We start from the raw sequence: 70,761 nt of genomic DNA, 5'->3' as shown, positions 1-70,761 counted from the left end.
TTTGATGCTCCCCCTGGGCAGCCTGTGCCCCTTCCACCCTCTGTGCACTTCCACCGCAGCACCCGGAGCACTGGTGCTGCTGCCAGGGCAGAAGTGGAGGATCCCCTGGAGCAACTCCTCAGGGAGCTCCCCAGGGAAATGCTCTGCCCAGCACCAGCCCCAGCCCCAGCATGGCAGAGGGGAGCTGCCCTCTCCTGACCCACCCTGGCAGTGCCAGCCCCACCTCAGCCTGCTCCTGAAAGGCTCCAGCACAGCCCTGGAGGGAGCTGGAGCTGCCTCGGGCCTGGGGCAGTCTGGCGGCAGGAGGGTTTGACATGGGCACAGCAGCAGTGGTGCCAGGAGCAGAGGGGGGAGCAGGGAAATTGGGGTGTCCTCAGCTGCATGGCCAGGGCACTAGCCAGGCTTCAGGTCTGGGGTGGATGCCAGCTCCAGGGTAGGAGCCCCGAGACATTCCTGGGCTTCCAGTGCAGAGTGAGCTTCCAGTGCTTCCGGAGCAGAGGCTGAGGAGCAAGAATTCTTGGAGTCACAGAGGAGATTTGGTGGAAAGGGACCTCTAGAGGTCTCCAGTCCTACCTCCCATGCAAAGCAGGGCCTGTTGGAGCCTTGTAGTCTTGTCTGGCCATTGCTGGACTGTGCCTGACCCTGGTTACCATCCCAAACCTGCTCTGCTCCTCTTGTCTGGGCACCCCGGGACAGCACCTCTTGTTAGTGGGTCTGCCTGCCTTGCCAGCACCCTCAGCTCCTCGTTCTGCTTTCTGCATGGAGAGAGCACCCTGCTCTGGCTGCTCCCGACAACATACTCTTTGTAGCAGGAACCCCATCACACATGGCTCATAAACAGCAAAGCTGTGACACAGAAAAACCTGCTCTCCCAACTGTGCATCACAAAATCAGACTCAAGTTGCTACCCTTGCTTTTTCATCCAGCTAAAACTCTGCATGCAGCATTACCTGAGTAGGGGCCCCGATTCTGAAGCTCTCCTCACACCTTTGAATTGGCTGTCAGGCAAGAGTTGCTGCTGTGGTTTTATGGTCACCTCTTGTACCTACAGCCTTCTCTGGGATCTCCTTAGGTCATAGCATCCTTTGAGAAGGCTTTTCTGACATTAGTGAAGGGGCAGGTCTGAGGTAGAGACAGAGAGTCAGGTCAGCAGGATGGGAACAGTCAGGTCAGTACCTGAGAGGTGCAGGGCCAGGCACAGGCATGTCCACAGCGTAACTCAGGCCAGGCCCCAGGACAAGGGCAGCAGCTCCCCAGCAAGGGGGACAAGGCTTCCAATGAGGCTGGTAACTCTCTGTCTCCCCTGCTCATGTGCCCAGCAGATCCCCCTCCCTGTCTGCCTGCAGCCCCTCCATGCCCACCCCGCTGCCCAGCACAGCACCAGAGCCCTGGCCCTGCAGCCCCTCCAGCAGCTCCTGTTGCCCCAGGGACAGAGCAGCTTGCCCTGAGCTGGTGACCAGAGAAACCTGTTTCTCCTTCTCATTTCCTCTCTCTGAATGCTGCCCTGTTTTTCTCCTGGGATGTCCCTGCTCCCCAGAGAGCCTTTCTCTAGCAGGCTGTGGGGTCATGCAGCCATGGGGTCACTCCCGACTCTGCACTGGCCATGCTGGTCAGAGCAGGGAGCAGACCCAGCCAGAGAGGGATCACCAGCACTAATACTGCTGGCACCTGTCTGTGCTCATGGATGGTGCTCAGAGTGACCCCAGGGTGTTTGCAATGGCAGGAGATGTGTTTGGGGGGGCACTAGCTCCAGCCTGTGGTGTTTCACTGAGGGTGCAGGAATCACTCTCCAGTGCCCCTTCCCTGGGACTCCTGGGTCCCCACTGTTTCTCCAGGGATTGCAGAGCCCTCGTTTCCCCATGCATCCCTGGATTTAGTGCTCTACCTTCTGCTTACTCCACCGTGGACCATCCCTCACTTTGTGAGGCTCCACTCACTGTCCCCCCAGGCACACGCTGTCCCTGGAGATCCCCTGAGCTCTCCTGGGGGATCAGATTCCCCTCCAGAAGGATCAGCATCTGTCATCAGCATGGTGACCTGTGGGACAGCCCTGGGCAGGCAAGTCAGACACCATTCCCCATCTCCACTGGTCACTGACAGATGAAGCCTGAATCCAGCCCTCAGCCCCTAACAGATCACCTGGGGACTCTGAGCTCATCTCCTGGATCCCATGGAGTTCGCAAGCAGAAGAACAGGCCCTTTTGTGGTGCAATCCCTTGGGCATATTTTTGACTCCATCTTCTGAAGAAAGGCCAGACTTCAGGCAGGTCACAGAGGAGATGCTCTTTTATTACAGAATTCTTATTCTGCAGGCCAGGTCTGGCAGAAGGGTGCCCATTGCCTGCTCCTGTCTGTACTCACAGCACACATGCACATAGGGACACAGCCTTACCACCACCAGGCTGTGAGAACTCCTGGGCCATATGCACACATGAGAGCAGGACAGTGTGGAAATGAGGAGAAGAAACCTAGAAAAGAGAAAGTCCTGCTGCTGTGTCGATGTATCTCCAGGAAAGCTGCAGCCCCCACACAAAGGCTGCAGTGAGGCAATGCCTGCTGTGGCAGAGGGGGAAGGTACTGAGGAGCAGAAGGTCTGTCCCCACAAGCTGCTGCCTGACTCTCCTCCCCTTCACTCCTGCTCTGAGTGTTGGAGCTCTGTAAAGGGAAGGGACCAGCCCATGGTGACACCTGGCTGTCACCCTGGCAGGAGAGGAGTGTGCGATCACACGCTGATGGTGCCCAGGGGAGCTGAGCTCTCCTAATGGACATGGGACCCATGGTCTCCCCCTGCCTGTACTCATCCGAGCCTGACTCTGTGCCCCTGAGCTCCCTTGGTGTCAGTGCTGAAAGAGACACTGCAAAGGGAAACTCTCCTCATTGCACAGGGCACATCTGAGGAAGCTCAGACTAGCAGGCTCTGAGGTTCCCCCATCTCTGCTGATGAAGGGGGAAGCCTGGCTTCCTGCTTCAGTATGGTCTCTGGGTCAGATTTGGGAGAGGGATTCCTGAGGAGAAGCAGGAAGACCCCAACTGTTCTCTTTTCAAAATGAATATAATATAGAAAAGTAAGACAAAAAGAAATGAAGAATTCATAGCCTTGACCAAAAATACCCTGGGAATGATGAGATGATGCACATGGGATGGCTATTGGTGCTGACATTGTACCAGCTGAATCATTTTCCTCAGTGCCTCCTTGAGCTCCTTGTTCCTCATGCTGTAGATGAGGGGGTTCAATGCTGGAGGCACCACCGAGTACAGAACAGCCACCATCAGATCTGGAGATGGAGAGGAGATGGAGGGGGGCTTCAGGTAGGCAAACGTGCCAGTGCTGACAAACAGGGAGACCACGGCCAGGTGCGGGAGGCACATGGAAAAGGCTTTGTGGCGGCCCTGCTCAGAGGGGATCCTCAGCACAACTGTGAAGATCTGCATGTAGGACACCACAATGAAAATGAAACACCCAAAGACTAAACAGCCACTAACCACAAGAAGCCCCACTTCCCTGAGGTAGGAGTCTGAGCAGGAGAGCTTAAGGATCTGGGGAATTTCACAGAAGAACTGGTCCACTGTGTTGTCTTGGCAGAGTGGTATTGAAAATGTGTTAGCAGTGTGCAGGGCAGCATAGAGAAAACCACTGGCCCACGCAGCTGCTGCCATTTTCACACAAGCTCTGCTGCCCATGAGGGTCCCGTAGTGCAGGGGTCTGCAGATGGCAACATAGCGGTCATAGGCCATGACAGTGAGGAGAGAAAACTCAGCTGAACATAAGAAAAAGAGGAAAAAGACCTGGGTAGCACATCCTGAGTAGGAAATGTCCCTGGTGTCCCACAGGGAATTGGCCATGGATTTGGGGACAATGGTGGAGATGGAGGCAAGGTCAAGGAGGGAGAGGTTGAGGAGGAAGAAGTACATGGGGGTGTGGAGGTGGTGGTCGCAGGCTACAGCTGTGATGATGAGTCCATTGCCCAGGAGGGCAGCCAGGTAGATGCCCAGGAAGAGCGAGAAGTGCAAGAGCTGCAGCTCCCTTGTTTCTGCAAATGCCAGGAGGAGGAACTTGTTGAAGGAGCTGCTGTTGGACATTTGGTCCCACTGGGCTTTGGGGACTGTCTAAGGAGGAAAAGACATTGACAAGTTAGGAGAGACCTTGCAATGAAAAAAAAAGTAACATTTCTCATTGAAAACACCAGGTTGTCTCTCTCTTTTTTGGGGAGGATCATTGGGCAGGTACCTTGCTTGAGGTCTGGTTTGCGCTGGCTGAATGTGCTGTGAGGAGCAGAAGCCTCTGCCCATGGGCTGCAGAGGAGTCAGTCCTTCTGGACAGTAGTGGGAACATGGGAACAGGGGTCAACAGCTCTGGCACTCATAATTTCTGTCAAATAAAATCTATTTGTCATGTGGAATGGCTTTTCAGTGTTTTCACTACCTGCTCTAAAGAATGACAGCTGAGGAACAGTTTTAGGAAAGTTTTAATAATGTTTATTTTCTTTGAGATGTCGCTGTCACCCCTGGGGAGTGTTCCTCAAAGGCAGAAATTCTCAGCATTTCTACTGTGAGTCTTTAAAAACAGAAAGATTCACTGCCACTTGGTACAGAGTGAGGACAGCTTCTCTGTCTATTAGCCTTGTTCCCAGCTGTTCTGTGCTCATACCACTTTGAGCTGGAGGATAATCACTCTCATACGTTGCCTAAAAAATAAACCAGCCACTGCTAAGAGCAGATGACTCTAGTTTCAAAACCACAGATGTCCAACTGTCTCTCTCTTTCTCAGGGCACCAGGGGGAGGTCTCCACACTCCCCTTCTAGGCAAGGATACACAGAGGGCTCTTTTCAGCTGCCTGTATAGTTTCCCAACACCATCTCCATACTCTCAGCATCTCTACAGATTCTTCATGGGTCTCTTGGACATCACAGAGATGCTATGAAGCAGCGGTGCCCTTCTGGAGGGCAGCTCGAAGTCTGGCAGGACATGACAGGGAAATGGTCAAAGGACTTTAGGACTGAAGATGGGCTCTCCTTAAGGGAGAGTCAGCTCAATTCCCAACCCCACAGACTGCATTTTCTGGAGTCACACAGGTTAGAAGGGGGCTGCAGACACCCCACTCCCATGCAGATCCCTCTCTTGCGCAACTCGCAGTGGTGGTGTCTGAACTGCAGCTGAAAACCCCCCAACCCCAGGGAGTCTGAGACAAGAACAGGAGCAGCAGGGAGAGGAGGGGAAACAAGGAGCAACACCATGATCCTGCTGCCAAGGGAGGCAAGGAGAGAGAGACAGATGGGCACTCAGGAAAGCCTCCACCTTACCCAGCCAGGCATGCCACCTCACAGACTGACATCACAGGGCAGTCACTCTCTGCCCCTTTGTCAGCCAGCAGTAAACTTGCCCGTGGGAGCAGAGAGGCCCCTCTGCTCTGCTGGAGGTCTGGCTGCAGAGGAGGCGGCTCATGCCCTGGACCCCATGGCTGTCAGGGCAGAGGCTCTGCTGGGTGGGAGAGGAGACATGGGAGGCTTGCTCAGAGGAAGCTGTCTGCATTGGAGGAACTGACCAAGACTTGCTCAAATCCATTCTCCCATGACGATTCTGTTGGCAGTTCCCTCTCATTCCCTGCCCATCTCTGCTGCCTGGCACTGTCCCTGCTGGCAGCTCTTTCTCTGTCCCAGCATCTTTTCCCTGTCAGTGCTCACAGACCCCATCCCACCCTCAGCATGCTCAGTTCTGCCCTACAGAAACCGCCCAGGACAGGGCACTGGGCACAGGTATCTCTGTCCTCACAGGTCCTAAGGAGCAGCTCAGAAAAAGTCTTATCAGGCAATAAAGGTGCTGCCGGTGCTGTCTGTAGGCTGAGGTGGGGTTGAAGAGGTTTGCTGAAGTTTCTCACTGACCTGTTGATGTCTGAGAGTGAAGGTTTGGGAGTCCATGTTCCTTGCCAAAACAGAAGGTTCTTTCCTTTTTTCGCCCTGCCAAAATTAGAATGTATTTCTTCTAGTTTTGGTAGTACTAATGAGCTTTTACTAGAAGGAAAGCTCCTTCCCTTTCAATTAGCCTTTTCTAGATCTTCCTCTGAAAAGACTCTTTGGACATGACCTGTGCATGAGCTTGTGCTGCTGGCACCCCTGACCCATGCATCAACTTCTCGACAGGAGAATGAACCTGTCCTGCCACAGCTCACTGAATTCATGACTCAACCTATCAGTTATAGGATGGGCTGGGTTCGGAAGACCCCTCCAGGAACCTCAGTAGCATTGCCCTGCAGACAGAGGCTTACCGTGTCAGGGGCTGTGAAGACTCCTCCCACAAGGAGCTCTCCTCTGGCCTCCCACTCCACACTGCCTTGCACTTCTCTCTGCCTGCTCTCATCTCATGTCAGCAGCAGCAGGCAGTGCCCGCAGCCCTGCTGCTCTTGGCAGAGGAGCTGCTCCTGCACACAGCTGTGTCTGGGCAGTGCTGCCAGGTTGCCATGAGCTCCCTCCATCCCAGGAGCCTGGCCCCACTCAGGAGCAGAGGCCCAGCTGAAGGCATGACTTTCTCTGTCCCTTATGCTCCCTCCTCCTGGGAAATGTTCCCTGAAGTAGATTAAAATAATCACCTATTGCCCTTCTCTAAAAAGTGGAGAGAGACTGATTCCAACCTTGCAATTTATTTCATCAGAGGGTGGCTATCTATGAGAGATGGAAATGTCCCATTCTGGAAACCCCAATTCCATCTCTTCTCTAGGCAAGACACTTAGACGGGGACAAGAAGGGAGCTCATGGACATATGGTTCAGATTTTCATTCCTATGAGTCAATCTGGACTTCTCATGCTGGTTTAGAAGCCCCTGGGCTGGAGTGGGATTCAGCTCCCTCCTGTGAACTCCACAGACACAGGAGGTGGGATTCCCCTTACCAAGCTGAAGTGAGCACAACATAGAGCTCTGCACATGAGCTCCTTGTCTAAGCTCCTGTTATAATCACTGGAGATGGAGGATGAGAGTCAGTTGCTCACACACAAACACCTGGTGACAGCTGAAGAGACAGAGGTGGTCCCAGGCATGTGCCAGTGTCTGCTTGCTCTGATGGAACAACTGGGAGACCTGCATCCTCCTAGAACATCAGGTGGGGGCCAGGTGGGGAATTGCCTTGACCATCTCAAATGACCCCAGATGCCTACTACAACTAGAGCCCCACTCACTAGGAAGCTGAGACACAAGCAGATTCCAATGTTACAAGCAGCTATTGTCGTTCAGTGCAGACACTTGATTTAATAACATAGAAATAGGCCTGCAGGGCCATTTCAGATGCCTGGGGTGTCCAGCACAACCACATGTCTCTAGCAGATACAGTAGGGGACCTAGAGGAATAGTATGCCCCCTTAGAATGTGTGCTGGGCAAGTGCCCCAGGACATCTTGGGTTTCCTACATGTGCCCAAACAAATGAATCCCAACACTGCCTTCAGGGAAAGTCCATCCAATCTACATCCATGTGTGCTGCATAAAAGGGAAGCACATCACACCAGTGTCTCTGCCCTCTCAAATCCTTCTAGCTGTCCTCCTCCTGAACATCTTCCCACCCTGCCAGAAGATATGAATAGGCACTAGGCTAATGATGACCTTAGGGTGGCTGGATCACAGGCTGTGCAGGCCCAGGCCCAGGGCCAAAATCTTTGGAAGCTTATGCAACCTGGGGTGCAAGCAGGAACAAATGGAGATGCAAAGGCTGTCACAGGAGTGCCACATGGTTGGAAGAACTGAGATGTGGTGGGATCACTTGCATGACTGGAGTGCTTCAATGGCAGGGTGCAAGTTCTTCAGGAGAGACCACCAGGGAAGATGAGGGGGGGCATCTTGGATGTATGGAGCTCTTCCATGGGATGGACCAAGGAAGGCAGCTCTGAAGGGCAGAGGAGTTCAGGAAAGCCAGCAGGTCATTAAGCACCCATCAGGCACAAGAATGCTCCATATGAACAGTTTGTAAAATCAGCAGACATCTCTGGACCCCAGCTTGGCTAAACAGGGAGCTCACACCTGAGATCCACGGCAATAAGGCAGCCTGTGGAAAGGGGAAGAAAGGAGAGGCTGCAAAGGAGGAGTTTAGAAATATTGTCCAGCAAAGTAGGGATGGTGTTAAGGAAGCCAAAGCTCCCCTGGGATAGAGACACTTGCAGGGGATGTGAAGGACAGGAAGAAGAGCTGCTACTGCTTCAGTGATAGTAAAAGAATCAACAAGGAAATGTGGGCTCACTGCTTAAAGGGGCAGGGATTGTTGTAAAGTGGATGTAGATAGGTCTGAGGAAGTCAAGTCCTTCCTGGCTTCAGCCTTCACCCACAGGGTCTCCTGAGCTGCTCTGCCTTGAGTCAGGAGTCCTGAGGAGAAAACCAGCCCGCAATGCCCAAGTCTCTAGAACTCAATGCATACAAGTCTCTGGGACTGGATGGCTGGCATCCACAGACATGGAGAGAGTTGGCTGCTATGACAGCAAGGCTGTTCTTTATAATTGATGAAAGGTTGTGGAGATCATGGGAGGTTGCAATGAGCAGAAAAAGGAAGCCAGGTAAAAGTGGAGTATGCAGGGGTATACCCCACATCCTGTCCTGTTTGTAAGGCTCATCAGTGGGGCAGAACAACACATGCATCAGGTCAGGCAGAGACCTGACCAGCAGAGGAGTGACCCTGAGGAGAAGGGCACGGACGTTACAAGCAATGCCAAACGAGCCTGCGGTGCGTGCTTGCCACAAATGAGGCCAGCTGCATACAGGACTGCATTAGGAAGAGCATGGCCACCCAGGCAAGGGCAGTTCTTATCCCCCTCGCCTCACCACTGCCGTGGCCATGTCTGGAACAGTGTGTCGCAGTGTGGGCTGCCCAGTGCTGGAGGAATGGGGCGCAACTGGAGGGGCTTCAGAGGAGGTCTGCCAAGATGGGGCTGGGGGGCTGAAGCACATGGCCTGTATGGAGAGGCTGAGGGACCTGGGGTGCTTTAACCTGCTGAAGTGGAGGATAAGGACAGTACAGTAGTCACCTGTGACTGCCTGTGACAGGGTGGGTTCAGAGATGGTGGAGCTTTTCTTAGTAGTGGGAAGCAGCATGAGAAGAGCCACAAACTGCATCTTGAGAGGTTCAGACTGCCCTTCAGGTAACAAGAATGTCACTCGTAGGGTAGTGCTGTGGTGCAACAGGACACCCAGAGGGACTCCGTGATCAGCCCCTGGCTTTGTGTTCCAAGCAGCAGCCAGCAAGGACAGAGGGACATGAGTAAAGGTGGGGAGATCCTGCAGTGAGAGCGAGGTGTGGAAGCAGGTTGGGTGTCTACAGCCTGCAGAGAAACAGGTGCAGCTTTTGGACAGCTTAGGACAGCCTGCGATGGAGATGACTGAGGGCAATGCCAAGGCTGAAAGTCTCCAAGAGAGCTCAGGTCTTTGTCCCCTTTGCTACGGTGAGCATCTCTGCCATTGAGGCCTATGAGAAGATGATGTTTCCTTGCAGCACTGTGGCCTTGCTGCCTCCTCACTTCCAGGGAGCCCAGGAGGTGCCGAATTGTTGTTCTGCATGAAGCATTGCGCACCCCCCCTTCTCCCCTCCTGCCCGCCCCCCCCTAGTCTGACACTGCCCCTAGGAAGAGCTGTGAGCGACATGTGAGGCAAAGGATCACCCTACCACAGGGCTGGCTGTAGGGCTTGGTCATTCTGCTTGATAACACACATCAAGCTTGACTTGGCATCACAGCCACCTGCACATTGCCTTTGCCTGCCTGCAATCAGGGCCTCCAACTTTGTGCTCTAATCAGCCCCTGGGGAGGCTTTCTTGGTAATGACCCGCACTGGGACCCATTAACACTCCAAGAAACTTGGAAACTTGGATTCTGACTTCAACTTCTTGAGAGCTTAGTTCAGTCTCCTCTCAGCATCACAGGCTCATGGACTCAGCACCAAATACACCCAAGGGGAAATTAAAATGCAAAAAGCCCTAAGAAGCCATGCCTCTTTCCATAATTTTCTTCAGCTCTTCAATTCTTGTGTGGATAATTGGGGAGGTTTCAGAAGTTCATTTAACAGAAAATTTCAATTAGTATCAAAAAAAAAAAAGGATTTCTGCTTTTAAAGTTTTCCTTATTTTTCAGCTTACAAACTAGAGTGATATCCACATTCTCCCACTGATGTTGATCCAGAGTGTCTCCTAATGAAGTCTGGACATGTAGGAAAAGCAGCATCCTTGAGGTCAGACATCCATGGAAAATACTCTTCCTCACCTCCCCAGCCCTGCCACTTCTCTCATCAGCCACTGGGGACTGAGATCACTCTTGGTAAAATCTAACCTTTTTCCTCTCAAGTCTGTAGCTGAAGGTTGCAGCTCATGTGCACCAATTCCCACCTGCTTTCCTTAGAGAACTAGCTGCAAACAGACACAGAAGGATTTGTCTTAATTGTGATCAAATAAAAATAAACTCGATCCAGTGTCATAAGAAATGAAATACACTCCTCAACCGTATGTCAAGTCCAAGTTGCCTCCAGTGGGATCCACAGTCTGCAAGGAATAACCTTCCTTGAAATGTTCTTCACAAATAGATAGGAAAGGCTGGATAGACACACAGTGAAGTAGCTGGTTAAAGAGACAATTAGACTGCTGAAAGATGACGCAAGCTTTAGACTCCCTGAAGCTTAAAGCAGCAACTGGAGAGTTGAGAAGTATCTGAATGATAAAGAGCAAGGGGAGGAGGAAGACTGGGAAACTATGGAAAGTGCATATGCCCAGATCGTCTGATGCAAAGTTGACTTTAGAAATGATCAATTTATTCAGGGCATGTGGAAATAGGGGAAAGACTGGTGAGGTTAAAGCCACAGCATAACAGACAGAGCAGTGGCAATGCAAGTTAAGGGGCAGATCAACATTTCTTCTCCTGAGATCCATGCCCTTCCTCAAAACCTCAATTACATCCTCATGGGAAAACACAGATATTTAATTAAAATTATTCAGTCCTTTCTGCTGATGAAAATGGTCTCATATGTTTTTATTTTAATGTTGAAAACAGTTCTTCACCTTTCCAGGCAGAGCTCAGGTGTCCAACCACAAGCACCCAGTGGCACTTGGAGAGGCCCCGGTGTCTCTGAGGGACCTGCCTGGGCCTGGCAGCTCTCACAGGGGACCTGCAGGAGACTGGAGCCCCTGGGAGCTGCAGAGGGAGGCTGGGCAGAGGGGACCAGGGCACCAGCCATCCATGACCCTGTGACTGCATCCCACCATAGTTCTGAAAATCACTTTCCTTTTCAGACAAAAAGATAATGCATAATCTCCCCAGAATTCTAGTATACCGAAACAGAACAAATCAAGAAAGACAGTAAGAACACACAAAAAAAGAAAAACTGTATAGTATAACAACACATTTCTTTGCTTTAAATCTATTTTCCAATTTCTTTCTTGTTTCATTTTTAATGTCATTTTCTAAGCATTTCTGCTATAATCAGGCCTGCACTGTTAAACAAGATTTTTTTTGTGTCTCACATGGAGCCCAGTGCTCAGAAAACCACCCCCTGCCCATGGCTGTCCGTGCCACCCCTCACTCTTTGCACAGAGCATGTCGCACTCTGAGGTGTCGGGCTCTCTCGACTGATGAGGAAAGCAGGGTGACCAGCTTCGTCTATTTTTGGGTGGCTAAATTTGCACAAATCTCAACATACCTGTGTTTCTGTGACCTTTTAAAGGAGTCCCTAAAACATCTAGCCACACTCCCTTTTCCTTCCCTTGCACAGTCAGTGAAGTGTGACTTCATTTTAGGGGACAACAGGGAGGAGGCTGATCTCACCCCATGCCAGACCCCATCAGTGCAGGTGTCTCTGTCTGACCCAGTTGTCGGGACTTCCCTTTCTAGGCGATGGAGGGAAATAGATTTCTTAACTGAGCTGTGTTAAGATACATTTCCTAATGACAAGCTAAGGTCCTGTAGCAGCCGCCTCCAGAATCTCCAGCACCACGTGGGAACACAGCTATCCCAGGGCATCTCAGGCAGCAACAGCCTCTCTATGTGGGCAAAAGAATCAAGCTCCAAAAGGAGATTCCAGTCATAAGCTGAAATCTTCTCCAAAAAAAACTCAAGGTGATAACTGACCAAAAAAATTCTCTTTTCAAAAACTTCACACATTTTTACCATTTCCATGTAATTTTTTTTTCTGTCTTAATAATTGGCAGCATCATGTTCATGCACTACAATAACCATGGCTGTGAAGCATGGCAGGGACCAGGGTCCCAGATAAAGCTTTCAGGATGATGTGTGTTCTGGGCATATTTGCTCTTTTATGGTGTATCTTCTCTGCCTTAAGCACCGCAGACCAAGAAACCTTGCTGAGGACTTTGTCGCGTTCTGATGCGACACTCCCCCGTTCGCCTGAGACGGCACGGAGGCTCCCCCAGCCTCCGGGCCAATGAGCACTGACACCAATATGAGGATGCTGCAAATGGCGTTTATTGTACGCATGTATTTGCTTATATACCTACAAGCATACTGCTATCTCTACGTCATATCCTTCCTCTTCCTTCCTCTTTCCGTGCCATCGCGAGATCTTCCGATCGCCGTTCCCTACATCTCCCCCTCCCCATGCTTTGACTATGCTATTTGCTTTAAATTGCCGTGTCGCGGGTTAAGCGTTCATAGTGTGGGTGTGGGTGGGACCACCCCTTTTTCTAGCAGTTGTCTTACCAAGCATCTAAACACTAGTCTACATACTAATATGCCTAGCACGAGCATCAGCAGCAGGTGCAACTCTTCTATTAGTAATTGCCTGGCCCATGGTCCTAGCCCAAGCCAATTACCACTACTGAACCCAGAAGGTCAAGCTCTTGCGGGTCCCAGGGCAATGACGCATTCAGCGTGTCAATGCTCTCTCAGCTTTGGTAGGTCTACGGTCAAATTCAATGGGACAGCTATTAAGCATGTCTTAAAAGGGCTGCCCCGCACCCACCAACGTCAGGCAAAATTGCTTATTTCCTGTCCGGTTTGCCAGGTGAGCCATAGATTGTTACTACCCCATTTCGCTAACATTGGTTCGCCTTTCACCCCTTGGAGTCCCAGTCCCAGCATCGCTACGAGGAGACCTACTTGGGTTGCTCCCCCTGCCATCTTCTCGGGTTTTCTGGTTACGCGTTCTTCTTGTGGTTTCACGCGCCTTTTCTCATCTGTTCTTCTCCTGTCTGTTGTCTTTGCTGCTAGAAGGGATCATCGGCTTTTCAGGGTGGTCCTCCCCTGCAATAAAACTCAGACATTCATTAATTCACCTGACTCTCTGCTTCCTGTCTTGTCCTTGCCCTGAGGTCTGGGCGCACCCACTTCATAGGGACCCATCTTACCATTTCTCCCTGCCTGACCGCTGCATACCCTTGTCCTTGGGTTACCAGCTGCCACCCCTCTTCCCATTCCCCTTTTTCCGGGATTCGGACCTTTACGTCTGGTCCCTCGTGCATCGCTCGGACCACCCAATGCTTTTCCGCTGGCGTCTTGTTCTCCTCCCCCCTGATGAACTGATTCAGACCGAATAAGGCCCGCATAATTATTTCTGATTGTTTGTGCGTGGGGATTCTTTGTGTATATCCTTCCCCCTCCCCAAGAATCTCGATCCTTTGCTTTAAAGTGCGGTTTGCTCGCTCAACAATGGCTTGACCTGTGCTATTATAGGCAATACCATGCACTAGCTTAATTCCCCACCGTACGGCCCATTCTCTCGTGCTTTGCGCTGTGAAACACGTGCCGTTGTCTGTTTTAATAGTTTCTGGGGCACCCAGCCAGGCCATTGCCGTGTGCCAATGCAACTGTGCCGCCCGCGCTGTGACTCGTTTATGTTGGGTCGCAACGATGATACCGCTGTGTGTGTCCACTGTGACAGCCAGCCAGGGCCGTGGTCGAAGTCGCTGGCACATTGTGAAGTCCGTTTGCCATATTTGGTTTCCTTTCAGCCCCCTGGGGTTGATGCCGGCGCCCCACAGGGGGGTTTTTTGGCAATACGGGCAAGCCGCAACCACTTCACGAGCCGTGGTGAGGGGGATGTTGCAGCTTTTTGCCAGTGCTTTTGCACCAACATGGAGAAGGTCGTGCACCTGCCTTGCTTCTGCGACTGTCCACACACCTTTGGCCGCTTGATCGGCTTTATTGTTGCCTTCTTGGTACACTCCTTGGATTGCCTCATGACTCCGAACATGAATAACAGAGGCAGTGGCCCGCCGTTGTTGTAGGGCTTCTTCTAGCATTAGCGCAATGGGCGATCCGGCCCATCCGGGATACGACATGTTGTGTAACAATTTAAAGACGAACATGGAGTCTGTCACTACATTCAAATGCTCTTCTGGCCACATTTGCAATGCCTGCGCCACAGCTCGGGCCTCTAGATGCTGTACGCTACTGTCCGGCTCGCTGATCTCCACTCGGTGCCATTGGGCCTTTTGATCTTGCCGCACAACGACCGCTGCCCTGGTCACCGATGACGCGTCGGTGAACACTGTGCGCCCTGGTGCAGGTCGCTGTAGCACTCGGGCTTTCAGATGGGGCCGAAGGACGGTGAGGTGTGTATACATCTCCAGCACAGGCGATAATCTGATTGTTCCTGGGAATCCTTCTAAAGCTATTGCTATACTATCTTGTTTCTGGACCACGCTATCCCATTGACTCCTTTTTACCGGCAGGTAAATGGACTCAGGCTCCTTCGCGAAGTGCCGAACGGTGGCGGTTCGTCCCTTCTGTATCATCTGTGCCAACGCTGTTACGATTGTGACGTATGCCGTACTTATTTGGTTTGACACTATCCACCATACGACTTCCGGATGCTCCGGCGCCCCTTGTCCTAGAACGCCTATGGCTCCTGTTCTTGTAACTGCCACGTACAGATTGATAGGTCTGGCCGGGTCGTATCTCGTTACTCCGCCCTTTGCCATGAGATCTTCTATTTTTCGGAGGGCTTCTAACGCGTTCGGTGTCATCTGCCTCGGTTCCCAGGGTTTGTGGCCCTTGAGCAACTCGAACAGTGGCTCCATCCACTCCTTAGGAATACCTATCAGCCCTCGCAGCCATTGGAGAGCTCCAACCAATTGTTGTACATCATGCAACGTCCGTATCTCTCTATTGAGCTTTATCGGCTGTGGGACCACAGCTCTGGGGAGGATGGTGGTTCCCAGATAGTCGACAGATTCTCCCCTTTGTGTCTTCGCTTTCTGGATGTACAATCCCGCTTCATTTAGGCAGTTAATTACTGCCTGTTCTGCCTGATCGGTTTCTTGCTGGGTCTCTGCAGCTATTAGGAGGTCGTCCATGTAATGGATGATAAGCGCGCGCGGGAACTGCGCTCTTACCGGCTGCAATACCTTAGCTACTACCGCCTGACAAATCGTAGGTGAATTTTTTATGCCCTGCAGGAGGACTGTCCATTGATATCGCGCTGCTGGCTCCTGCAGATTCTCTGAGGGCAGTGTGAAGGCAAATCGAGCTTTGTCCTGAGGGGCTAATGGTATAGAGAAAAAGCAATCTTGGATATCCATCACCACCACTGGCCAATTCTTTGGTATTACTGATGGTAGTGGCAACCCTGGCTGAAGGGCACCCATCGCTTCCATCTGCTGATTTACCGCTCGTAGGTCGTGCAGTAATCGAAATTTAGACTTGTCCTTTTTGTGTATCACAAATATAGGAGTGTTCCAGGGACTGTGGCTTTCCTCCAGGTGTCCCTGCTCTAGTTCTCTGCTTACTATTTGTCGGGCAGCCGCCAATTTGTCCCCTGTCAATGGCCACTGCTCTACCCACACAGGCTCATTGGAGCACCATGTCAGCGGGACAGCGAAATGAGCCCCGAGGAGGTAGGCAGTGGCCCTTACCCTAAATTTGTCAGGTGAAAGCCACTTTGCAATAAGGCATCTCGCCCTAACAATGGTTCCCCTATGGCAGTTATGTACGGCCGCACACGGATGATCTGAGCAGGCCTATCCGGGTCCTCCAATACAATTGTGATATCGGTTTCAGAAATCATAGCCTCCGCCCTGCCTCCCACTCCATCTAACGAGCTTGCCACTTTTGCTGGCCAACTCGATGGCCACAACCACGAGGGCACACATGTAACATCTGCCCCCGTATCTAGCATCATTATTAAGGGGATGCTAGGAGGACCCGCCCCTGGTGGGCCTATCAGATGCGCTTTCACTCGGGGCCTCTTCTCACACCCTAAGACCAGGGCCACGCGGGGTTTCCCTTCGGAGTTTGGTCGCTGGAGCTGTCCATCAGCGGTGTGTTGTTGTTGACAGGGGCTACTTGAAGCCGGCTCACCGGGGAGGGGTGGCCCCCTAGTTGCCCTCCCCGCTTCTCGTTTCCCGACCGCCGACAATCTCGTGCTCTGTGTCCTGGTTTTCCACAGGCCCAGCATGTAAGGCTCCCCATACCCCTTGTTGGGCGCGCGTAACTTCCCTTATTCGTGCACTGTGCTCTCAAATGGCCCATTCGCCCGCAGCCAAAGCATGGGCCTCCTTTTGGACCTCCTCTAGCTCTAACCTCCGGCATTGCCATAACTGCTGCAGCAATCTGTAGGGCTGTGGTCTTGTCCCGGTGTTCTAATACGTACTTGATCGTCTGCCCTAGACTTGCTCCCTTAGGCGCTGTTCTTAGGATTTCTTTTGTCAACTCGTTGCCCTGTTGTTTGATACATTCCAACATCACCGCTCCTTTTGCAGCGTCTGGTAAAGATGCAAGTTCTACTGCTGCCTGTAGCCTGTCACAAAACTTGTCAAACGGCTCTCCCACTCTCTGCTTCACAGTCGTCCATGGGTCTGCCTGCCGCACCAGTGGCCCAATATCATCAAAGGCCTTTCGAGATGCTTCTGTTGCCACCAGTATCTCCCGAGGTCTCAGGCCTGCTGCCTGCTGCTGGGGCGTAGCCATGGCCGCATCATTTCCTCTTAACCGCGCTAGAGTGGATTGGCCCAGTGGGTTCTGCGGGTCTGCCTGCGCGGCCATCAACGCCTGCTGCAAGCGCGAGGTCCACGCTTCTTTCCACATAAGGACCATCGTGGGCGATAAAACCAGTCGCGCGAGGGCGCGACAATCCCACGGTATTAGGCCTCCCGCGTGCGCCGCGTCCAGCAACGTCTGTGTCACCGGGTGTCGCAGGCCCTGTTCTTGCACTGCTTTCAATAGCTGTTGTACCGTCTTTGGATCGAGGGGCATCCATTCCACTGCCCCCCCCCCCCCGGGGCAACTCGTACTGGGAAGGCCCCTATTGGCGCACGAAACTTGAGGCCACTCAGGGCACATTCCGTCGCTATCAGTTTCCAGTCCGTTAGGGGAATTTCTTTTCCCCCTCCCGCTTGGGTGGAACCTGCTGTCTCTGATGGCCCTCTTTGTTTAGCTGCTGCCTCTGATAGCCCTCTTTGTTTAGCTGTTGCCTCTAATAGCCCTCTTTGTTTAGCTATTTCTTCTTCCAGAGCTGTAAGCAGCATAAACATCTGCTCCATATCTCTTGTAACTTTCCTCCCTTTTTTTTTCCTCCCGCCTCTGACTGCGCGGGGAACTCCGCCCTAGTTGCTGCATCTTCGTTGTTATTCGTTCTAAGGAGTCAGAGTCTGTACCTGAGTCTTCAGTCTCCTCCTCCCGCAATGCTGGTCGACGCCCACTCCTCTCTCGGCCAGCGCCATCTTTTCCCGGGTGCGGCACCCTCGGTTTTTCCCCTGCTTCTGGTCTTTCCCCTGCTTCTGGTCTTTCCCCTGCTTCTTCTCTTCTTTCGTCCTCCCACTGCACCCGAATCATGGTCCCCGGTAGCCAGTCTCGGGGATCATCCACTATAAGCAGTCTTTCCTTTTCTTCTGCCTCCTTCACTTTCACCTTGCTTTCTTTTCCTCTACCCGCCTCTGGCTTTTTCATATCTCGGTCTCCACAAAGGTCTCCTGGTTCTCCTAGTTCTCCCCCTTCCATCGCCCTCATTTCTTTCCACGGATACCGCGGCGGAGGCGGAGAAGAGGGCGTTATTGGGTAAGCCTCTGGAGTTTTTGCCTCCCCCTCTCCCCGCTCTGGTTCTTGATTAACCGCCTCCTCCTTTATGTCTGTTTCCACACTCTCCGTTTTCACTTCATCCCCTACTATCGTCTCTTCCTCTATCGCCTCCGTTCGCTCCTCTGCGTTCGCTGCTGTCTGTGTCGCCATTTCCGCGGACATGTGCAGCGCCGCGCGGGCAGCCTGCCAGGTCTCAAGCTCCTCCCTAGTCCTTTCTAAAATGATCGTTATATCTCCCCACGTCTTAAGCTCTGCGGCCTTCTTAGTGGCCATAGCTCTCTGAGCAAGTGCTCGAGTGCACTTCTCCCAGTTAGAAGGGGAAAAAATGTCCCCTGTTCTAACTATCGCTCCATCTTTCAGGAGCCGCCCGACGCAGTTCGCAACTGCATCCGCTCTCATAGAGAGCCCCCATTCCCGGGCACCCACGCGTACAACCTTAACTACCGCGTCCATGATCCGGATCCTCTCGACCGCCTGCGGTCCGCCGTCTCAGCTATCACGTCGGGGTCACCACTTGTCGCCTTCTGATGCGACAATCTCCCGTTCGCCTGAGACGGCACGGAGGCTCCCCCAGCCTCCGGGCCAATGAGCACTGACACCAATATGAGGATGCTGCAAATGGCGTTTATTGTACGCATGTATTCGCTTATGTACCTACAAGCATACTGCTATCTCTACGTCATATCCTTCCTCTTCCTTCCTCTTTCCGTGCCATCGCGAGATCTTCCGATCGCCGTTCCCTACAGTCTGCACCAACTATCTATACGGGTAGTAACTGCCCTTAGCCTTTGCTAATAGGAGAGGGAGGCAACTGCTCTGCCTCTAGCCTAAAAAAACCTTGTGGTTGGACAGATCCCAGCAGTGTTAACTTCAAGAATGTCCTCCATGCTCTGCAGCCTGTCTTGGGAGCAGGCCTAATGCCAACAGCCAGGGCAGCACTGGCCGCCCAGCAGCTGCCCAGGCCCTGCAGGAGCCCAGCAGCTCCCAGCACAGAGCTGCTCTGCAAACACCCTCCCGGCTGCTGCCAGGGCCGCGGGGCTGCGGCCCAGCAAGAGGCCCGGAGCAGCCGCAGCGGCTGGGGCCCGGCGGAAACCGCAGGGACAGCCTCTCTGCGAGCCCTGGGAAACGCACTGTTCAGGACAAAAGGGAGCCTGGGGCAGGGCCCTGGGGAGGCCCCCAGCAGCCTGCTGCACTCCCATTGGCTGACGGAGCCATCAGTCCAGCCCAGCCCACCCTCTCCCCCTTGCTGGCCAATCAGAGGGCAGCACTGGGGGCGATGCCATGGCAAAGCTGCAGCCCTGTGTGACCCAGCAGGCAGCCCCTCCCTTCCCCTTCCCCTCCCTCGCCCTCCCCCCCACCCCCCCCACGGTGGGGTGCTATATTATGCACAGCAGCCCCGGCATTCAGCAGCCCTCGCGCTGCGCCCGGCAGGGCTGGGCCGCAACCAGGCAGGGGCTGCTCTGTGTGTGGCCAGGCTGGGCCCCAGTGTGTCGCTCCACAGGGCTGAGGAGTCCATGGGGCAGCCAGGGCCAGAGCAGCTCTGGGCCTGCCGGTGCTGGGCAGCGGAGGTGTGGGGCCAGGAGGGGGCGGGGGAGATGGCCCTGCTGGGCTGCCCCCAGCACTGCCCCCCACAGCTCAGAGAAACAGGCTTGGGGTCAGCAGGGACTTGTGGGGTGGCGATGGCACCCCCACCTGTTCCCAAGCTGCTCCCCCAAACAGGCTGTCTTTTGGGTGCAGAGGTTGGACCCCAGTTTGCAGGAGGACAGGGGCTGTGGCCATCGGAGGACAACATCTCTGAGCCCAAAACATGCTCTGCCAAGTTGGAAGCATAAAAGGATCCAGGGGAAAGAAGAGAGGTTGTCCCAAACAAATAGACACTTTGAGGTTATTACAAGGCGAAGGTTTCTTTTCCCATGTGGGCATTTCCAGCAGGCTCTTTAGAGCCCCACGGGAGCTGCAGGATACTGCACCTCTAGGACAGAGAAACCCTTTCCTGCCAGAGCCAGATCCCCAAGGGGGACCCACTCCCAGGGAAACCTGGCCATGGATTGACCCCTGCCATGAGGGAATGCAGCCAGCTCCACAGGAGCCTTGGGGCTCAGGGCAGGCCCAGCCCTATGTCTCAGTAGTCCTGGCTGCCACGTTGTCCCCTGAGCCAGACGGGACCCTCAGGCAGGGCTCTCATGGCAGCCCCCACCCTGTCCAGCCACTCCCACAGCCCGGGATCCACAGCCATTTTTGCAGTTAACAGTCTCTGTGCGACACCTTGGGAAGGAGCTCCCGAAGCTCTTACCCTTGGTGGAGAGCTGCAGGAGTATTGGGAAGAAGGAACTGCATTCCGGGCTGATGGTCTTGGTCTAGCAGCCCTCCATCTCACTTGCCCCCTTGCCCTTGGCTCTGCTGTCCATCTGGGGAAAAAGGATGCTCTTCACAACTCATAACTCAAAACTCCTCTCCAACCTGCTCCTCTGCCTTTCAGCGAGGGGCCCCAATGTGGCACCGCTGCCTCCTGTCCCCACTCCTTGCCATGGAGCAGCTCCAAAGGGCAGCAGTGGGAAGCATGTGAGCAGTGCCCAGCAGTTCCTGGGCCTCCCAGTGAAGTGAGAGCACTGCTGTGGCACCACAGAGACCTCCCTGTGTTGCAGCACATCCCACTGTGACCTCAGCTCGTGTCATCTGGGGGCTCAGTAGGTCACTGGCATGGAGATGGCACAGCCAGGGAGAGAGCAGAGAGATTTCCCCTCTCTTCACCTTCCTATCTCCAGATGGTGCTAAAGGCTGTGAAATATCTGGGGGGGGGGGGGGGGCGGGTCCTGGAGAGGTCACTTCTGCAACCCTGCACTGTCAGGTCTCTGCACTGGGCAGAGCTGTGTGGGAAGCTGGGGTTTGGGCATTGTTTTGGCATTTGGCATTTTTCAAAGATGAGATCAAAGTCATGTGGGATGAAACAGCACAAAGCCCGGCCAGAGCTCAGATGTTTTGGTGAGCTTCAAAACTGATTTCTACTCTGAGTTGCTCTTTTAGTAGAAGCAGGATGTGGGACCATATGGGACAGGATGCAGCCTTCGTCCTTGATGCACCAAAGCAGCCTCTTTGTTTTTAGAAGTCCTCAGCAAGGTTTCTCGGTCGGTAGTGCTTAATATGATCATATGCCAGAAAAGAACAAACGTGCCCTGAACACACATCATCCGGAGAGCTTTATCTGGGACCCTGGTCCCTGCAGGGCTCCCAAGCCATGGGCCAGACCAGGTAGAAAATCTGGGGAAGTTTTCCCATTGCCCTTGAATTTTGCCCAGCTTTCCTTCAGGCTGAACCTGGGGAAAGGCATTTCTCATCTTGGACCTCAGTTGGTCCTTGGGTTGTTCAGCATCACCTCGGGGCAGTGCTTATCTCCTGGGTACAGTCCCTGGCACCCTGGCTCTCTTTGGGGGGTGTACAGCCCTGAATCCCTGGATCTCCCACAGTTTTGACCATGGTCTTCTCAGGACATGCCCACACACTGCAGGGCTGCTGCCCAGGCTCTGGTGCAGAGCCTGTAAGGCAGTGCAATGCCTCAGGACCTGCATTTGGGCTCATTCAGGAGTTTGTGAGGTGACCATCTCCCAGCTCTGCAGCTGATGGAGTTTAAGAGCATCCCTGTCACAACTCTTCCTGCTCTTCCTAGTCTCTACACAGTCCTGGGGTGACTCTTGCAGAAGGAAGACCCCAGTCCTGTCCGAGATGGGGTTTTCTGAGTCCCTGTAAAAGGAAGGACTCGTTTCCTTCTTTGGGTTGCTTTCTCAGGCACTGCCCTCTCTGATGCTGTGAGCCCCAGCTCTGCACCCTGGACTCGCTGCCCTTTCTCTCCCGTCTCCTGTGTGTCTACCCAAAGTCTTCTCTACGCACCGGGGCATGGCTTCAAATGACAGAAGTGTTGATTTAGAGAGCTCACTTGAAGCTGTGACATGTTGTGGAGCTGAAGGCCTGATGGAGGCTAGTCTGGGACATTGCTGTGGCCCCCACACTCCCTCTTGCTCCGTGCCCAAGCACCCAGGAAGGTCCCAGGAAGGAGAGCAGTGGGTTTGGCGTTGGTGGGATGGGTTTTCCCTCAACACGTCCCAAGTCCTGCATGGGTGTCTCTGAGTGCCCAGGAAAGTCCCTCTTTTCTAGCGGCTTGCATAAAGTGTTTTCTGAGCTTTTGTACAGGAACATAGCCCAGTCCAGGATCCCCAAGAGCAGCACGGCCCATGGCACAGCCTGGGATCCCCAGGAGCTGTATGGCTCTCTCCTGTATTTCCACATGCCCTGATTAAATTGACAACTTCTGACATCACCTTTACAGCCCACTAGCTGGACATTGTCACATTGCGCCTCCTTTCATTACTCTTTCTTTATTCCCACACTGAGCTGCTGGTTGACACTTCAGGGAGTTTAAAGCTTGCTCTGTCTTTCAGTAGTCTGTCCCTTTAGCCAACTCCTTAACTGTATTTATCTCTCCCATTTCCTATCTATCAGAAAGGTTTCTAGTAAGGCCATCCCTTGTGGAAAGTGGACTTCATTGGAGGCAGCTTGTACATGGCATACCGTTGAGTGTCATTATTTTTTATGAAACTGTATCATGCTTTATTTTTGTTTGATTGCAATTAAATGAAGAACTTTCTGTGTCTATTTGCAGCTAGTTGTCTAAGGAAAGCAGGTGGGAATTGGGGCATGTGAGCTGTAACATTCAGTTGCAGAGTTGAGTGGAATGAGGTTAGCTTGTAACAGGAGAGATGCAAGTCCCAGGTGGCTGACGAGAGCAATGGCAGGGTTGGGGAGATGGGGAGGAAGATTGTCCATACAGCATGTGACCTCTGGGAGACTGCTTTTCCTGCATGTCCACACTTCCTTAGGAGACACTCTGGATCAATATCAGTTAGAGAATTGGAAAGCTGAAAAATAAGTCATAAAAACACTATAAAAGCAGAAATGTTTGTATATTACTGAAGTCTCCATCTTTCAGCTACACCCCTGAAACTCCTCCAATCAGCCATACAAGACTTGCAGAAAATGATAGGGAGAGACGTGGTTCATCAGGGCTTTTTGCCTTTTAATGAGCCCCTGGTGTATTTGGTGCTGAGTCCATGAACTACAGCTAGTGAAAGGCGATTGAAGAAAATGTTCAAGAAGTCAAAGTCAGAAGCAGAGCCCAAAGTTCCATATAGCATTAATGGGTCCCACTGAGGACAATTAGCCACAAAGACTCCCTGGGGGCTGATTAGAGGAGAAAGTTGGAGGCACTGATTACAGGTAGGCGAAGGCAATGTGCAGGTGGCTCTGATGCCAAGTCAACCCTTGATGTGTTTTATGAAGCAGAATGGCCAAGCACAGACCCCCAGCTCCTGAGAAGGGAGATCCTTTCCCTCACACATCGCCCAGTACTACCCCTGGGGGCAGTGTCCGGGTGGGGGATGTGCAATGCCAAGTGCAGGACCACAACATGGCACCTGCTGGGGTGCCCTGGTGGGCAAGGGGACAGTGAGGCCCCGGTGTCTCCTGGCAGGGCGCAGTGACAGAGACAACAGCCATAGGACAGAGACCTGTGTTCTTTTGGGCCCTACAGCATGCCAATGCCCTTGGCTGTATCCACCACAGACTGTCCTGCACTGTCCCATGCCTGCTGCTGGGTGCCTGCAGACTGTAGACACCCAACCTGCTTCCCCACCTTGCTCTTACCTCGGGATCTCCCTCCCTTTACTGATGCCTCTCAGCCAGCTCTCAGCATCCTCGGCTGCAGCCCATGCAGTCCCAAACACTTGCATGGGTTGAGTTCTCCCATGTAAAACCTGACCCAACCCTCATGCCCTGCTGGTTGTTTTTCACCTTGGGAGACCTGATTCTAGGACAATGGCCTGAGAGACCTTGTTGGTGGGGACTGAAGCAAAGGCTTTGACTTCCCCAGACCTATCTGCAGCTACTGTTACTGAAGCAACAGCAGTTGATCTCTGTGCCCTTGTCATCCCTTGCAAGTGTCAATCCTAGAGGGGCTTTGGCTTTCCTAACCGCTTCCCAACTTCCCCGGGCAATATTTCTAAATTCTTCCTTTGCAGCCTCTCCATGCTTCCCATTCCCTCCTGTTGTTCAGTTGTGAGATGCCTGTTTAGCCAAGCCTGTTTCCTGAGACATCTACTTCTTTTCCTGGGTATCAGTATGGGCCATTCTTGAGCTTGGAGGATGTTGTCCTTAAAGACGTGCCAGCTTTCCTGAGCTCCCCTGCCGTTCAGAGCTGCCTCCCACGGGATCCCTCCACCAGGCCCCCCAGTAGGCCCAAGTCTGCTCCTCTAACACCCTCAGCTTCATAGTGAGCAGAGCTCTTGTAGTAGTAGGCATCAAGTGCCATTTCAGCTGGCCAAGGAGATTCACCACCTGGTTCCCAGCTGATGCTCTAGAAGGATGTGGGTCTCACAGTTGCTCCATCAGAGCCAGCAGACACTTGCACGTGTCTTGGGCCACCTCTGACACTTCAAATGTCCAAAGGGGTGTGCGTGTGTGTGTGTGTGTGTGTGTGTGTGCAGCTGACTTGCTCCCTCCATCTCCACTGATTACAGTGGGGTCTTAGACAAGGAGCTCCCATGCAGACAGGCATTTTGTGCACAGTACAACTTGGGCGAGGGGAATCTCATGTCCTGTGAGGTTGTGGAGCACACGGGAAGGAACTGAATCCCACTCCATCCCAGGGGCTTCTCAATGAGCCTTAGATGTATTGATTAACTCCTCTACATCAATCCCTGAAGCACAAGTAAACGAACTCCCTTCTTGTCCTTGTGCAGCTGTCCTCTCTCCTTATGAGATGGGAGCAGGGCCTTCTAGAGTAGGACATTTCTACCTCTTTTAGAAAACTGTCCTGTGATGAGACAAACTGCAGTGCTGGACTCCGTCTCTCCCCACGGTTTAGAGAGGGACCAGTAGTGATTATTTCAGTGTCCTTCAGTGGATATTTCTCAGGGGCGACTCTGCTGCCTTTCAGGAACTGTCAGCCCTGGAGCCCCAGGAACATCTCGAGGGTGTGCAGAGGTCAGAGAAAGTCACATCTTCAGCTGAGCTTCTGCTCCTGAGCTGGGCCTGGCTCCTGGGACTGCAGGAGCCCATGGCAACCTGGCAGGCACTGCAGAGAGACAGCTCTGTCCAGGAGCAGCTGCTCTTAAAGGAGCAGCAAGACTCAGGGTGCTGCCTGCAGGCACCAGGATGAGATGAGCGACCCAGAAGCTAAAGACAGTTGGGAAGGGGAGGATGGCTGAGAGCTCCCTGTGAGGAGAAATCTTCACCGCCCTTGACACAGTAAGTCTCTGGCTGCAGGACAACACTTCTGTGGTTCCTGGAGGGCTCTTCTGCAGCTGGCACCTTCCACAGCTGAGAGGGTCTGTCAGGGCAGCTCTGCCAGCTTCTCCTGTTTGGAGCAGGTGGTGCTTTAGAGCAGGGATTTGCTGGCACATGGCAGAGGGACAGGGAATCACGGGACACTGCAGGGGTGTGAAGCCAGGGAGTGCACCCAGGTCTGCGCAGGTTGTAATGCAGGGTAGTGTCCCTGCACCCCAGGGTGCTGTGTGCCCGGGGCAGTGACTCTGCTGCCTGCGAGGGTCAGCACTCCGCCTGCCCAGGGAACTCCCTATGGTGCTGCAGGGAGAAGCTGTGGGTGGAAGGAGTGACCCCAGTCAGGGCAGGTTCCTTCTCCTGCTGAGAGGGTGCTGCGTGGGTCAGGGCTGCCCTCAGCTCCAGCTCACCCCCAGGATATTTCTGACAGGCCTTTTCTAGAGTACAGTCAAGGCAGGGACAGGGGTGACCTTATAGATAAGGGTGCTCCTGAGTCCGTGCTTTCATTTTCCTACTGTTTGCAGAGTGCTGGCAGGGAAAAGACATGGGAGAGAGCAACAGCTCCCAGGAGGAAAAGCTCCGAGCAGTGAAGATATGATCAGTGAATGAGATGAAATTAGAACTATAAATGCTGTGTGTGTGCACGTGTGGTGGTGGTGGGGGGGAGCAGTTGGAGACCTCCCTGTCGTCCCCTTCAGTGCAGACCTCTTCCTCTAAGCAAGCCCCCTGTGTCTCCTCTCCCACCCAGCAGAGCCTCTGCCCTCAAGGCCAGGGGGTCCAGGGCATGAGCCCCCTCCTCAGCAGCCTGAGCTCCAGCAGAGGTTAGGGGCATCTCTCTGACAACGTGCCCATTTCCCACTGTGTGACAGAGGGGCTGAAGGTGACTGTCCTGTGACGTTGCTGTCTGGGAGGTGGTGTGCACAGCTGGGTGAGGGGAAGGCTTTCCTGAGTGCCCGTCTGTCTCGCTCCTTGCTTTCCTTGTGCTAGGAGCATCACAGTGTTGCTCCGTGTTTCCTCACCTCTCTGTGCTGGGCTGGCTCTTGCTCTCCTGCTCTCTGGGGTGAAGGACAGGGTTCAGCTGCAGTTAAGGCAGTAACTTCCCACTCCCACTCCAGTGTCTGGAGACAGAATGAAGATGGTAAACTGATGTGAGGGCAGGGTCCATCTCAGGTGGAAAGACATGTCTAGGAAGGGTCGGGTCAGCCCCTGCCTTCACTGCACTGTTCCTCTCCCTTGGCAGAGTGGGAGCTGGTGCGACTGATCCAATACAGACAGCCCTGTTCAAGAGGGCAAGGTTGGGGGAGATGAATCCCCCACAGGGACCTTCTCTTCCAGATACAGCTGCCATGAGTGCTGTATTTGTCTCTCACAGTGATAGAAAGAGAATATTCCTCCTGGGTCACCAGACCAAATCCCCTTTACTCCGATCAGGACACCCATCCCCAGCTGTCCCCACTGAATACAGGGGGCACTCTGACACCTCCATTTACCCACCCCAGCAGAGCAGGACTGACTCCTCTGGAGCCCATGGGCAGAGGCCCCTGCGCTGCACAGCACCCTAAGCACAAAGCGGAGGTCAGAAAAGGGAGCTGAACAAGGTAAAGGAGAGAGGTGATGTGGGGGATGCTGTCAGGAGTGGACTGGGTTTTGCTAAGAGAAGTCTGTTCTAACTTGTCAATGCCTTTTCCTCCTTGGACAGTGCCCTGAAGCAAGGCAGAGCAAATGTCCAACAGCAGCTCCCTCAATGAGTTCCTCCTCCTGGCATTTGCAGACACACGGGAGCTGCAGCTCTTGCACTTCTCACTCTTCCTGGGCATCTACCTGGCTGCCCTCCTGGGCAACGGCCTCATCATCACAGCTGTAGCCTGCGACCACCACCTCCACACCCCCATGTACTTCTTCCTCCTCAACCTCTCCCTCCTCGACCTTGCCTCCATCTCCACCACTGTCCCCAAATCCATGGCCAATTCCCTGAGGGACACCAGGGCCATTTCCTACTCAGGATGTGCTGCCCAGGTCTTAGGTTTTGTTCTATTCATTTCAGCAGAGTTTTCTCTCCTCACTGTCATGGCCTACGACCGCTACATTGCCATCTGCAGACCCCTGCACTATGGGACCCTCATGGGCAGCAGAGCTTGTGTCAAAATGGCAGCAGCTGCCTGGGCCAGTGGTTTTATCAATGCTCTCCTGCACACTGGGAACACATTTTCAATACCACTCTGCCAAGGCAACACAGTGGACCAGTTCTTCTGTGAAATCCCCCAGATCCTCAAGCTCTCCTGCTCAGATGCCTACCTCAGGGAAGTTGGACTTCTTGTGTTTAATGGCTGTTTAGTGTTTGGATGTTTCGCTTTCATTGTGGGGTCCTACGTGCAGATCTTCACTGCTGTGCTGAGGATCCCCTCTGAGCAGGGCCGGCACAAAGCCTTTTCCATGTGCCTCCCACACCTGGCTGTGGTCTCCCTGTTTGTCAGCACTGGCCTGTTTGCCTACCTGAAGCCCCCCTCCCTCTCCTCCCCAGCTCTGGATCTGGTGGTGGCTGTTCTGTACTCGGTGGTGCCTCCAGCAGTGAACCCCCTCATCTACAGCATGAGGAACAAGGAGCTCAAGGACGCACTGAAGAAACTGGTTCAACTGGTACTAGTTCAGCAGCAAAAAGCTGTTCATCCCTCTTTGTAAGTGACTTGAATTCATCTCAGACAACTCTTGTGCTTTGGGCATTGTATCTGTGTTAATCATGTTTGTACAGAAGTGTTTAAATTCATCCCACTTCTCCAGAGGCAGAAACCAAACCTTTCTGACCCAGAGGCCTTCCGTGAATGTGTCTGTCACTGTGTCAGAGCTGGCCTGTCTCTTATAAAAGGGGATTTCGAATAAAAGGGGATTTCCTCAGTGCTGTGCTTGAAAGTTGATTTCTTCTTCCACAGCTGGAGCCAAGAATTTACTCACGGGCTTTCACCCTGGAAGGACTGTTGCTTTCCGGAGGCTCTCCATGGGCTAAAGGCAATGAGCTCATGGGGTGCTGTGTTAGGGAATGAGGGCTGGATTCAGCTCTCACTTGTGGGTGCCCAGTGCTCCTGGAGGTGCTGAATGGTGAAGTGGTGTCTGCCTGGGACTGTCTGCCCTGTGACAGGGCTGGTGGCAGATGCCCACAGTGGGGACCCTGCAGGCAGAGGGAAGGGAGCCTGGAGAGGGGTTCATGTCACCTTCAATGGAAAACCCTGGGCTGGATCTCGGGACATTTGAAACGCCCTGTGATTGCTCAGAGCATCATCCACACCACAGACCCCTTGGTAGGGGGTGGTCAGGTGCAAAGATGCCCGTCCAGCTGGGTCTGCTTCTCACCCCAACCACCACGGCCAGTGCAGAGTCACCCCGTGGCCCTGGGGCACCACAGCCCGCTCGCTCTGCAGAGCAGCACCGCCAGCTCGGGGCCCTGCGGGGAGCACAGGGGAGGCTCCAGGAGTGGCCAGGCAGGCCAGCACTGATGCCCTCCCTGGGGTGAGGACACACACCGGTGGGTTTGTGGGGCAGAGCCAGGTCTCGTGGAGGGGAAGCAAGACATGCCGGGCGCAGGAGAGTGGAGGCCATTTGCAGCCCTGGCTGCACAGCCCAGGTTTATGGGCGGGTCTTGCTGTGCGGCCAGCTCGTTCCTGCTGGGCTCAGTGCCTGTACCGAGGGGAAGAGCCAGGCCTAGGCAGCCTCTCTCCTGGCCCAGACCCCAGCAGGCCCTGGGGACGGCTGTGTGCTAACCCCTGCATGGGGCATGGCCAGGGCTGGGCAAGGTGCAGAAACTGTGGAGGCTGCCACAGCAGGAGGGCTGTGGGGGGACGGGACACTGAAGGCGGTCACAGGGACTGTGTCAGGGGGACGCTGGCCTGGCCCACGAGCTCTTGTTCTTGCTCCAGCTGTGCTGGAGCCGAGGCCAAGGACCAAGAGGTCCCTCAGGCAAAGCTGTGCTCCTTGGGGAGCTGCCCTGAGCACCACAACAGGCAGAGCATGCTCCTTGTGTGTCCCTGTCCTGCTGGGAGGGTGGCACAGGTACAACCTCTTGCTGCAGCCCCCACTGGCCCCTGCCCCTGCCGACCTGCGTCTTCCAATCTGCCACCAACCCCATGCTGCCTCGTCCTCTGTCCCTCTTCTCCACACTGCAGGGACCAGTGATGCAGCAGGAGCTGGCACAGCCCCACAGCTGCTGCCCGGCCCCTGGCCCTCCCCTCTTGCCCACCAAACATTACATCCATCTTCAAGAAGGACAGGAAAGAGGATCTGGGCAGTGATGGGCTGGTCAGTGTCACCACAGGCCCTGGGAAGGAAATCTTCCTGGAGCTGGTTCCAGCCACATGAAGGGGTCAGGAACAGCCAGCACGAAGTCATCGAGGGCAAATTGTGCCTGACCAATCTGGTTGCCTTCTGTGATGGGATGACTGGCTGTGTGGACAAGGGGAGTGCAGTGCATGCACTCTTTGAATGTAGGAAGGCCTTTGACATGGTCTTCCATAACGTCTTTGTAGCCAAACTGGGGAGAGGTGGGATGGAAGAGTAAGCAATGGAAGGTGTGGGAAATGAGCTGGAGGCCGCCTGGCTCAAAGGGTGGAGAACAGTGGTACAAAGCCGAGTGGTCTTGAAAGACTTGGGGATTTGGCTGACAGAAACTTCATGGCATTGTACAAGGAGCAATGGCAGGTTGCTGTATCGGGGGGCAGAACAGCCTGTGCATCAGGACAGGCTGGGACTTGACCAGTAGAGGAGTGACCCTGAGGAGAAGGACCTGGACGGTGCAAGAGATGCCACATGAGCCAGTGCTGCGTGCTCACCATAAATCAGGCCAGCTGCATAGGGGGCTGCATTAGGGAGGGAGCGGCCACCCAGACAAGGTGAATTATTATCCCCCTCATCTCAGCACTGGTGTGGCCACATCTGGAATAGGGTGTCCCAGTGTGGGCTGCCCTGTGCTGGAGGAATGGGGAGGAACTGGAGAGGGTGCAGAGGAGGTCTGCCAAGATGAGGTTAGGGGTCTAAAGGACAAGGCCTTTATGGAGAGGCTGAAGGACCTGGGCTTCTTTGGCCTGGTGAAGGGGAGGCTGAGGGCAGTAGAGTCACTGATTGTCACTGTTTGAAGAATTGTTTCAGAGATGATGGAGCTTTTCTTGGTAGTGGGAAACAGCAAGAGAAGGGGAAAGAGCAACAACCTGCAGCTTGTGGGGTTCAGCTGTGACATTAGGAAATGTCACTCGTAGGGCAGTGCTGTGGTGCCAGAGGTCACCCAGGGGGAGCCTGTGATCAGCCGCTGGCTTTGTGTTTCAAGGAAAAGCAAGTGAGGACAGAGAGACATCAGGAGAGGTGGAGACATCCTGGGGTGAAAGGAAGGTGGTGAAGCAGGTTGGGTATCTCCCGTCTCCAGGGAAACAGGCGCAGGCGTGGGATAGTGTAGGACAGGCTGTGGTGGAGACAGCCCAGGGCACTGCCAGGGCTCAAAGCTCCCAACAGAACTGAGGTCGTTGTCCTCTTGTCTATGGCTGGCGTCTCTGCCAGCAAGGCCTCTGAGAAGATGCCCTTTCCTTAAAGGAGTGTATTTACAAGAGCAAGGTTTCAGTGAGCACCTGTAAAACAAAGATGTCTGCTTTTTAAGCTTTCTTCATTCTTCATGTTGCAGAATAAGTGATCTCCACACTCTCCAATTGATATTGATCCAGAGTGTCTCCTAATGAGGTCTGGACATGGAGGAAAAACAGTAGTTTTGATAAGAGACCTGCATGGACAACCTTCCTCCCAGCTCCCCAACCCTGCAATTTCTCTCTTCAGCCACTGGGGACTTGCATCACTCTTGCTAAAATCTAACGCTTTTCCACTCAAGGCTCTAGCTGAATGTTACAGCTCCTCTGCACCAATTCCCACCTGCTTGCCTTAGACAACTAGCTGCAGACACAGGAGGATTTGCCTTAACTGCAGACAAAGAAAAATAAAATATGATCAAGTTTACTAAAAAGTCAAATACACTTCTATAGTGTAAGTTAAGTCCAAGCTGCCTGCAGTGAGCTCCACTTTCCACAAGCAATAACCTTCCTTGAAATGTTTTAGGTAGGAGAGATACAGCTAGATAGAAATACAGCTAAGGAGCTGGGTAAAGAGACAGTCAGACTCTTGAAAGAGGAGGCAAGCTTCAGACTCCCTGAAGCTCAGAGCAGAGCTAGAAAGCTGAGTATCTGAATGGATAAAGAATAAGGGGAGGAGGAAACCTGGAGAACTATGGAAAGTGCATATGTCCAGATAGTCTGATGCAAAGGGGACTTTAGATATGATCCCTTTAATCAGGACATGGGGGAATATGTGGAAGATTCCTAAGATGCCATCCACAGCATAACAGAGCAGTGGTAATGCAAGTTGTCAGGGACAGATCAATTCTTTTCTCCAGAGATGTCCTCTTCCTCAAAAGTTCCACTATTTCATCACGGGAAAATATTGGCATTAAGATTAGTCAATCCTTTCAGCTGATGCAAGTGTGTTCATATTTTTTAAATCTTGAAAACTGTTCTTCACCTTTCCAGGCAGAGCTCAGGTGTCCAACCACGAGCACCCAGTGGCACTTGGAGAAGCCCCGGTGTCTCTGATGCACCTGCCTGGGCCTGGCAGCTCTCCCATAGGACCTGCGGGAGACCGGAGCCCATGGGAGCTGCAGAGGGAGGCTGGGCAGAGGGGACTGGGGCACCTGCAATGGCACCAGATGTCTGTGACCCTATGACTGCATCCCACCCCAGCTCTGAATATCACTATCCCTTTGAAAACCAAAAAAAAAAAACAAAACAGAAAACCCCACAAAATCCCCATAAAAGACCACTATATTAAAGAAAAGAAAACAAAGCACAGAAGGACCATAAGAACACAAAGAAGGTTCAAACCTGGAAACTGCAACCAAACATTCCTTCGCTTTGGATCATTCTCTTAATTTCTTCCTTGTTTCATCTTGTATTGACTTTATCTAGACCTTTCTGTTACAATCAAGCCTGCACCATTAAAACAGATATTTTTGTGCCTCGCACAGAGTCCAGTGCACCAAAACCACCCCCTGCCCAGGGCTGTCCATGCCAGTCCTCACTCTGCACAGAGTGAGTCACACTCTGAGGTGTCCCGCTCTCTCGACTGATAGAGGCAAGCAGGGTGACCAGCTTCAGTGAAATGCTGTATCTTTGGATGGCCAAATCTGCACAAACCTCAACATAGCTGTGTTAGAGTGATGTCTGAAAGGAGTCCCTAACCATCTAGCCACACTCCCGTTTCCTTCCCTGCATGGTAAATGAAGTGCTACTGCATTTGAGGTGACATCAGGGATGAGGCTGATCTCCCCCAATGCCAGACCACTTTAGTGCACATCTATGTCTAACGCAAGTGTCTGGACTTGCCTTTCTAGTCAAGGGAGAGAAATAAGATGTGCCCCAGAGAGGTCTTGAGAGATTTCTGGTGACCTAACGCTCCAGAAAGGTTCCTGTAGGTCCTGGGTCACATTTCCCACTTCCACATGGCCACACAGCCACCCCAGGGCATCTCAGGCAGCAATAGCCTCTATGTGTGGGCAGATGAACAAAGGCCTGAACACCGACTTTTAGTCATAAGGTAAAACTTATTCAAAAGATAACTCTATGCAAGAACTGAAAAAGAACCTCATTTCCACAACTTTTGTCAATTGGAATGGATTTTCTATTTCTTTTCTTATTGCATATATTTATTATATACATATACATATATATATATATATATACAGTTACATTTATTCATTCCCGATATATCTCCTACCAGCACTCTGCATGGAGAAACTTTGTTCTGAGGAACTACGGTATTCAAATAGATGTATTTCCTATCTCTTCCTCTGCCCCTCTGTCCTTTCTTCTGCATCTGCAGAGGATGGGGAGAGGCAGGCAAAAGGGACATGGCTGCAGTGTTGATTGTGAGGTCACTTCCAGTGCAGCTGCCTGATTGGCCCTCAGCAGATGAGCTGGCCAGCAGGCTTTGTGATGTCACCCAGCACCTCAGAGAGCCCACCCAGCAGCAGTGACAGCCCTGGGGAGGGGAGGGGGTGATGCAGGTGACAGGGCCCTGTCTGGGTGCTGATTGCGAGGGCACCTCTGCTGCAGCCACCCCACCAGCCCGCGGCCGGCAGGCAGGCAGGCACGGCTCACGGCCACCCTGCTCAGGACTCGCCCTTCTGCAGCGGACCTGCCACCGAGCAGTGCACAGCTCCTCGCCTAGATCTCCTCCGAGCCCAGGGTGCTGCCCCTGCAGCCCAGGGACAGCACAGGCAGGATCTGGAAGGTTCAGCTCAGTGGCAGCTCAGTGTGCCCAAAGTTTTGCATGATGTATTATTACCAGCCACAGGGGTTTTATAGTGTGCTACCAAGAAGGAGTCACACTGCATGCTCTAATGTACAGTTTGCTGATGGGTGGGTGAGTTTAACTCTGAAAGGCCTGCTGGGACAGCACTGCACCACTCCAGAAGGAACTGAATCTCACTTGTTTTTTTCCACACCTCACTGTCAAGAGGGGACCTTTGTCCAAATTAGCCTCAGAACTACGCTTGGGATTTCATCTCAGAGGGGGTTCACCTCTAAAGAAGAGTCCAGGAGTGAGCTAATAGCCAGGCTGTGCCTGGCTGATCAGGTTCCCAGAGGCCGAGAGGATGAAGGAGCCAGGTGAGTTCACAGTGCTGCAAGGATGAATTACCCTGGATAAGGGTTGAGGCCCTCTGTCAGCTGTAAGAGAAGCCTGTACGAGCAAGAGTGGACTGATCTCCCAGTGACGGCTGTCCATAACAAGGGGAGGCAAATCCCAGCTGAAGAGCCCCTGTGGCATAGGAGCAAGCCAACAGGAGAAAACCCTCCCTGCTCTCCTCTGGATGAACACAGGGCATGGGCTTAACAGTCATGGGTGGGATTCAGCTCCCCTGAGGGCAGAATGTCCATGTCTGAGCTTCAGGAAAGAAAGACTGGAGAGGATGGAACCACCTACTTCGAGGTGCAAACCACACAGGTAGAGAAATCACACCCCAGGTACTGAGACACAAGTCACCTCACAGACTGCTGCTCCTTGCCCATCACTGGCAGAAACAGAAGTGACCTCACCATCACCTTCGTGGCCATGTGCCTCAGACTGGCCTTTGAGCTTTGGAGCCTATCAACCCATCAGAAACCAGTACTCCCATCATCATCTTCCAACCCTATATGCCTGCTGCTGGCAGGTCAGCTTCTCAGAGGGACATGACCAGCTATGTGCCAGCTGCTATCCAGTCAGGTACTCATGCAGAAGTGACCTCACAATCACAATCCAACCCGTGTGCCTGCTGCTGGCCTATCAGGCACTCAGGCAGAAGTGACTTCACAGACAGTTTCCAGCTCCTGTGCTTTCTCCTGGCCCATCACCTGCAGAGATGGAAGGGACCTCACAGTCCCCTGCATGGTCATGTGCCTCCTAAGGGCTTACAAGCTTCTGAGACACAAGCTTCTCCTAAAATACAGCCATGATGCAACAGCTGTCTGCACTGCCATTCAGAGGGACCTTGGCAGGCTGGAGAAATGGGCACAGAGGAACCTCATGAAGCTCCACAAAGGGAAACACAATGTCTTGCACTTGAGAAAGACTACCCCAGGACACACTGGGTGCTGACCATCTGGAAAGCAGCTTTGGAGAGAAGGACGTGGGGGTGCTGGTAGACAACATGAGGCAGCATGAGGCAGCAACATGTCCTCGTGGCAAAGAAAGCCAATGGTTTCCTGGGCTGCACTGGGAAGAGTGTTGCCAGCAGGGCGAGGGCTCTGTGCCTGCAGGCTCTGCGTCAGCAGGCTCTGTGCCTGCTGTCTAATCAGGTCCTCAGGCACAAGTGTCCTCAGAAGCACATGCCATGCTTTGAGCCTGCTGCTTGCCTATCACATTCTCCAGCACAACTGACCTCACAAACAATTATCTTAGGCCTGAGCTAAAGGCTGACCTGTGAGCTGCTCAGAAAGAAGTCACCTCACAATCATCTGTCAAGCCCAGGTGCCTGCTGCCGGCCCTTCTGCTTCTCTGATGGACATGACCTAGCTATTTGCCTGCTGCTATCCAGTCAGGTACTACAGCAGGGGTGACTTCACAGTCAACATCCAAGCCATGGGCCTCCTGCTGGCCTATCAAGAGCTGACACTGCAGTGACCTCACAGTCACCAGTCCCCTTCACTGCCATGTACTTGGTACTGGCCTATCAGCTGCTCCACCTTAACTGACTGCACGATGACCATCCAAGCTGTACACTTGCTGCTGGCCTCTAAGCTGCACAGACAGAGGTGACCTCACAGGCACCTCCACACCCAGTGCCTGCTGCTGGACCATCATCTTCAGAGACAGAAGTGACATCACTGTCATCTTCACAGCCACAGACCTCCTAGTAGCTTAGGAACTTCCAAGACATAAATCACCTCATCATAACTTTGCCACCCATCAGCCTCTCAGTGGCCCATCAGCCGATCAAGTAAAAAGAACCTCACAAACAACATCTAAGCCCACGTATCAGCTTCCTGGTGGACATGAAGACCGAGCTACGTGCCTGTTGCTATCCAGTCAGGTACTTGGGCAGAAGGGACCTCACAATCAACATCCAAGTCATGTGTCTACTGCAGGCCAATCACCTGCGGAGACAGGAGTGACCACAAAACCTACATCCTAGCCCCATGCCTGTTGGTGGCCTATCAGGTACTCAGGCAGACAGGACCTCACACCCACTGACCCCACACAGGAGTCAAGTGCTGCCTATCAGCTGCGCACATACTTGCATTTCTGTATTGCTGTAGAACTCTGCAGGTGTCAATCCCTTCTCTGGGCACACTCACCAAAACCAGTCACCTCACCACCAGCAGCTGCTGGTCTGGCAGTTGCTCAGGTAGAAGTGACCTCACAAGTGCATGCCCCCACCAGGTGCCTGCTGCTGGCCTGCAACTTTAGAGACAAGTTTCCTCAAAATACCTTCCCCAGCCACCAACATGCTGCTTCTTTACCAGGTCCTCTGCCAAGGAGACCTCACAATCAACTTCCACACCCATCTGCCTGCTGCTGGCCTATCAGGGACTCAGAAGGAGATGACCTCACAGTCACCTTCACAGCCATGTGTCTGTCACTGGCCTACAAGCCTCTGAGACAGCAATTACCTCACGATAACTTCCCCAGACGTGAGACAAATGCTGACCTACCAGCTGCTCAGCAGCGTGATCTCAAAAGCACAGATCCCAGCCAGGTACCTGCTGCTGCCCTACCAACTGCGCAGGCAGAAGTGACCTCACAGCCACCTTTCCAGCCACAGCTCTGCTGCCATCCAAGCAGCTCATCAGTCACAGTGACTTCACAATCGACATCCAAGCCTTGCTCCTGCAGCTGGCCTATCAGCTACTCCACCAGAAGTGACCTCATCATCAGTAGCTGAGCCATGTGCTTCCTGATGGCCTGTCAGCTACTGACAAAGAATTCATTTGCCATTGGTGATCTCCTGGCCCAGCTCTTGCAGACAGTCGTGACCTCCCTGCCCACACCCCAGGCACACAGCTATCACCCCCTGCAGCTCCCCCTGCCCTCCCCAAGGCTAAGCCAGCTACTCAACAGCCTCCCTGAGTCACATCGTGACAGCACAGATTCACACCATCCCCTCACCATGCTCACAGGGCAGCCAAACACCCCTCAGGTACCAGGTACTACACCAAAAAATCAGCACCTACACCTAGCCTATCGCATAGTGATGCAATGGTTACCTCACAGTCCAGTTCAAAGCCATATGCCTGGAGCTGTCTTAAAAGTGTCTGTGTCACAAATGACCTCACAAGCACAAACGGTAGCAATATGCCGTCTGCTTGGTAATCCGGTAAGAGGTACAAGTGACCTCACTATCAGCCTTGAAGCCGTCGGCTAGCTGCTCACCTGTAACACACTCAGGAAAACATGACCTCACAAGCACAGGGAGCAGCTGTGTCCCTGCTGCTGGCCTCTGAGGTACTCAGGAAGAAGTGACCTCACAGTCTGCCCCAAAGCCATGGTCCTACTGTTGGCCTGTTACGTCCTGAGGCAGAAGTGAGCTCAGAAGCACAACACCGCAGTGTCCCTGCAGCCTGCCTCTCGGGCAGCACTGAGACGCGAGGGACCTCACCAGCATCACCAAAGCTATGTGCATGCTGTTGGCCTACCAGGTTCAGAGGCACAACTGACCTCACAAGCACAAATGGCATCGACGTGCCTGCTGCTGGCCTAGCTGGTACCGAGTCACAGGTGACCGGAAAAGTGCAAACCTTCACAGAGGAGAAGCTCACCTGGGCCACTCGCATGGCCCTTGAGTACGCTGTGATCACTCCGTACACAACAGTCTTCTGCAAACGGCTTTCATCTCCTGGCAGGATTCTCTCCAGGTCATGGCACAGCTCCACTCTGTCACCCTGGGCACAAACCGCAAAAGGCAACGATTGGTCTTGCTTTTCCTTTATGACCATCAAGTCCGAGCTGTGAGCCTTTGCACTGGAGCACCTACCCAATGACAGCAGGAGGCCACTGCCATTTCTAGTGCCGAGGTACAGAGATCAGCTGAGGGAGCAGCTGCACTGGAAAGGGTTCCTGACACTGTCACATCAACTCAGCACTGCACCAGGAATCAACCTTGGCTGTGCCAGCTAGTCTGCAAACACACTGTCTCTGCCCCTCAGACCTGGCCCTTCTGCTAGATACAACCAAGTGCCAGCAAGAAGAGATGGAGGCAGGACCCTCGCTGCTTGCACACTCCCCAGGCACTGCTCTGCTCGCTGCCTTCCCTTGCCTCCTCAACCCACACACACAGGGAAGCTCTTGTGGTGACACCAGGAGGTGGCCAAGGCACCCCAGGCTCACAAGGCAGGTGCAAATGATGAGCACAAGACCAGGGACAGAGCTGGCTCCTTGGGCGATGCTGCTCTTTTCAGAGGGAAGGAGCCTGCTTTCTTTGGGCAGAGCAGGCTGCTGCTTTCCACCCCCATCCCCTCAGGAACCTCCAGCTAGGGATGGGGGCATGGGGATTTTGTTTAGTAATACAAAAGTTACAGATACACTGTAGAAACATTGGAGATTCCTGAAGGCCTCCTGAGCCCAAAGTAACCTCGGTTCCTTTCCTTCAGTTCCTTGGACAAGGAGCCCCTGTGAAGGGAAAAAGGATGCAGGGGCTTTGACATGAGGCCCAAGCAAGCAGACAGCCCCAGACTGGAGGTCTGCTGAAATGCCAGCTGTCCTGGCTGCCATGGGCAACCTGGCCCTGGGCACATCTTCACCCCTTGCAGAGCCAGGAGCCCAAGAGCTCTGAGACTTCCTCAGTTCAAGCTAAGCAGGCTTTGGGGCACTCACACAAAGGCACTTGAGATGCTGGCATTTAATTATAAGGGTCTTGGACTCATCTTATGTGGCACCCCAGCTTCCAGGGAAAGGAAGGGGCACTACAGCATTTGCTGAGCAGGCTGGCAGTAACAGCATTTGTGGCATGCAGAATTAGTGGCACAGCAGAGGTAGCAGGAGGTGAACCCCCACCCCAAGTCACCCATGGAAGCCCAGCGCATTTATGGAAGCCTTCACATCCATATGTAGCCTCACCTCATTCACTTGTAGCTGCTTTCACAGAGGGCTCACGATGCTGGCAGAGATGTTGACAGGTCCAGGGACACACCCTGGCATCCAGCCTCCATCCTCAGGGGCTCTAGGCCTCCACTGCGAAGCTACTTGTGTGGAGCAACCTAGAAAGAAAGAAAGAATAGGAGTGTTACTGTCAGTGCTGCTGGCCTTGCAGAGTCACAACAGTCAGGGGCAAATGTCTCCCCTCTGCTGAGCTGTATTTGTGAGAGCACAGCCAGCAGGGCCACCGAGATGTTCTATCCCTCTTTTCAGCAGAGGGGAGACCATGTCTGTATACCAGCTCCCATTTGGGCTCTCCAGTTCTGCAGAGGCATGAACACACAGGAGGGAATCCAGCACAGGGACACCAAGATGGTCCAGCCTGGAGCATTAGCTTGGGGCATATAAGGAGAGGCTGGGAGAGCTGGGTTTGTTCAGCCCAGACAAGAGAAGGCCAAGGGGCATCTTCATGCTGTGGACAACCACCTTCTGGAGGGCACAGAGAAGATGGAACCAGATTTTCTTGGAGGTGCACACTAATAGCAGAAGAGGCAACAGGGAGGGACAGATTGGGCAAAATTCTTCTCAGTTGTAAGAACAAACCTTTTTCTCCATGAAGGTGGCCAAATTGTGGCACAGGGATCCAGAGAGCTTCTCAGATCTCCATCCTCAGAGATAATCAAACCTTCACTGGAAAAGGCCCAAAGATACCTCCTCTGCCTTAATCAGGGTGTTGGATCCCTACCTCTAGATGTCTCTCCCATTGCAGACTCAAGGAGTCTGCTATTCTGAGAATCTATTCCAAAGGGACCAGAGGCTTTGGAGATGCTGCCTCCAACACTGACCAAGGACAGGTGTCTCAGAGACACCCATTGCCCTGAGAGGCCTGACTTCTGGTGAGGTGGCATCTGCCCTGTCTGCAAGGGTCTGGGGAGGCAAAAAGGGGAGAAACGGCTGTGACTGCTTTGATTAACTACTCATCTCTCAGATGGGTCAGAATGGATTAGGGTCTGAGATGGAAAGGTGCAATGAGGGTCCAACTTCAACAGAAAGCCATTAATGAGTGAGAAAACATTTTCCAGCAAAATCAGTGAAATCCCAAAGACTCAGGGAAGCATTGAGACCTCCAGAAACCACAAACCTGACCCTCAGCTGACAGAAACCACCAAACTGTGAGCATCACTGGCTCACACCAGGATGCTCCAAGGAGGGAACATGGTCACCAACAGTCCTCACCCAGGTCTCCCAGAAGGACTCCGTGATGGCAGGCTGGGCCCTGGGAGCAGAGCACTGCTCTCGCCAGACATCTCCTCCCACGCTCAGCAGCACAACACTGGGGCCAACACCCAGCTCCACCACAGGGCACCCGACACTGGGACACGCCGCTACCCCCGCACCTCACAGAGGGTTGGCAGCCAACACGCGCCTCTGCATCAGCGACACGCAGGGCACAGCACCACACATGGCAGCAGACAGGCCCCCCCCCAAGCACCCCAGAACACAGAAAGCCCAACTCTCCATCCCCTCAATTCCCTTCCAGTCCTCCAAGGCCTTGCAACAGGCCCTGCCTCTGAACAGCCACTCACAGCCTGGGGCCTGCTCACTTCCCACCTCCAGGAAGAAGAGGAGAAGGGCTCTCACAGGGGCTGATCAGGCAGCTCTTGCCTCTCGCTTGTGCCTCAACTTCTCTGAAAGCCTCTCTCAGAGCCCCTCAGAAATGCCATTTTCAGAACAAAAGAGACCCCTGGGAAGGGCTCCTTGCGAGGACACCAGCAGCCTGCTCACACTTTGCCCAGCAGCTCCCAAACGCAGCTCTGAGCAGCACCTGGGGGCTGTGGTGGCAGCAGCAGCTCAGGAAACGCTTGAAAATGGGTCTCAGGCCCAGGGGAGGGGCAAAGCTTCCTGCCCCCAAACCCCCCAGCTGCCCTGGCCCAGCTGCTCGGGGGCAGCCAGCACATCTGGCTCGCAGGGCAGCTGCCCCGGGGCCAGGGCGCTTTGTCCCGTGCTCCCGGCCCCACCAGCCCCTGCTGCAGCTCCGGAGGAAAGCAGCCCCGGGGCAGCACCGCTGCCCCTACCCCAGCGGGAGGGCACCCGCCGCCATTGGGACACGCCCGCAGCCCTGCCAGCCCCACTTGCACCCGCTCTTGCCCACCCCCTCGCTCCTGCATTGCTCCCGCCCTGCTTCCAGGGCTGGATTTTTCCACATGCTGTACTCCGATTGGCTGACAGAGCCACCACTTAAATGCAGCCCCACCCTCCTTCTCACAGCAACCAATAGGAAGCAGCACTGGGGCATTTCCAGGGGAAAAAAGCAGCCTCCTGCCCTGGTTGCCAGCTCTGCCCCTCCCCCACCCTCCCTGCAGTGGGGTGCCATGTTGTGGGCAGCAGCCTGGGGCATCGCAGGGACCCGGCACGGGGCAGCCAGGGCCAGAGCAGCTCTGGGGCTGCTGGTGCTGGGCAGCGGAGGTGTGGGGCCGGGAGGGGGTGGGGGAGATGGCCCTGCTGGGCTCCCCCCAGCACTGCCCCCCACGGCTCAGAGAAACAGGCTTGGGGTCAGCAGGGACTTGTGGGGTGGCCATGGCACCCCCACCTGTTCCCAAGCTGCTCCCCCAAACAGGCTGTCTTTTGGGTGCAGAGGTCTGACTCCATTTTGCAGGAGGACAGGGGCTGTGGCCATCTGAGGACAGCATCTCTGAGCCCAAAACATGCTCTGCCAAGCTGTAAGCATAAATGGATCCGGGGGGAAGGAATAGTGGTTCTCCACTATTTCCAGAAGGCTCCTGAGAGCCCCACGGGAGCTGCAGGACACCGCAGCCTCCCGGACAGGACCCCTTTCCTGCCAGAGCGAGATCCCAAAGAGGGACCCGCTCCCAGGGAAACCTGGACCTGGATTCCCCCCCACCCTCCACAAGGAGATGGAGCCAGCCCCACAGGAGCCTTGGGGCTTAGGGCAGTAGTGCCATCCCCAGGACCCAGGAGTCCTGGCTGCCACATTGTCCCCTAAGCCAGATGGGACCCTCAGGCAGGGCTGTTGTGACAGCCCCCACCCTGTCCAGCCACCCTCACAGACAAGGATCCACAGCCATTTTTTCAGCTAACACTATCTCTGCGACACTTCAGGAAGGAGCTCCCAAAGCCCTTACCCTTGGTGGAGAGCTGCAGGAGCCCTGAGAACAAGGAACTGAGTGCTGGACTGATAGTCTTGGACCAGCAGTCCTCCATCTTGCTTCCCCCCTTGCCCTCAACTCTTCTCTCCATCCAGAGAAAAAGGACACTGCTCACATCTTGTCACCAAAAACTCCTCTCCAACCTGCTCCTCTGCCTTTCAGCGAAGGGACCCAACATGGCCCCGTTGCGTACTATCCCCACTCCTTGCCATGGAGCAGCTCTGAAGGGCAGCAGTGGGGAGCCCTTGAGCAGTGCTCAGCAGCTCTTGAGCCTTGCAGGGAATTGAGGGCACCATTGCAGCACCGGGGAGACCTCCCTGTGATGCAGCACATCCCCCCTGTGACCTCAGCTTATGTCATCAGGGGGCTCAATAGGTCACCGCCACGAAGATGGCACAGCCAGGGAGAGAGCAGAGAGATTTCCCCTCATGCCCTGGAAAGCAGTCACCTCCCTTCACCCCAGTTAGTTTCCCAAATTTGCTGATAAATCCTTCAGGAACATCTCCAGATGGTGCCAAAGGCTGTGAAAGATCTAAAAGGGGGGCCTGGACAGGTCACTTCTGTGCCTCTGCACTGTCAGGTCTCTGCACTGGGCAGACCTGCATGGGAGTCTAGGACTTTGGGGTTTGGCATTTTTTAAAGCCAGGATCAAAGTCATGTGGGATGAAACAGCACAAAGATGGTAGAGATGATACACCAGAGAAGAGCAAATGTGCCCTGAACACACATCATCCTGAGAGCTTTATCTGGGACCCTGGTCCCTGCCATGCTTCATAGCCATGGTCACTGCAGTGCACAAACATGGTGCTGCCAATTAAAAGGAATGAAGAAATGTTTGGCAATAGTAAAAACTGTGTGAAGTTTTGGAAAAGAGGATTTTTTTTGTCAATTATTACATTGAGTTGTTTTTTGAGAAGATTTCAACTTGTGACTAGAATCTCCTTTTCAGGCTTGATTCGTTTGACCACACAGAGAGGCTGTTGCTGCCTGAGATGCCCTGGGATAGTTGTGCTCCTATGTGGTGCTGGAGATTTTGGAGGCGGCTCCTATGGGACCTTAGCTTGTCATTAGGAAATGTAATTCAAAACAACTCAGCTCAAGAAGCTTATTTCCCTCTGTTCACTAGAAAGGGAAGTCCAGACAACTGGGTCTGGCATGGGGTGAGATCAGCCTCCTCCCTGTTGTCCCCTAAAATGGAGTCGCACTTCATTGACTGTGCAGGGAATGAAAAGGGAGTGTGGCTAGATTCATTGGGACATCTGTAAGACATCACTGTAACATAGCTATGTTGAGATCTGTGCAAATTCGGCTACCCAAAAATAGATGAAGCTGTTCACCCTGCTTTCCTCATCAGTTGAGAGAGCCCGACACCTCAGAGTGTGACATGCTCTGTGCAAAGAGTGAGGAGTGGCATGGACAGCCATGGGCAGGGGGTGGTTTTCTGAGCACCGGGTTCTGTGTGAGACACTGAAATATCTTTTTTAATGGTGCAGGCCTGATTATAACAGAAATGTTTAGAAAATGATACTAAAAATGAAACAAGAAAGAAATTAAGACAAAGATTTAAAGCAAAGAAATGTTTTGTTGTACTTTCCAGCTTTTCATTTTTTTGTGTTCTTATTGTCTTTCTTGATTTGTTCTGTTTCAATATAGTAGTTTTCTGGGGTGATTATGCATTATCCTTCTGTCTGAAAAGGGAAGTTATTTTCAGAGCTGGGGTGGGATGCAGTCACAGGGTCATGGACATGTGGTGCCATTGCAGGTGCCCTGGTCCCCTCTGCCCAGCCTCCCTCTGCAGCTCCCAGGGGCTCCAGTCTCCTGCAGGTCCCCTGTGAGAGCTGCCAGGCCCAGGCAGGTGCCTCAGAGGCACTGGGGCCTCTCCAAGTGCCACTGGGTGCTTGTGGTTGGACACCTGAGCTCTGCCTGGAAAGGGGAAGAACATTTCAAAAATATGACACCACTTTCATCAGCTCAGATGATTGACTAAGGTTAATGTCAATATTTTCCTATGATGAAATAGTGGAACTTTTGAAGAAGGGTCTTAATCTCAGGAGAAGAAATATTGATCTGCTTTTGATCTTGTGTTTCCACTGCTCTGTCTATTAGGCCGTGGATGCAGTCTCAGTAATCTCTCACATATTTCCACATGTTCAGACTAAATTAATCACTTCTAAAGTCATATTTGCATCAGACCATCTGGACATATGCATTTTCCCTTGTTTCCCAGTCTTCCTCCTCCCCTTGCTTGTTATCTGTCAGATACCCCTCAACTCTCCAGTTGCTGCTTTAAGCTTCAGGGAGTCTAAAGCTTGCCTCTGTCTTTCAGGCGTCTCATTGTCTCTTCAACAGATTCCTTCACTGTGTTTCTTTGCAAGCTTTTCTGCCCATCTGTCAAAAACATCTCAAGGAAGGTTATTCCTTGTAGACTGTGGACCTCACTGGGGGCAACTCAGACTTGACATATAGTTGAGGATTGCATTTTATTTCTTAAGACACTGGATCATGTTCATTTTTGTTCGATCACACAAATCCTTCTGTGTCTATTTGCAGCTAGTTCAGGTGGGAATTGGTGCACATGAGCTGTAACATTCAGCTACAGCCTTGAGTGGAAAAAGGTTAGATTTTACCAAGAGTGCTCTAAGTCCCCAGTGGCTGATGAGAGAAATGGCAGGGCTGGGGAGGTGTGAGGGAATCTTTTCCATGGATGTCTGACCTCAAGGATGGTGCTTTTCCTACATGTCCAGACTTCATTTGGAGACACTGTATGAATTGGAGAATGTGGGTATCACTTAGTCTAAAAATGGAAGAATAAAGAAAGCTTAAGAAACAGATATCTTTCTTTTGCAGGTGCTCATTGAAATCTTTCTAATTTCAATACACTCCTGAAGGCTTCCCAATTAGCCACACAAGACTTGAAGAACTGAAGAAAATTATGGAAAGAGGCATGGCTCCTTAGGGGGGGGTTGCATTTTAATGATCTCTTGGCATGAACCTCCAATGCTGAGAGGAGACTGAACAAAGAAGTTGAATTCAGAAGCAAATCCAAAGTTTCTTGGAGCATTAAGGAGTCCCACAAAGGGCAATTACCAATAAAGTTCCCCCAGGGGCTGATTAGAGCAGAAGGTTGGAGGCCCTGATTGCAGGTAGGCAAAGGCAATGTGCAGGTGGCTGTGATGACAGGTCAACCTTGATGTGTGTTATCAAGCAGAGTGACCAGGCACTGACACCGAGACCCTGGGTAGGGTGATCCTTTCCATCCGGCATTGCTCAGGGCTCTTCCTGGGGGCAGTGTGCGGGGGCGGGGGGGGGGTGTGGTTGCCCAATGCCGAGTGCAGGACCATGATATGGCACCTCCCAGAGGACAAGGAAGCAGCAAGGCCACAGTGCTTTAAGGAATGGCATCTTCACATGGGCCTTGGTGGCACAGACACCATCCATAGCCAAGAGGACAAAGACCTCAATTCTGTTGGGAGCTTTCAGCCTTGGCAGTGCCCTCAGCCATCTCCACCACAAGGTGATCTAAGTTATCACAAACCTACACCTGTTTCTCTGCAGCCTGTAGACATCCAACCTGCTTCCCCACCTTGCTTTCAGCCCAGGATCTCCCTATCTCTATTTATGGCTTCCTGTCTTCACTTGTTTCTCCCTGAAACACAAAGGCAGGGGCTGATCGCAGATCCCCTCTGGGTGACCTATAGCACCACAGCACTACCCTTCAAGTGACATTTTCTTTTCCTAATGTCACATCTAAACCCCACGAGCTGCTCTTCATGGCTTTTTCTCCTTCTCATGCTCTTTTTCACTACCAAGAAAAGCTCCATCATCTCTGAAACCACCCTTCAGGCAGTTACAGGCTTCTACTCTACTGCCCTTTGCCTCCAGTTCCACAGGCTAAAGAAGCCCAGGTCCCTCAACCTCTCCTCATGGACGAGGTTATTCCCGCCTAGGCACAGGACTTGACATTTCTCTTGTAAGCAATCATAAAGCATCTGTTGTCCGAATCACCCAAGTTTCTCAAGATCCTTCAGGACTGAAGCTCCTCTGTGTCAAAACGAAAAACAAACAAAACAACAACAACAACAAAAACAGTGCCAAGGGGTTAAAGATAAGGAGGAGTGTCTGATTGTAGGGGAAGGGATCAGGATGGTAAAGGAGACAGACTTAGAAGAGGGAAAGAAAAAAAAGGAAATTATAAGTGAAGCAAAGGACTGATCAGGGCTCTTTTGGAGATTCCTGACAAGAAGTCCTACATCTGAACAATTCTGGCTGGCAGAGCACAAGAAAGCTGGCCTGCTTCCACTGTCACAGGGAACCTGTGTGCTTTCCCTGACATCGACAAGAGACGATCAAGAGTGGAATCACAGATTCCTTCAGGTTAGAGGAGGGGACCTCAGGAGGTCTCTAGCCCAATCTCCTTGCTCACAGCAGGGTCAGCTCTGGGGTCAGACTGGGTGGCTCTGGGCTTCATCCAGCCTGGGCTTGGCAACCTCCAAGGGAGGAGACTGAATGGCCTCTCTGGGCAACAAGTTCCAATGCTTCCTCACAGAGCAAGTGCTCCAGTTCCCTAACTATTGTGAGGGCCCTTGGCTGAACTCGCTCCCAGCTATCGATCTCTTTCTTTTTCTGGGAACATGAAATTGGATGCAGTGTTCTAGATGTGATCTAATGAATACTGACTAGAAGGCGATCATCATTTCCCTCAACCTCCTGGCTGTGCTCCTGGTCACATAGCCCACGATGCTTCTGGCCTTCTTTGCTGCCAGGCAATGCTCCTGGGTCATGTTTTGCCTCTGTCCCCCAGCACCCTCAGATCCTTTTCCACAGAGCCACTCCCCAGGCACTCAGGCCCTAACCTGTAACACTGTGGAGTGTTGGTTTCTCCCAGGTGCAAGACCTGGCATTTGTCCTTGTTGAATTTCGTGAGGTTCCTGACAGCCCATTCCTCCTGCCTGTCTAGCTCCCTCTGAGTGGCAGCCCTCAAGCATGTGACTGGGCCTCCTAGCCTCCAGTTTGGGATCATCCACAAGTATGATGAGTGTTACCTCCTGCCTGTAGCTAGTACAGATGAGAAACAGGACAAGTTTCTGGAGAGATCAGTGGTGCTGCACTTCTCTCTGGCCTCCAAGAAGACTGCTACCCATTCACCACTGCCCTCTGAGCCTGATCTCCCAAGCAGCTTTTTACCCATCCGGTTGTCTGCTCTTCTAGACTGTAACATTCTAACATGCATGCAAGAATATTGTGGTAGTTTTTTGTTCATAGCAGACAATCAGGTTGGCGAGGCACAATCTGACAAAGAGGTGTTGTTCCAGCAATTAGCACTGCCCCAGCAGTGACAATAGGTGTTATCTCCCAAGGTTCTGAGGAAGGGGATATAATCCAGACCCCGAGATAGGCCAGACCCCCTAATCTGCACTATTTCAGCAGCGAGAGGAGGCTTTGTTTCCCAGGGTCCTGGCACCCAAGCAGGCCTTATTTCAAAACCTTGACATCCTCCTTTTCAGAGTGTGAAGCACAGGAATGCAAACTGCTTGTAACTCCCTTATCATTCCAGTTTGAACCAGCTCTCAGGCCCTTTTCTTACTGAACTAGGTAAAAGTTCATTATTTTATCTAAGTGTGGCCTAAGGCTTCAACAAATGTAGCTATTCATGCTAAGCAAGTTTTATATAAGTTGTGCTAAGCAGCTACCTCTAGACAGTTTCGGCTCAATATTCTTTAACACTGATCATCCAAGCAGCTTTTTATCCATCCGTTTCTCTTCCCCTCTGGAATGTAATGTTCTACCTTCCATACAAGAACATTGTTGAAGACAGTGTCAAACACCTTGCTAAAGTCTAAGGAAAAGACATTTCCTCTTCTCCATCCACAAATGCAGTTTTTTAATCATAGAAGGCAAGCAGGATGGTGAGGCACAATTTACCCTGGGTGAATCCATGCTGACTGTTCCCTATCACCTTCTTCTCCTTCATGTGCCCAGAAATGTCATCCGAGAGGATTTGCTCCATGACATGCTTCTCACCAAAGTGAGGCTGAACTTCCTGCAGCTCCCCAGGTTGTCCTGTTGGCCTTTTTTGAACATGGATGTAACATTTGCCTTTCTTCAGTCACTGGGACCTCGCCCCATCTCCACAACCTTTCAAAGATGATAGTAAGTGGCCTTGCAGTGACAGCAGGCAGCTCTCACAGCACCCTCCTATGCAGCCCATCCAGCCACACTGACTTGTATAGTCTGAGTTCTCACAGGTAATCCCTCATCCACTGCTGGTTGTTTTTCTCCTCTGGAGTCCTGACTCAAGGCACAACAGCCTGGGAGACCTTGTTCATGAATACGGAAGCTAACAAGGTGTTGAGTTCCTCAGACCTGTCCGCATATGCTGTTACTAGATTCCCTGCCCTATTCAAGCAGGCAAGCCCACCTTTTCCTTTTTATTCTTTGATTCTTACTGAAGCAGTAGCAGAGTGCATCTTTATGCCTTTGGCCTATGCTGCAAGTGTCAATCCTAGGCGAGCTTTGTCTCCCCTAACACCATCTCTACTTCACTGGGCAATATTTCTAAATTCTTCCTTTGCAGCCTCTCCCTCCTTCCCCGTCCTGTACACTGCCCTGGAGCTCAGGTGTGAGTTTCCTGTATAGCCAACCTGGTCCCCTGAAATGTCTGCTAGTTTTACTGAGTCGGGATGGACCATTCTTGTGCTTGGCAGGTGATACCCTTAAAGACCCACCAGCTTTCCTGAGCTCCTGTGCCCTTCAGCTCTGCCTTCCATGGGATTCCCACCAGTCCCCTAAAGAGGTTGTAGTCTGCTCCACTGAAGTCCTGGGTCCAAACTCTGGTACTGCCCTTTCCCACTCCCTTCAGGATCTGGGACTCCACTTTTTCATGGTCACTGTAGGCAAGGCTGACACTGACTATCCCATCCCTGATCAGTTCCTCCTCATTTACAATATCCAGATCCAGGAAAGCATCATCCTTATTGGCCCATCAGGGACCTGTGCTAAGAAGTTGTCCCTGAAACCCTCCAGAAAGCTCCTGGACTGCTTTCACCCTTTGGTTTGCCCTTCCAGTGAACGTCACGCAGATTAAAGTCCCTCCAGAGGAACCAGGCTCTGTGACCCACAGACTTCCTCAGGGTGCTTAAAGGAGACTGCATCCACCTCCTCACCTGCATTGGCTGGTCTGTAACTCCCATCAGAATGTCACTCTTTCTCTCATGCTCACCCACAAGCTGTCACCCAGTCCCTTGTCTGTCCCACTGGTGAGCTCCATACATCTGAGCTGCCCCTTCACACTAAGGGCATTCTCCCTCCTCATCTACTCCCTGACAGTGTCTCCTGAAGAGCTGGTGCCCTACCAGCACAGCCCTCCAGTCATGTGAGTGATCCCACCACGTCTCCATTATCCCAATGATCTGGCAGTCCTGTGACAGGTCCTTCTGCACCCCCATCTGCTACTGCCCGGTGCCCCAGGCTGCATACGCTTGTGCATATTTGGGCTGCAGAGCCTCAGATGTGGCACAGCTTTCAGCTTGATCATGGTGAAAAATGTTACCAAGAGTCAAGGCCACCATGTATGCAATGGCTCCGCTTCAGAGCAGAGACATGCTGGCATATGTGGCAAGTTGCAACGTAAAGGTGAAACAGGGTTCCCACTAACAGACCAAGCCCTGCAGCACGCTAGGCCAGGAAGAAACAGAGCTTGGCCATGCAGGAATGGCAGGAGAGGGGGCTGCTGCATGAGCTGACTCTGCAGCACCATAGGGGCCTGTGACAGAGGTGAACCAATCTCCAGGAAGGACAAGGTACCACTGAAGAAGTCCTTGGACTAGGACAGCCTGTGATCCAGACACTGTCTGGACATCACTAGCACAGTCCCTTTTCTCATCATCTAAGGGTGAGAAGAGGTTCAGGGGGAGGAGAGCTAGAAGGGTTTGAGAGTGCAGAGACTAGAGTGGAGTCCTTTGTGTGATGTGCCTCCTGTTTATGCAGCATGCTTGAATGTAGATGGGATGGACTTGGTCTAACGGCAGTGGCAGGATTCCGCATTTTGAGCACACATATAAACCTGAGTTGGCCTGAGGTTTTTGCCCAGCAACCACTCCAAAAGTGTCTGATTTTGCTGTATCTGCTGGAGACATGTGGTTGTGCTGGACACCCCAGGCATCTGACATGGCCCTGCCAGCCTATTTTTATGGCATTTAGCCAAGTGTCTGAACTAAATTACATCAACTGTTTGCACTGTTGGGGTCTGCATGTGTCTCATCTTCATAGTAAGTGGAGCTCTAGTTGTAGTAGGCATCCTGAGCCATTTCAGATGGCCAAGGAAATTTCCCACCTGGCCCCCATCTGATGCTCTAGAAGTATTGAGGTCTTGTACTCTCTCCATCAGAGCAAACAGACCCTGGCACATGCCTTGGACCACCTCTGCCTTTTCAAATCTCACCAGGTGTCTGTGTGTGAGCAACTGACTCCCACCCTCCTTCTCCACTGATTATGATGGGAGCTTAGAGATGGAGCTCGCATGCAGACATCTCTGTCTGCACATCATGTGCAAACTTCATCTTTGGCAAGGGAAATCCCACCTCCCGTGTGTTTATGGAATTTGTGGGAGGGAGCTGAATCCCACATCACCCCAGGAATTGTCCAGACTGACTCATCTGAATCAATACCTGAACCATGGTAAACGAATTCCTTTCTTTTCCCTGTCTAGGTGTCCTGTGGAGTTAAGAGCTGGGAATAGAGACTTCCAGAGTGGGATGTTTCCACCTTTCGTACATAACCATCCTCTGATGAAGCAAATGACATCACTGGAATCAGTCTCTCTTCACTCTATAGAGAGACCACAGATGATTATTTTAGTCTATTTGAGTGAACATTTTCCAGGAGGAGGGAGTACAAAGGACAAATGAAATCACACTTTCAGAGAGGCCGCTGTTCCCAAGTGTAGTCAGGCTCCTGGGATGGAGGGAGCTCATGGCAACCTGGCAGCACTGCCCAGACACAGCTGTGTGCAGGAGCAGCAGCTCCTCTGCCAAGAGCAGCAGGGCTGCGGGCACTGCCTGCTGCTGCTGACATGAGATGAGCGAAGGCAGAGAGAAGTGCAAGGCAGTGTGGAGTGGGAGGAGAGAGGAGAGCTGCTTGTGGGAGGAATCTTCGCAGTCCTTGACACGGTGAGTCTCTGGCTGCAGGGCAACACTACTGAGGTTCCTGGAGGGGTCTTCTAAACCCTTGCTATCTCACAACTGATAGGCTTTTTAAGGATAGCTTTCCTGGCTTCTGCAGTGTGGAGGAGGAGGAGGAGATGCTTCAGAGCAGGGATTCCCTGCCACACCATCTCAGGGACAGGGTGTCCTGCTACCTTCTTCCAGGGACGCTGCAGGGGTGTGAAGCCGGGGTGTGCACACAGGTCTGCCCAGGGCTGTAATTCAGAACAGCGTCCCTGCACCACAAGGTGCTGTGTGCCCAGGGCAGTCACTCTGTTGCCTGTGAGGGTCAGCACTCAGCCTGCCTGGAAAACTCCTCAGGGCACTGTGGGGAGAATCTCTGGCTGGGAGGATTAACTCCCAGCAGGGCAGGTTCAGCCTCCTGTTGAGAGGGTGCTGCATGGGTCAGGGCCACTCACACCTCTAGCTAATGCACAGGACACGTCTGAAGAGTTTTTAGAGGAAGGTGAAAAAAATGCTACTTAAAAGGGAAGGAGCTTTCCTCTTGGTGTCTGCATCTCAGTTCCCAAATTTTGGCAGGGAGAAAAAAGGAGAGGGTTTTCCGGTTTGGCAAGGAACTGAGACTTCCAAACTTTCCCTCCAGAGATCAATAGGTCTATGAGAAACCCCAAAAAGCTGCTTCATCCCCACATCAGCATAAAGACAGCACCAATACCACCTTGATGGCCTCATCAGGGTTTATGAGACCTGCTAGCATAGAGGTGCCCCTGGCCAGTGCCCTGTCTCGTGACATTCCTGTAGGGCAGAACTGAGCACACAGAGGGTGGAATGAGGTCTGTGAACACCAACAGGGAAAAGACGTTGGGACAGAGAAAGAGCTGCCAGCAGAGACAGCTCCAGGCAGCAGCGATGAGCAGAGAATGAGAGGGAACTAACAGGAACATTATGGGAAGATGGATCTGGGCAACTCATGATCAGTCCCTCCAATGCAGACACCTTCCTCTGAAGCCCCTCCTGTCTCCTCTCCCACCCAGCAGAGCCTCTGCCCTGACAGCCGTGGAGTCCAGGACATAAGCTGCCTCCTCCGCAGCCAGACCTCCGGCAGAGGAGAGGGGCCTCTCTCCTGCCCTGGGCTCATTTTGTGCTGCCTGACAAAGGGGCTGAGAGTGATTGTCCTAAGATGTCACTGTCTGTGGGGTGGCATGCCCAGCGGGGTAAGGTGAAGGCTTTCTCGAGTGCCCCTCTGTCTCTCTCTCTCTCCTTGCCTCCCTTGGCAGCTGGATCATGGTGTTGCTCCTTATTTCCACTCCTCTCCATGCTGCTCCTGATCTTCTCCTGGGCTCCCTGGGGTTGGCGGTTTTCAGCTGCAGTTCAGACATCGCTGCTGCAAGTTGTGGAAGAGAGGGATCTGCATGGGAATGAGGTTGCCCCAGGCCCCTTCAGACCTGTGTGGCTCTAGCAAATGGAGTCCATAGGGTTTGGGAAATGAGCTGACTCTCCCTCTAAGGAGAGCCTATCTTTAGGTCATTTGACCATTTCCTTGTATTGTTCTTTCAGGCTGCAAGCTGCTCTCCAGAAGGGCCCAGCTGTCTCATAGCAGCTCTGTGATATCTGAGAGACCAGTGAAGACGGTGCAGAGATGCAAAGAGTATGGAGATGGTGGTGGGAGGCTGTAAATGGGCATCTGAAAAGAGCCCTGTGTGTCCTTGGCTAGAAGCGGAGTGTGGAGATCTCCCTCTGGTGCCCTGAGAAAAGGTGGCATTTTGGAGATCTGCACTTTGAAAGTGGATTCCTCTGCTCTCAGCAGTGGCTGTTTCTGATTTTAGGGTAGTACATGAGAGTGATCATCCTCCAGCACAAAGCAGTGCGAGCACAGGACAGCTGGGAACAAGGCTAATAGAATAGCTGTTGCCACTCTGCACCAAGTGATAGTGAATCCTTTCCTCTCAGGACTCACAGTAGAAATGCCAATGATTGCTACATTCAAAGAACACCCCCCAGGTATGACAGGGGCATCTCAAAGAAAATTAACAATAGTAATAATAAAAAAACCAGAAACGTTCTTCTGCAACACACATCCTAGAATTGAGAGTGAAGATGCCAAAAAGCCCTTCTACAAGAGGAGTGGATTTCATCTGAAAGAAATTGTGAGTATCATAGCTGTTCACCCCCGTTCCCATGTACTCCCTATTGTACAGCAGGACTTCTCTGGAACCCATGTGCAGAGGTCCCTGCTCCTCACAACATGCTGCCAGCACAAACCAGAGCTCAAGCAAGGGAACTGCACAGATGGGCCCCAGTAAAGAGAGAAGCAATGTGATGTTTTTAATGAGAAATGGCATGCTTTATTTATTTATTTATTTTTCTTGAAATGTCTGTCCTAACTTGTCACTGTCCTTTTCTCCTTGGACTTTACCCTGGCCCCGAAGGAGCAAAATGTCCAACAGCAGCTCCCTCAATGAGTTCCTCCTCCTGCCATTTGCAGACAAACGGGAGCTGCAGCTCTTGCACTTCTCACTCTTCCTGGGCATCTACCTGGCTGCCCTCCTGGGCAATGGCCTCATCATCACAGCCATAGCCTGCGACCACCACCTCCACACCCCCATGTACTTCTTCCTCCTCAACCTCTCCCTCCTCGACCTTGGCTCCATCTCCACCACTGTCCCCAAATCCATGGCCAATTCCCTGTGGGACACCAGGGCCATTTCCTACTCGGGATGTGCTGCCCAGGTCTTTTTCCTCTTTTTCTTATGTTCAGCAGAGTATTCTGTCCTCACAGTCATGGCCTATGACCGTTTGTTGCAGTTTGTAGACCCCTGCACTATGGGACCCTCATGGGCAGCAGAGCTTGTGTCCACATGGCAGCAGCTGCCTGGGCCAGTGGGTTTCTCAATGCTCTCCTGCACACTGCTAACACATTTTCAATACCACTCTGCCAAGGCAACACAGTGGACCAGTTCTTCTGTGAAGTTCCCCAGATCCTCAAGCTCTCCTGCTCAGACTCCTACCTCAGGGAAGTTGGGTTTTTTGTGGCTACTCTTTCTGTAGCCTTTGGGTGTTTCATTTTCATTGTGGTGTCCTACGTGCAGATCTTCACAGCTGTGCTGAGGATCCCCTCTGAGCAGGGCCGGCACAAAGCCTTTTCCATGTGCCTCCCGCACCTGGCTGTGGTCTCCCTGTTCATCAGCACTGGCACATTTGCCTACCTGAAGCCCCCCTCCATCTCCTCCCCAGCTGTGGATCTGGTGGTGGCTGTTCTGTACTCGGTGGTACCTCCAGCAGTGAACCCCCTCCTCTACAGCATGAGGAACAAGGAGCTCAAGGAGGCACTGAGGAAACTGATTCAGCTGGTACTAGTTCAGCAGCAATAAGCTGCCCATCCCTCTTCACAAGCAGTTTCCAATTTATCTCAGGCACCTCCTGTGCTTTTGGTTTTCTATCTGTGATAATCAAGTTGATACACAAATGTTTGAATTCACCCCTTCTCCAGAGGCACAAACCTCATTGGTTTGACCAAGAGGCTCTCTGTAAATCTGCCCCTCACTGCGTCAGAGCTGGCCTCCCAAGTAGCATCTCTGTAATAAAAGGGATTTTCTGAGTACCGTGCCTGAAAGTTGGGATCTTTTTTCAGAGCTGGAGCCAAGAATGCACTCAGGGAATTGCACCCGAAAAGGCCCTGTTGCTGTGCTTGGGCTTTCCATGCACAAGGGGGGATGTGCTCACAGGGTGATGTTTTAGGGAATGAGGGTTGGATGGAGCCCTCACTTGTGGGTGCCCAGTGCCCTTGGAGAGATTGAGTGGTCAAGAAGTATCTCCTGGGGACTGTCTCCCCTGTGACATGGCTGGTGACAGATGCCTGTCCTTCTGAAAGGGAACATGGAGCTGCCTGGAGAGCACAAGGGGTCTCCAGGGACAGCATGTGCCTGGGATAGGTAGTGAGTGGAGACTCACAAAAAACAAGTGGAGTCACCCAAAAGTCAATGGCTAAACTGAAGTATGCACCAAATGACACCTCAGCAATCTCAGCGGGGGCAGTGGGGACTCAGTGGGCACCAGGAAGGGAGCCTCAAGAGCAGGTCATGTCACCTACAATGAAAAACCATGAGTGGGATCAAACGACACGTGAACCATCCTGAGCCATTTGAAATGCCCTGTGATTGCTCGGAGCAGCTTCCACAGTCCCAGCCCCAGGGCACAAGGTTGTCAGGTGCCGGGCCATGCTGGGTCTGCTTCCAGCCCTGACCAGCACGGCCAGTGCAGAGTCGCTCCACGGCCCCACAGCTCACTCATGCATCAGAGCACCACTGCCAGCCCGGGGCCCTGTGAGGAGCACAGGGCAGGGGTGCAGGACTGGCTGGCCAGGCCAGCACAGACATGCTCACCTGGGGAAAGGCTCCCTGGGGAGCAGGGACATCTCTGGGGAAGAGCAAAGAAGCAATTGCGTGCTTGAGGAGAGGTATAAATGAATACTTGTTTCTACATGTGTCAACTCAGAGCAGGCTGCTCTGTTACTGGGGCAGCTGGAGCTGCTTGAGGAGCCCCAGGGCCAGGACACTAGTGCTGTCCTGGGGAGAAGGGCTGGCACAGAGTGGCTGCAGGCAGCCAGGATTAAGGTCTCCTGGACACATAAGAGGTGGAGACAGGGACTGACTGGCCTCAATTTCCTCATACTGTTGCTGGCCCCCACCCTGGGGCTGATGGGGAGGCTGACACCCCTCTGTGCCTCTCCCTATAAGCCTCCCTCTGCTCTCCCCACAGTCTTGCCAGGAGCAGCACCTTCCCTTTTCTCTCAAAAGACTCCAAAGAAGGGAAACATGCCAAGTAACCCGCATGCATCCCCACCTCCCGCATCAAAAAGAAATGCTTCCCACCCCCTTCTTAGCTTGCACATGACTCTCGGTGATGTCCCCTCCCCTCTCCCAGCACCATTTCTGCTGGGTGAGTCAAAGGGCAGCTATTCTGCAGCTCCAGAGCAGGGGACTTTGCCACAGCAGTTCCTGGGGGCTCCGTGCTGGCACTCGGATGTTCAGGGATGGTTCCCGGCACAACACAGCCCCCTCCAGGCCAAAGCAGCCTCTGTCCCCCAAATGCCAGGGGGAATGGATCCACTCCCAGCCACCCCCTTCTCCTCCATGCCACCTCCTCAGCCTGGCAGGGGCAGCGCTGGACCTCGCCCCCTTACAGAAGTGCCCAGGCCAAGGAGCTGAAATAGCAGGAATTACCAAAATACCATCCCCTTTCCCCTGCACTGCCCCTTACAACACACCACCCTTGCCACCCTCTTCCCACCACCCCGGCGTTGTTCCGGGGTCTTGGGGCCTTTTGGGGATCCCCGGGCAGCTGCGGCGCCCTTCATAGTTCCCTGGGGACTGTCCCGGGTGCTGCCATGACGGGACATCTCCACCCCGGCCTCTCCCGGGCTGCTGCTCCTCATGGCCGCTGTCCTGGCCCAGCCCTGGGCAGTCAGCCCGGGGTTCGGCATGCCCTGCGGGCAACATGGCCACCCGGCAGCCCTGTGCTGGCAGACTACAGCTTCCAGCATGCCCTGAGAGCAACAAGGCTGCCCCACAGCCCCCAGCATGCCCCGTGGGCAACACAGCTGCCCCACAGCCCCCTACCAGCTGTCTACAGTTCCCAGCATGCTCTGTGGGCAACATGGCCACCCAGCAGCCCCTACCAGCAGACTACAGCTCCCATCATGCCCCGTGGGGAACATGGCCACCCGGCAGCCCTGTGCTCGCAGACCACAGCTCCCAGTATGTAACAGCGGTCCTTCCTCCCCAGGAGAAACAGGGCTTCCCTTGTTTGGAGATGGAGGCAGCTTTCAGTTGGGTCCATTTGATTTTATTACTTTGGCTCACTGATGGTTTTCTGCTCTCTTCAAGTGCAGCCATGGCAATTAGTCTAAAAGTTATCATCTCTTCCTCTTCTCCCACATGCATGTAGGATAACGAAACCAAGCAGAAAGAAAAGAGAAGCCACCAAAGTGGAGCGAAGCCAGATACTGTTAACACCGTGCCCAGGGTGGGAAAGGATTGCTTAGTCCTCAGCACTGCCTGGGAGGAGACACAACACACAGTTGGCACGGAGAGTTATCCCAGTTCCCTGGGCAGGAACAGCTCTGTCTGTTGGCAGTGCTGGTGATACCAACAGTCCGATAAATCGCATTTGTGCTTCCTTGCTTCATCCAAATCATGAGGAACTACTCACAAAAACTTGTGCAGCGATCTTCTCTGTCGTCCGTCAGCGTTTGCTGTCATTGGTTCCATCTCTATAACAAACACAGGAACTTTGTGTTTTTATTTTCAGTGAGACACTGTTCAATTTATGCATATTCTTTTTTCTTTGCCATGTTCTTTTTTTTGGGGGGGAGGGGTTGTTTTCCTTCAAGGAAAGCTCTTAGCATATCACTCACATTCAGGCATTACAAGGTAAACTTTTTGCAAACATCAACTACAGGGCTTCAGCTTTTACCACTAGACATGTAGGAGCATTCCCAAATGGTTACCTACACCATTACCCATGCAACATGATTTTTATTCTGAGTCAATATTTTTCTGCTGTTCAGTGGTCTCTTTCAAGCCTTCATGTATGAGCCATCCCTAAAGCCTCACTCCTGTGTATGCCTCGAGTGTTTCCCTCACCCAGCTTTCAGCAGCTGGGGTGGCCTTCTGAGGAGATATAGCTATTACCTGTGGAGCCACAAACATGTGATAAGTATATCAACAGAAGCTGACTGTAATTTGGTCACCAGAGGCAGGGCCTGACTTAATCTTCCTCTGAGCTTTTGTGCTCAGCCAGCCTCCCAACATCCTGTGTTCCCTCATGCCTGTTGCACCTGTTCTGAAGTGGGAGAAACCTTACTCTTAAGGGGCTGTTTTCCCTCCCATTGCCCAGCTAAGTTGAGGGATGGCATTCCTGTGCATGTCTTGGATACCTCAGGGCATCTCCATATTGGCAGGGATAAGTGGGCAACTGAATCAAGCCTTTCCACTGAACGTGTCTACATCTGAGAAGGTGAATCCCATCCCTCCTGTTCTCTCAGGTTTCTTGCAGAGGAGAACTGTGAAAGCTGGTCTGATAGTCTCAGCCCCTCTAAAAAGTTGTAGGCTCTTCTTCAGAGGAAAGGTATATTATCTGGGTCTTATTTTCCCATTACTTTAAGCAGAAATCATTACTTTCCTCTGCTTTCCTTTGCATCATTTCCCCCCCACAAACACATTTTAATTACTCATTTGTTCCCCACTCACTGACATAGCTCTTATGAACTGAGGCCTTGCATTTTCTTCCTTTCCTACCCCTAATCCTCTCTCTTTGCTTTACTCCCACAATTCATGCTTACCGTGGCCTCTGAAGCTCTCTTCATCTTTCTTTGCTTCCCCTCATCTGAATTCACAGATGAAAGCATGTTTGTTGTTTGTTTGTTTGTTTGTTTGTTAATAACTGAGCCAATACCATCCTGCTGCAGTGGGAGATGAGAAAACAAGGGTGTTGATAATAAAGAAAGCTTTCCGAAGAGTCACGTCCCATAGCCAGAGGGATGAATATGATGTAATTTTAGAGTGACAGAAATCGGTCATGAAATTCTGGGTACCCTTAATTCCCTGAGCATATAATTATAATCAGTGTGTAAATTCTCTGGGTGGCATTCATCGACCTTAACTTCAGATATTTGAAGTATTGATCTCTAAGTCTTGGCGCAGTGGTATTGGCTCTGTTATGTACTTCAGGGCAGTATCCGCAGAGGATAATTCAGCCTCTGAAAACCGGTATCTCAGATGCCACTGGAAGTGGTTTCATCATTCCAGGATTCCTTTTCCTCCCCACAATAACTTTGTATGGGGATTGAAAGTGGGGACTTCCAGCAGCAGCATGGGATGGGGTCTCAAGCAGAAGCACAGTGAGTTCTTGACACACTCTGACCCCCCCAGACTAGGGGAGTGATGGATCACACAGAACTCACTCAGGACAGTAACGGGCTTGGCTTGACTGTCCTTGGGTGGGTGCTATCTTCCTTTCAGACAGAAATAATGAGTACCAGCAGGTGCAGGCCAAGCTTCTCCCCGATCAGTAATGAAGTATGTGAGCATGGATATTCCCGTGTGACGCAACCATTCCCCCTTTCCTGAAGAGCTGGACTTCATTCACCTCCTGCATCCCAGGGTGAGCTGAGCATGTGAACAAGATATTCTTTCTAATGAGGTGCACAGGTTTCTGGGGAATGACAAAGAAAGGGAAATCTGGAAAATACTATGGTTGAAAGTGGTATGACAGAAAAAAGAACTTGAGATGTAAGAGATACCAAGGTGATACCTGAGGAGAAAAAGTATGAGCCACACAGCTTGCTTTTCTTTGAGGGGATGCGTTGGACCCAATGACCTCCACAATAAAAAAACCATTTCCTTGAGTATCCCCAAATTTAATTTCTTTTTAAGAGTGAGTCCCCTGCTATTCACTTCAACAAACTTCTAGGATCCAAATATCCGCTGGTTAGGGAGATTTCACTGACAGTCAGAATCAGCCACATCAGAGAATGATAGATGCTCTTCTAAGATGGACTCCTGAAACAGGTAGGATGAATCCCTCTATGGAGATGTGGAGATGCTGGTACCTTGTCATGGACTTGGGAGGGACCTGAGGTAGCAGGTGAAGCTGAGGTGACTTTGACACAAGAGGCTCTGTGAATTCGTATGTGTAGGTGTTCAAGGCCATTTGAGGACATCCTGCCTGGCCTCAAACTGCCTCCCTGAAGGGCACAGGTTTTCTGTATGTGATGTATACATGCCCAGGGCACCTGGAGTATCACTAGATGCCTGCAAGAGGTACCATCTGATGGAGCTGCTTCTTTTAGCCTGCCTTCACACCCAGTGAGGCATTTCTAGAGGGATACAACTCACCTTAAGTGAATTCTCTAAATTAGCTCAAATGACTTGTATCCAACAGTAGATGTTTCTCTTCACTAACTACAAAGGAAGCTCAGGGAGAGACATCTCTATGGTAGCCATCCCAAGCTAGGTAACTGAGTGCCCCTAGCTCTGTTCTTCTTGGTCCAGAGAACTCCTTGACCCTTCTGTGGAATCACTCCATCTTGACATCTTGACTTCTGCATGAGGCAGAACTCTACACAAACTCCCTCTTCGCCTTTCCCCTCCTGTCAGGGCAGAGATTCATCTCTCCTTTTGCTCAAACAAACAGGCAGTTACTGAGGCATGAAAAAGAAATTGCAAATTATTCCTGCCTTCTCCACTTACACAAAAGCATGATCCCTTGTGATGTCCCATAGAACTCCAAACAACAGCACACACCAGAAGATAAGCTATCCAACAGCAGGACATGCAATGCCAAGGAAGTCTTACTGCTGATAAGGATCTGCAGATCAAAAAAGTAGGGAAAGGATATGTGGAGTGGAAGTTGTAGAGTAATTTAGGAGAATGACTTGACAAGAGGTCAGAGACAGCAATTGTTCTGGCTTGGAGGGCTGGTAAAGCCAGGGGAGTGAGGTCTCTTCCCTCTAGAAAGCACTGACTCAGACTGGGAGCATGAGGGTACTGAATGGTTCTAAGGTCTGGTCAGTGGACCCCAAGACTTTCATTCTTTGTGGAGCACCTGTGAATGGGACATATAAGCTTCTGTTATAGTCAGTGGAGACCAACTGCTTAAATACAGGCATCTATGAACCATCTAAGATTTAATCAGCTGGTTCTGAGCCAGAAGTGTCTGGTGTCTTTTCTTCCGTCCCCATGCAGGCATCTAAAATATCCTAGAATACTAAAAAATAGCAGTACATGCCCATGTTTCATCAACTAATCGCTTCCCTACATTTGTTCAGCAAAAATGCTCTGTAAGCTCTGTGGACACTATTGGTCAGATCACTGCTGAATATAATGAGAGCTCAGACCACTTGCATTGCAGACACTTTGGCTTCGCTGTCTGGAGCTGAATCCCACTGCTGCACTGCAAATGTTCACATCAGAGTTAGTGTCTGCTGCCCCTTCAGAGTCAGGGGAAAAAGAATGGCACCTGCAGAAGGTGATGAATGCAGGCAGTTTAGTCAGTGTCTTAGCAATAGAGGGCTCTCCATTTAGTAAAGCATACCTCTCTCTGCTTGACTCTAGAGAGACCACAGTTTAGATGAGAAAGGTAAAATAAGTATAGTGGAATCTGATCCAGAAGTTAATTGCTTGTTTATTCAAGGAACATTTCAGGAAAAAAAAAAAAAAAAAAAGTAATCTCATTCTATTTACTATTTGTATCTAGAAAAATTAATAGCTATCAACAAATCATACAGTCTGACATAACCCATGCAGCAGAAAAGACTAGATTTTGTCATAGCTACTGGCATCTGAACTGCCTGATGAAAATTATTTTCCCCCATATTTTTAACATTTTAATGACAGATTTATAAATACTTCTTTTAATCTAGTGAGGCAAGGTGTGTGAGAGAAAAGCTTTTTGTTTTTGAGGCCAAGACTTACAGAAGTCAATGCTACTTAAATATGGAGGATTGCCTTTTATTGCACCTCCAGATAGACAGACATGGAAATAATTTCATTTAATCTTCAGCTTTTTCATATAACTCATTTAAACAACTTTAACCCTAAATGGGTCATCCAGTCTCTCGCAGTCACTGGAGAGAGACAGAGCTACTGGGGCTTGAGTCATCCCATCCGTAAGGTCAGGATTCCTCTGAGATTCCACCTCCCTGTGGCTTCTGCAGAGCAGCTTAGGCGGTGTGGCTGTGTATTAGGTGACTGAACTTTGGGAAGATGAGTGCACCAATTGATACCAAAAGCAACATTCTTCAGTGTTAATGCACCATAAACCACAAAGCATCTGCTCACTATGGGTGGACACTGACATAGCTAAAGTTAAGGCAAGGAATAAATAATAAGATAACTGAAGAGAAGAAGAAATCATCAAGAGAAGCAAGGTGGAATAATACATAGATGTTAACATCAAGTAGGAGTGAAGGAACAGCCATCAGTTAATCCAAGTTTGCAGTGACTGAAAATAAAGGTCTTTGCAGGTTGATTTTACCAGACAATCTCATGACAAAAACAAGACCTTTGAGGAATTGTGAGCCCTTGGAAAACAAACAAACAAACAAAACCTAATCATTTTCAAGGACAGAAATTGCTAGAAAGATTTTGATTTTGTTGGAAGGACCGCACAGATAAAAACAAAAAAACAATTAAGTAATTGATTCTGGTTTTGTTTCAACAGACTTTTTGTTCTCAGCAACTTGTGTTTCATGTGGGACACCTCATTTCAAACATACCATGTTTAAACACTGGAATCTCCCAAGTAATGATACAGTTATGACACTAAAGATACAATATGAGCACTTAATAAAGGATGGTGCAGCATTCTGAGGAAACCATAGCCTTTATTTTCAATGAGAACACACATTTGGAGAAATGTAATAGTGAATCATCTCTCTGAAATCATGTACTCCTCTTTCAGTTAAAGTTTTCCCAGGAGGTTTTTTTTTAAAAAAAAAAAAGGAGTGAGAGAGGGAAAGAAAGTTCTTAATTACCTTACATATTCAGATTTTAAAAACTGCAAAAATACTTTAATATATAAAGCCCAATCAGTCTGTCTCTTCCTGTGCTGCAGGGTACTGTGAAGGCAGATTATTCTGCTTTTTTTTTAAATGCACCAATCATCTGCATGCTTAAGAGAGCCCAATCCACAGCTACAGAGACAATTCATATATTTTACAATATAAACCAAATCATAACATTTAACTGATGTGAAAAAAGGGCGGGGGGGGGGGGGAAAGAAAACCTCACGAGGGGTCAAATCTAATCAAAGGTTAGATTTAGAGGTGTTTAGAGGTTCATATTTCTCTCCAGAGTCCCTAGTAATTCTGACCATCCATACTTTGAAGCTCTTAGTTGGCACCTTATCTGGAGTGAGCCAATCAGTTCCCTTAATGGGAGAATCTGGGTGCAGCAAATAAGAGGCCAGAATTGACACTCTGCAGACAGAATGGATGCAAACCAGTCAGCATCACTTGCTTAGGTACTCTGACTCAGCCCCTGGAAGACACCACAAGAACAGAAGTGTAGCCTGAGGCACACCTGATGTGTGCAAGAGACTCAGCCAGGCTGAGTCTACAATTAACAGACAGAATTCACCACTTCCAGAGGCCAGGTCAGTGCACCTATCCCAAATTGTGCTGAATGACTGTGTGGAAATATCTTTCTTTCCACTCTCTCTAGCAGTAGCTCATGGTAATCTCAAATACAGATACATCCTTTGCAGTGGCTAAAGCTAGGTGAGATGAATCCTGAACACCACAGTTCTTTAGAGAATGGGATTCAGTTGTCCACATGCAGGTGCCTTCTGCTTTTTGAGATGCCCTAAGGAGCCCAAGACATCTGTGCAGTTGTGACAAGGGACTTTGGGAGACTTGTTGCTTTCCAGAAGGGCAGGTGGAGGTCAACTAGGATATGCTGTGGCATCTCAAATGGCACTGGTCCCCCTGTGACTGTGAGTGGAATTTAATTCCTTATCAATACAGACAATGGAGTTGAGAGAATGATTCTGGTCATCCTCATGTAGATACCACCTGGCTGCTTACCTGAAGCATATTCCATGCACCACTGAATCTCATCCAAGGAGTCTAATCTAATCTGGCTAGTTTATCCATATGAACGCAAAGGTCCTGCTCACATTTTTCAAGGATTGACTAACAGTCATCATGAAGCTCGTGGGTTTCCTGCCCTCTTAGGCATCACTAGGCCCTTGTGCAAAGCATTTTTCAAGGCCTCTTTCATTTGTTCATTCCTTAGGCTGAATATGAATGGGTTTAAAAGAGGTGTCACAATACTGGAGAACACAGAGAGTATTTTGTAGACATGCACAGAGGTCACCTGGGAAGGCCTGGCATAGACAAAGATGCCAAAACCCAAGGAAACAACAGTGAAATGGGAAGCACAAGTCGCAAATGCCTCCTGCCTGTCCTGAGCTGATGGGATCCAGAATATGGTAGAAATAATGTAGGCATAGGAGACCACAGTCGATGCCAAAAAGCCAAGGAGCAGCACCAAGGACACCACAAAATCAATCAACTCAATAAGCTGGATGTCAGCACAAGCAAGGTGTAATAAAGGCGCACTGCGATTACATTGGGACCACAGTATGGCAGCCGGGCTTTCAGAACCAGAGACGACAGAATCATGACAAAGCCACCCACCCAGGAGCCCCAAACAAGCTGACTGCATACCTTGCTTGTCATGATGCTGGGATACCTCAGTGGGTTACATATTGCCACATACTGGTCATGGGACATAACAGCAAAGACGATGAAGCCAGTTGTGCCCATGAGGAAAGTAGGGAAGTAGAGCTGGCTAAAACAGCCAGCAAAGGAAATGACCTTCTTCTCTGACAGGAAGTTTGCCAGCATTTTAGGAACCACAGAGGAAGTCATGGAGATCTCAGTGAAAGACAGGTTACTGAGGAAGTAATACAACGGCAATCAGTGTATACCAGGACAATGATAAGAGCGTTTTCCAAGACAGCAGCTAAATAAATAAGCAGGAACACAATGAAGAAGAGGATCTCCACCTCATGGATGTTAGGAAATCCCACTAGGATGAACTCTGTCACAGATGTCACATTCTCCATCTCTGTGCATTCTCTGTCATGGGAAAGAACAACAGAGTAATGTAGAGTGTTTAGTATTTTCTCAGGTGACATCTAGTAAGTTTTGGACATCCTGATTTTAAAGAGCAGTTAAGTCCCTACACATAGGTATTCAGGGTCAAGTTCATCACACCTAACTTGGACATCTGCACCTTCTGAGTTAGTCATCTAGTACCATTTTTTGAGGCTGCCTAGCCCTCCACAACTATAGAAGGGTCCTGGAGTGACCAGTTCAGCCTAAGACATCTGTCTTTTCAACTGAGATTCATCATGCCTGACTTAAGGTGCTTGATTTAGTTGCTCATAATTAGGCATCCAGTACCATTTGAGATGTCTCAGACTTCCCCACAAAGCTTAAGTCTTAGATAACTGGAGGTCCCAATGTGTCAGCAACTGAATGGAGCCTGCAGGTGCCCATCTACAGGGTACAATCAGTAGTGCCTAAAGGGCCATTCATCTATTCTTGTCCAAAAATATGTCTTGTCCAAAAATACAGGCCTACTTTGGTCTGTTCTGGCAATAACCTTTCTAGAGATGGAATATATCCCATTCCAGCTAATCAAACAGGAGAGGAAGTGTCTAATCAGGAGAGGAGTGTCTAATCAAACAGGAGAGGAAGCCATCCTTAAAAGGTGATTCAGACCATTGTAGTCTGCCTCTCTCCATTGATGGCTGAGAAATGGAAGATGACAGCCTTTCTGAAACAGCTGTCACAGTTTGGTGCCACCAATCTTTGCCATTGCTCTTTCCTTAATAAACAGAGGTGACATAGGTAGGTCTTTATTGCAAAGCTGCCTCAATTTCTCTGTAACCATCATTCAAAATTACCATCAAATCATAACACAAGAGAGACTACAGTGATATTGCTGTAGGTGACTGGGCTTGAGCTTTTGCTCAAACGATTACAGCCAGCAGTTTAATTTCAGCAAATCTTCCAGATGAACCCAGTGCAGACATCCCCCTAGGCTCGACTAGAGGCAGAGAGCAAGACAGAGTATTTGAGATCTAGGACTAACCTGAGCCCCAAGTTAAAATGCCAATGCAGTCATGCAGTATTGCCCACTACTGGGCTTCCCATTTTACTCCCTGTATAAGAGCCATGTGCTATGTTCTGAGACGGGATCTGGGGGGACAACACAGTTTGTGGAGAACCTCTGTTTCACTGCTTAAAACCTGTCATCTCCTCTCCCCTTGCATTTTTGAGGCATCCTATTTATGGAGGCATCTGCTCCTTTCCTTTATATGTCTAAAACCAAATGCAAAGGCAGAGGGAAAAACGTCAGCATTTATTGCCTGTGTTTTCCCTGGGCTTCCTTCTGTTAGACGTGTTCTTTTGTCTGAAAAGGAAATTAGCTACTAAATAAATTAGGAGATCTGAGATTGAAAGGGAGTTTCATCTACTTCACTGGAGGTGTCTGTGAGCAGCTGGAGCCCATACTCATTTTCCCTTGGCTCCCTATATAGTCAATGGAGACGAAGAGAGAGCTCTAGAGGTTGGGTCCTCCAAGACTATAACCAGCACGTGAAAGAAGTGTTACCAGTGTCTTCCAAACACTTTTCTCTCTCTGCCCTGGCAATATGCGAGTACGCTAACTTGCTCAAACTGAAGCGCCCAACTTTTAGACACCTAAAATATAACCCTGCTTCATGTTTTCTTTGTTCCAGATGCTTCCTATTTCAAGGACAGCCTTTAGGTTTTTTGCATGAGATGATTCCCCCCTCCCCTACAGGGAAAGCCACTTCCAGTGACTGAAGGGAACCCTACTGAAATTTGCTATTTAGAGTATTAAAGAAGGCAAGCTATGCTTGTTCCCTATTTCCTCCCCTTTTCCGGAGAAACAGAGAGGAAGAAGATGTGGAAGAAAGCAGGGGATTACAAAAGAGATACTTGATATTGGCTTGTTTCAAAATCAGCAGCCGCCCAGATGTTCTGAATCAAAAAAGGCAAGTACTGAAAAGTAGAAGGAATAACTTTCAAAATGCACATATGAAGGGATGGTCTGGCATCTGCAGATAACAGTAAGCATTTTTGCTGGGACATTAGTTTGGCTTTTGAAACACAGATATGATGGATGCTTGCAATAAGTCAAAGTGAACTGAGAATTTCCAAGGCATGGCATGAAATAGTTCACAATCTCTTTAAAATATTGTGCTCTTGAGAAAGAGTCCTTTGTGAGAGTTTGGAAAAGGTGGAAAGAAGACAGTAAAATCTCTGAGGACTGTAAATGTGAAACGGAGAAATCAGGGTGTGATGAATGATTGAGAGGAATATTCTGTCTGTGTTACATAGGAAGCAAGCAAGAGAGCAAAGAAGGAAGGATACACCCCCCTGTGCAGACTGTGAAATTCTCACACTTGTTTCCTCATGCTCCCCTCTCAGCAGGATGCACTGAAATTGGGCATGGGACCAGGAAATGAAACTGTAGTTGCTGAGTTCATCCTAGAGGGTTTCTCAGGGCTTCATCAAAGACTACAGCTGTTTCTCTCCCTGCTCCTTCTACTCATATACCTGACAACTGTGATAGGGAACACAACAATCATTTTCCTCGTGTGTGTGGATCACCGCCTGCAAACCCCCATGTACTTTTTCATCAGCAATCTGGCATTCCTGGAAATCTGGTTTACATCCTCCACAACTATCAAATTGTTGGTGATTCTGAGCTCTGGTAGGAGAACAATCTCATTAAGCAGCTGCTTTGCCCAATCCTATTTCTATTTCTCTCTGGGTGGTACAGAGATGGGTCTCCTTGTTGTCATGTCTTTTGACCGCTACGTTGCCATCTGCCAACCTTTGCATTATGCTGCTGTCATGAAGTGGCAGCTCTGCAACCGTCTCGTTGTTGCTGCTTGGGTCATAGGCTTCACACTCTTGAGTTACCACCTGGTCCTGCTCTCAAAGCTGACGTTCTGTGGCCCAAACAAGATCCACCATTTCTTTTGTGACAACTCTCCCTTGTTCAAACTGTCCTGCTCTGACACCAGCTTGCTTTGGAAAGCAGACTCTCTTTTCATATCATTTGTAGTGCTGGGTTCCTTATGTTTAATCCTGGTGTCCTACATGTGTGTCTTCCATTGTATTCTGCACATGCCATCAGCATCTGGGAGGAAGAAAGCTTTTGCTACATGTTCTTCCCATCTCATCACTTTAGCCATCGCATATGGAAGCTGCATTTTTCTCTATGCACGACCCTCAGAAGATGTTTCCTTGGAGACCAACAGAACTGTAGCTTTGCTGAACACTGTCCTGTACCCATTCTTAAATCCCTTCATCTACAGTCTCAGAAACAAGACTGTGAAACTGGCCCTGAAGGAAGCCATTGGCCGAGCAAAGGTTCAACTTTTCCCCCAGTCATGATGTTTCTCGAGATAGCAATTTTAATTATGTATCATGTAAAATATCACACACACATATGTTGCTACTAAATACAGGTGCCTCAGGAGATTTATTTTCTTGTTGGAGTGTAGTAGTGAAAGGAAGAAATGTGAATTGTGTGTCTTGGTTAGAGGGGGTTATTATAATCAAAATCTAAAAAAAAAATCAATAAAATGCTGGAAATGTACTTCTTAGGACTGGGGCATAGACTGCCAGTGGGTGCTGACACAGGGAAGCTTTCATAAGTCATCTCAGGAAATTTAGCTGAAAACTCTGGGGACAATGTCCCAGGACTGTTGAGAAAAGCTCAAAACACCTTCTCTGCCTGAATAACAGAAGATGCTAAGCACAAAAATTAAGCTCCAGGCTGGGTCCTCCTGCACTGCAGTGGAGGATGTGGTGGCCCTGGTCTTCCCATCCAGGCCTACAGCTCCACCAGCAACGTGGGGTTAGGGTATGAAGACAACTAGGCTCTGGCTCGAGCTTGAGCCAACTGACTAAACTGTTTACTACGCATGTACTTGAGTACATACATAATAAAACTGGGACCAATGAGGAAAAAAATACTTAGAGATGGACTGTTTATTGCAAAGGCGATAAAGCTGGTGAAAGGGAGGGATCAGTTGGATCATGGAAGAAGAAGCATGGGAAAATGGAGGGAGAGGGAATAAAAGGGGCCAGTTTTGTGTAAGCAAGCTGCTGGCAAGTACACTTGCCTGGCCAAGCTGTGTGCCTGGTCACTGCGGTCTGCCTTAGCATCATATTAAATCCTATTCCTAGCTATTTTCTCGGTGAGCAATCTCTGTTCTGTGTGAGTACATGTGGACAGCTTGCAGCCCTCAAGGCAGCCAGCTGCCAGAGACACCCGTGCAAGGGTGCGTGTGAGGTCTCCTGCAAGCTTTGAGTCTCATTAGCTGGTGAGCAAAAACAGGACCAGGCCATTTGCATGGTTCATGTTTATGAGTGCTGCTCGTGTCTCTGTGGTGCCTGTAAAGGTACTGTGCCCTGGCTGAACTGATTTTTTGGTGGCCCACCATGTCCGTACAGAGTGTGTGTGTGCCTATTGGAAGCACATGCGCAGCCTCACTGCTGGCAGGACCAGGGAGCAGAGAACCGCAGCAGTCTCCCGTCCAGTGGACCAGGAAGGAGGAATCCCCCAGATCCAAAAGTCCACCAGATTCAGTGTCCTTTAACAGTGCAGGCCTTGGAGGTGCTGCAGCTACTTGACCTTGATGTCAAGGTCCCTCTTCTCCATTACTTTGTGATCGCCAAAGGGGACAGAGATGACTATAGGCTTAGGCTTTGGGGTTGCAGCATGAAGGACCAGCTTTGGCACACATCTTTCTATTTCCCCGCTATTAATTTAAGCAATACAAACACAGAGATGTTATAAGTGTTTGGGTCAGTGATTCCCTAGAGTCAAAGGGAGATTTTGTTGTTTTTGTTGTTGTTATTGGTCAGACTTATCATCTGCCAACCTTTATTGTAAAAGTGGCTGGGTTTGGACGGGCAGTGCCATATGAACTACCCTCCATTTTAAAACTATCTACAGAAAGTAGCACTACTTAGTCAATCTAAATAGCAGGGGCAATGATCACTGTTTTGCTGCTGGTCCATGAGCAGGACAGTCATGGTGAGCAAAACTTCATTGTCTGAGGATCTGCTGCACATTGTTATACCCATCTTCATCATATCCACGGGTTAAAAAAAAAAAAAAAAAAAAAACTGGGGGATTTTTAAGTGAAATACCTATCACAAATATCTCAAGACCTTTCTTCTCCTTTAACACAATGGGTATTACTCTCATATTAAGAATGGCAGGAAGGTATTTGGGTGGAGAAACTCTTTGGAGCTCTGTCAGACATTGTACAAACATCTCCATAGCTACATTATTGCCATTTCCGCCTGCTGCAAAACTGTGCAGATAGCATAGGCACAAGAATAAGGTGTCCTAACTGCAAGCTTATATGTAGCTCTGGGCCAGCACAAGGCCATGGCTATTAGACTTTAAATGGTTTGTCTGTGATTTTGTGAGAGAGGTGCACAGTCTACATGGAAAAGCATCTCAAGTGTAAAAGCTGGGAATGCAGTTTGTGTCATGAAAAGATCTTGAATGTCAGCCAGCATCAACGTTTCATGCCTGTGGTCAAACCCCCAGAAATAGGGAAGGGCTGTATTTTCTGTGATATGTGACAAATACAGGAAATTGGAACAAATGTCCAAACTCACATTTCTTTCCTGGAGTTAGCACTGGAAGTAGCATGGGATGAAGAAGGAGTAGAAAGGACACCTCAGTGAGAATGGGATTTAAAAAGGGTTATGAGTCTCATCGACTTTCTTTGGCTGTTTAGGAACACAAAATTTCAGGGCTAGCCCCCCTCCCCCCACCTCCTCCAGCAGATAATGCCAAAGGCTGTGATGGCCCCTTTGTTGTTAGTCTGCTTCTGAATAAATAAATAAATAAATAAATAA

At 51.2% G+C, this 70,761-nt stretch overlaps 2 protein-coding genes and 1 pseudogene across 2 annotated transcripts; 2 read left to right on the top strand and 1 right to left on the bottom strand.

The window, feature by feature from the left end:
* Positions 1-3,144: 3,144 nt before the first annotated feature.
* LOC135324025 (olfactory receptor 14A16-like) lies at positions 3,145-4,080 on the bottom strand. Its single transcript, XM_064499459.1, has one exon. It carries the CDS (start codon positions 4,078-4,080, stop codon positions 3,145-3,147), a length of 936 nt encoding a protein of 311 aa, XP_064355529.1.
* A 22,951-nt stretch (positions 4,081-27,031) lies between these two features.
* On the top strand, positions 27,032-49,189 carry LOC135324024 (olfactory receptor 14A16-like). Its single transcript, XM_064499458.1, has 2 exons — positions 27,032-27,937; positions 48,965-49,189. Exons 1-2 carry the CDS (start codon positions 27,032-27,034, stop codon positions 49,187-49,189), a joined length of 1,131 nt encoding a protein of 376 aa, XP_064355528.1.
* A 4,513-nt stretch (positions 49,190-53,702) lies between these two features.
* LOC112995182 (olfactory receptor 14J1-like) lies at positions 53,703-54,604 on the top strand (annotated as a pseudogene).
* The last annotated feature ends 16,157 nt before the right edge of the window (positions 54,605-70,761 follow it).

This window comes from Dromaius novaehollandiae, chromosome 30 (genome assembly GCF_036370855.1).
Source record: "Dromaius novaehollandiae isolate bDroNov1 chromosome 30, bDroNov1.hap1, whole genome shotgun sequence".
NCBI classification, from domain to species: domain Eukaryota; kingdom Metazoa; phylum Chordata; class Aves; order Casuariiformes; family Dromaiidae; genus Dromaius; species Dromaius novaehollandiae.
The sequence above is the reverse complement of the archived record's forward strand: the minus strand, read 5'-3'. Positions and strand labels throughout refer to the sequence as shown.

Bases quoted from the DNA above. Each gene is read 5' to 3' on its own strand.
- LOC135324025 (XM_064499459.1), bottom strand. From the start codon at position 4,080: ATGTCCAACAGCAGCTCCTTCAACAAGTTCCTCCTCCTGGCATTTGCA.
- LOC135324024 (XM_064499458.1), top strand. From the start codon at position 27,032: ATGTCCAACAGCAGCTCCCTCAATGAGTTCCTCCTCCTGGCATTTGCA. The intron at 27,938-48,964 runs GTTCAACTGGTA...CACTCCCTTCAG, and splicing joins AGGACGCACTGAAGAAACTG to GATCTGGGACTCCACTTTTT.